The sequence below is a fragment of the Phaenicophaeus curvirostris genome, chromosome 2 (genome assembly GCF_032191515.1).
Source record: "Phaenicophaeus curvirostris isolate KB17595 chromosome 2, BPBGC_Pcur_1.0, whole genome shotgun sequence".
Lineage (NCBI taxonomy): Eukaryota > Metazoa > Chordata > Aves > Cuculiformes > Cuculidae > Phaenicophaeus > Phaenicophaeus curvirostris.
Window position 1 is genome coordinate 113,703,445 of NC_091393.1, and position 72,089 is coordinate 113,775,533.

Consider the following 72,089-nt stretch of genomic DNA (forward strand, 5'->3'; position numbering starts at 1 on the left):
TGGGAGTGAAGGAGTGAAGTTGAGCCTGGGAAAGGGGGAAGGAAGAGTGCTGCTTTAATGTTTCCTTATCAGTTACTGTCACAGGCAAAACAGACTCAGCTTGGATAAAATTACTATATAGCTAATTAAATATATTTGGGTCATGAGAAACAAATGCAATTTTCCCCTCTATTGCACCTCATGAGCTTCCTCATCCTGTTTTCTTCCCCTGTCCCATTGAGGAGGAGTGTGTGAGCAGCTGGGTGACCTTTTAGCTCCTTGCAAGGACTAAACCAACACCATTTCAAACACAATTGAGATTATCATAGAATATTATGTAATATGTATTCTTTACTTATGATTTTTAAGAAAACATATCTGAAATGTTATAAAAAATTTTGATGTACACCAATTAAATTGAGGACATTTGAGCTAAAGGATGGGGACAGCCACTATTGTCTTGACTCACTTGTCTGTATGTAAGCATCTTATGCCACATGAAGTACTCTGGAGGGCATCTAACACTTCAGAAGGACATCAATTTCCTGTACGTTTTATGTCTTATCTGAGAGTTGTATGCACGTATCTTTCATAACTTACGACATCTGACTTATGACAACAGGTGCTAACAGCCCGTAAGCTAAATATTTCTTTAGACTCTTCTAACTGAACTGATTACGTTCCTTAGGACTAACCTAGCAGAACTTTAACCATCCAAGTATGGACACTTGCATTCAGGTAACAACATTAAATTGAATGTTACCCTTCATATCCAATCATTTGTATTCTGGAGTTGATTTTCTGTCTGCTTTTTTCAATGAGGTTACTCATCACAGATGTGAAAAATATGAGATTCTTTAGCTTGACAGTTAAATTTTTCATCTCCAGATTCACAAGTCGTCTTTCCAAACTGAATTCCATTTATTGAAACATTTGAAGTAACATGGCTACAGTTTGGATGAATCTATATTGGTTGTATATCCCAGCAAACTTATTTTCTACATTAAAATACATCCTGGCAAATTCACTCATCCTTAGGCATTATATTATCTACACAGATACCCTTTGTAGCCTAAAAGTAAGGGAAATATGCTGTAAGTAAGTTAAAACTAATAATTTCAATTTAGGCTGTAGGTCTTTTCAGCATGACTCATGCCCTCATCATTATCTTACCCTTACAGCATTACTAAAATGCTGGTGTAATTAAGATGAGTATCTTAACAAGATTTCTCCTGAGGAAATTTATTACAGAAAAAAAAGAACCTTCCTGTTTTTGACAGTGTGAGACATAACTTCCTTTTATTTTCAGAAAATTGACAATATATGACTCACTACATGGTAAAGAAGTCTTCTATATGATTAATGTCTTTAAATACAATGCTAATAATTGCAGAATACCAAATGGGTGAAACTACTGTACTACTGTATTATGAATTATGTGTCTTCACAGTTAGAATTAAAATGCTTAATAGGGTGGCTCCAATGTCAAGATCTATCTTCAGTCATTTTAAGCATACATTATTATCAAGGAATGTAAATTGAGCCAATATTTTAACAGGCATAAAAGGCAGATAGCGAGACAGAGAAGTAAGAATGCAATGCACACACTCAACTTGCACGGCCTTGGCCCACAACTTTACAGAAGTAATTAATATTGGTAGTGAATGATAAGCAAATCAGGTAGATGTACACATGATATCACCTACCTCTGGGATATTTCTTTAAGTGAAACTACATTAAAATAATAATAATGAAAATGCTTTATGTCCACATTAAACTGCAGGGGGAAAAGTAAACATTTTCATCCAGATGAATGAAAAAAGGTTAGCTTTGTCTTGTTAAACAAAGTTTTAAATTGACAACGATGGATAGCTGCATAATCAACAGTGAAATCATTTTGTTTTAGCAGCTCAGGAAGAGCAGAATTTATACATTAGGGTCTTGACTATGTTTGAAGTAATGGACGAGTAGTGAATTTGGTGTACTTGAAAGCAAGTCATCATTAGATTTTTTTGTGGCCATTTTGTTGTTTTTGCCACATAGTAAAGGTAATTTTATGTATCACCGTAAAGACTTAGATACCTGTATTTTTTCCCACACTCACTATCTCAACATATACACGCAATCATTTCCATTACACAAAACCACAAAATATCAGTTTATGTTATGATACCCATTATTTTATCAGTTTGGTTGGCAAAGAAATGTTGATGTAAATGAATATGATTAGGTGATAAAAATGAAGAGTAACCAATCATATTCCAGTGTCATAGTCAATCCTTACTTTTCTTTTGATAGTTGTGTTTTCATATCTATTCTGCAATTCAGTGCACAAGCTAGCAGATCAGGAACAGAAAGAAAAATAAGAGAGGAAGAAACTAGTAAAAAAAAAAACCCTCTAACAGTTAATTAGTAATTTTTGGTTTTGAAAAACTTTGCGATTTTAAGAATTAATATTAAGGATACTCCTGACATTGGCTGTTGATAAATTTTTATTAGAAACATAACACCTTGAGATCAACCATCTGGAATAGAGTAGCTAGTTTTGCTTCCCCAGATTTTATTCTTATATTACAAAACTTGATAATTTTATATTATGTGTGAGATCTAGAACTAAAAACATAGCTATTCTTATAATATTTAGCACTTTTTGGACTGTCTTGACAGAAATGCCAAAGTAAGGGAGAAAATTAAAGAGACACATCTTCCCTGAAAAGACCCATGCAGTCTTTAGGTGGACTTCTAATTGCCTTTAAATCAGACAACTTTAGTTCTTGAAATAACCTAGCAACAGGAAAAGGGATCATTGTGGGTTTCTTCACTTCAGATTTGCTGTCCTGATTTTAAAGAGATCCCAAGAAATAAATATATGAAAAGATTATATGAGCAGACCAATTCAGGAATTCAAGGCTGGAATTTTTTTTTTCCCCATGGAGAAAAGTAGAAAATTAGCCTCTTAACAGTTTCTTTATACAACGTGGGAAGAGAAGGAATACTCCTAACTCTAAAGATGTGTCAGAAAAAAAGCCTTCCATTATACATTTTGAAATGTGGTTGAAATACTGTACCGACGTATCTGCATTGAAGACAAGTAACAATGTGGAATAGAATATAAGCACATTTACAGACTTCATCATTTGCGGAGAGGACTTTGCTCTTGTTCATCATTTATTTGTGCAGTCTTAACCTTATGAAAGTTTTAAATCATTCAGCTCAGCTGGTCAGTGTGATAGAAGATTACAGAGGCGGCATTTCAAAGCTGCAAGAACATGATCCATTTTCACTTTCTTTTGAAGAGATGTGTTAGAGTTATTCCAGGCAGAGAAACAGGGAAATCAAAGCAGTAATAGAAAGTACAAACAAAGTCCAATGTCTGCTGGGCCTGATTCCCATACTTCAGCCCTTCCAAGGTTAACATGTCTTCTCCTTTACATTTAAAGGCCAGTTTTTCCTCCACTGTAGGTAAGAGACAAAGGAGTCTGTAGCATACAAGGGTCTGCACTTTCTTCTTCCCTGGGTTGCACCTACCTTTGTCTTCTAATAGGTACCACTTACTTTTGTGTTCTCTAGCATACTTTTTTTAAAAAAAAAAACCCTCTATATATTATCTGAGGCCCTTTTGCAAAATAGACATTGACCCCTCTGGCTGCTGTTTCTTTTTTAACTGGGCTGCAGCATTCTGTGTCAGCTACTGCTAATTGGTCCCTTAGTTGCAGCTAAAGAAATAATTGGTTTATATTAACCTCTTCGGGCTGTGATAGGCTCTTTACATCTTATCTTATTCACAATACTCCCGAATACCCATCACACTAAAAGATTCAGGAGATCAGATCGTTAAAAGTTCTAATACATTTAGTATTAAAAATTAGTCCTCAGAGTATGTCTTTGGATTTGAGTAAGGTTGCCAGGCTTAATTTGTATATTCTGCAATGATTATAAATGAGATTATGTGCAGAATTGTTCAAGTGGGTGTAGCCATCAAAGAATCCTCTGCCATCTGACCTAGCAGAATGCAGTTAACTCTTTCCCCCATAATACAGACGTTCTTCACCAAAGGCCTGCCAAATGAGGTAACTCATTTTTACATTGAGCTGTGACCAAACCAAGCAAATGCTTAAAGATCACAATGACAGATCTGAAAAAAGGTGCTGATGGGTTACAATTCAGAGAGGTGACAGTATGTATTGTTTATGGAAAAAAAATCACCTTATGGCAACTTGTCTGCTTCCCTAGGTCCTGGAATACAGCCAGCTATTTTTGTATTATGACATAAATGAGTTTGTAAGGTACATTTAATGGTGTATCAACTTGTTTCATTTACCTGATAGCAGCTTTTTATCCTTCTTAAGAGTTTGCAATTTATTCTGTTTGTTTTCATTTTTCTTTGTAGTGCATAAGCCATCTAAAATTTTTTGGCATGAATTTCAATGATGCTTATATTATTAGACCAGCAAATGTATGAGGATATTGCACTTCAAGGGATCATTTTGATTTGCTATTTGTTCAGCTTCTCTTTTTATCTGTGTCCAGCAATACTGTTCTCTAATTGTCCCATTTAGTTTATTGAAATAGTAATCAACTATGCATCTGAAGTAATCAGCTTTAGAAAAAGAACTAACATTTTTTGATGAGTTTTGTCTATATACTTTCACTGCAACATGCAAGGTGTGACTGTAATGATGTTTAGCACATTTTTTTGAGTATTTCCATTACAATTTGTGAAGCCATTTTAAATCAAAAAATGTTTTAGCAAAATGATACAAAACAAGTGGTCTTTTTTTTCTGATCTCTTTTCCATCTCACTAGGTGCATATAATTACATGGAGAACAATGCAAAGGTAGCTCTGATATTGAAGTAGTCTGTCTGAAGCATGTTCAGCTGTCTACATTGCACCTGAACTATTATGGTCCACAGTGAATTTACATTCCAGATTCATGTTGCCTTTTCTGGATTCAACCTGAGTACAGGCCATGGCTTCCAAGTACTTTGTATTCTGTGTTTAGTTGGGGAAGAGTCACTCTGGACTCATGTCAATACTTCTCATGCAACCTTAAATTCTCTGTGTTCCCGACTTTTTAAATGTGGAGCAGAGTGAATAATGGTGGCTGGGGCTTCAGCTTCAGCGCAGGGCTCGTCTGGCTCCTCTTGATTAGTTGTGGCAGTCTCTTGTTTTAGCTTATGACATGAGTACATCCCCTCTTTCTCTCAAGAAACAGTTTTGCTCAGTCCATAGTTAGCAAGGTAGGCTATGGCCAATATTACCTATCTCCTCTGATAAATGTACTCCTGCAACAGGCTTTGGCTCCATCTCTTAATCAAGCAGCAACTGTATGGTTGTATCATATTTGCTGTACCATCCTGACAAACCTGGGATACTGCAGAAGGACAAAGTAGAATAGCGTAATGTTGCCTCATTTAAGTAATTTAATAGCTAACTGACTGCTTTCAAAGGCTATTTGAAAAAGTAAACTAAATGTTTCATACTTTGTCTATTCTTAGCTTAAATATATACATACACACACACACACGTATATATAATTGCTGTTTCAATAGAACCTGACAGACCACAGAAGAATTCAGCATTATTTCTAAACTTTGTAGTAAAGCACAAGCAGCCAAACAGTAGGGTAGCTGGATTATTGAAGAGAGAACTTTATAATGAGATTTCTCGGAGGAACACTTCATGAAAAGCCATATTATCTATTGAGGGCTACAACAAACTGTAATGAGATTTAAAGACTTGTCTACCCATTCTTTCACAGCTACAGAAAGATCATGTCCTTGGAGAATTTACTACAAACCCAGAAATGCTGCAAACCGTTTAACAATACAAGTGTATAAAAAGGCATATTTGTACCCTCTGTTAAGATTCCCTTCTATTTTTGAAGAATAAAGATTTTAGGATTCACTAGCATGCTATATATTAATATTTTATCCTTGCCTTGAGGGCATTGATCTGAAATGTAAATTGCAGCACCTGGACTATTCAGACCCTAAGTTATCAGCAAGTCAGATTGATCTGCACTTATTACAGAAGTTATTCTGAAGCTTATTTCAATTGATTCGTTTTATTCAGCAAATGAGTTGGAAAAGAACAGAAATTTACATTTTGTGACTTAAAAATATGAGTATTGAGTACTAACCTCTCTAAAGTTTATTGAAATATATTTTAAAGTGGATTTTATGTGTTTGAGGTTCATCTACCTGTTCTGCACAACTCCATCCTGCCTAATTACAAAACAATAATTACTGAGACCCTAAAGGAGAAGTTGGAAGCATTAGTACAAGAACACTCTTTCAAGATGTCTTTAATTCAGCGTAGCAGAACAACATAGTCAATAGGCAAAGAAACCACTCTAAGTTGAACTGAAAGCAGAGAACTCCCATCAACAAATTAAATTAACCATTTAACACATAATGCAACAAACCTGAACAAAGATGGATCCAAAAGACAAAAAAGGTTGCAAACACATGGGTTTTATCTGCATGATTGTTCTGTTATGGCTGAAATTAAAAAATGTCAAAGAGCTCCTACTGAAGAGACTGGAGTATTTTAGATGTTTATCCCATGCAACCTGAAGTGAAGGTCAGGTAAGTTCAACAAGCAAAAAACATACCCATTGAGAAAATGTTTCATCATTCATATGCACATCCTCTCATGCTCTTTGGACTGAATTTCAGAAGGGAAATAAGCTATTCTGTACCTTCAAATCAACCTGGACAATTGAATGCACTGTCTTCAATGCTCAGAAATATTTAGATTAGTTTCTCTTTTAACCTAGGGGAGAGGTGCAGGGTCCTTCCTTTGTCTCCAACAGTACCATGATTTAGGTTATCCTAGAATGTGTCAGCACAGCTGGGTGAAAGACAAAATTTTAGCACTGTAATTTATCTTGTGCTTGTGGGGTGATCCTGATAGGTGGAGACAAAGTAATTTGGCTAAGAATTTCTTAACAGTGGGAATAACTTAAATATGCACAATTTGTATTGAAATAACATGTAATTCGTTTTTTAGCACATATGAAATAATACAGTGACATTCTTTGTTTTAGGTTGTTATTAATGGTTTAATTGCTCTCCTATATGATTTAGCAACAGTATGGAATGATGTTTATCCAATATTTTTACCTTCAGATTTTTTTTTCTGTAGCAAGATTGTTATGTCTCCTAAAATAATCAGTAGTGCATTATAAGCTTTGACACTGTATTATTTAAACATGCTTATTTATAGAAGTCAAGAAGGAATCACAGGTTTCTGTAGTTCAAAACCCAAGATGATTAATTTAAAACTTATAATTTCCAAAACCAATGTCTTTTTCTCAAAACAATATTTTCTGCACATAGTGATATGAAATCCATGCCTTATATTAGAGAAGTAACTTCAAATAATTTTGCTCCCATAGATAAGTTCAGAAGATCATTTACTGATAATTCGTTTTCATGAAACAATATATATAAGTTTAATTCCTATGTACATTTTCACTTAATGCACTACTGGAAAAGTTCAAAAGAATTTTTAGAACATTTTCCTCAAAATATCTTTTTGTTTTTCTTCTTTTTTTTTTTTAATTCCCTAGTCCAAATCATTGCAGACAAGTTTATTTAATTCAAAACATATGAAAGAACGGAAGTCTCACTATATTAATAAATCTTTCTTTTTTTTTTTCTTTTTTTTTTTTTCTCCCTGTGGTTGGAAATAAGAGCTCTTCCTTCCATATTTCCATCATTTTAGATTGAAACCAAAGGAGAGGAGCTCTTAATACAAGATTTCAAGTGCAAATTCAGAGCATAATGGATGTCTATTTTTGATTAATATTTGGCTGATAATTATAATCTTTGGGTGAAGTTGCTCTTTAATCTTATTCTACTGTTTTATCATACTTCTTGGAGGTTCAACAGTTAAACCACACTGATTTGCACAAGTTGAAGATCCAGTATTGAGGATGTTTACCCACAGATGCTATGCGCAGAATGCACTTAAAGAAAACTTGAAGAGGAAAATTAATTCTCTCAAAGTGATGATATGAATGTAAACAAGCAACTTGAATAGATCCTGAGCTAATGAAAGCATTCCAGATCCTCGAAACTAGTCTGTCTCCCCATGTGCACATAAGAACAGGAAACTTAAGGAGGAAGTAATGCAATGCAGAAACAGGACTTCAAACTTTCTCTCTTTCTTTTGTCACGTGTTTCTATTCCAGCTTGGGTATTTCTGCATAGTGCAGCGATCTGTCATTTAAATATACCCTTAAGTCACTTTGTGCCTGATATTTGGTTCTCTTCTGTATGATTACAGCGGCCATAGAAACCTACTGGATTTTTTGTGTATATCCTTGATAGAATCTTTTATCTGCAGTTGGAAATGCAAAACCCAACTGATATTCTGCTTTTGCTGGTTATAGAAGAATAAGAAACAGATCAAATCTTACGAAATATTTTAAGTTAATTTTAATTTTTCTGATAGGTGAATATATTTTGGCTGGGTTTATTACTAAAGATTTTCTTCCAAGCAGCAAATTTACAGTATCTTTGTATTGGTTGCCTGCTGATGTAGTAGCTTCAAAGCATTTGTTGCAATTTTTAATGCACTTGATGATGAGTGAACTCAAAAACTTAGTTTCTTCATCACAAATCTTCAAGGGTTTTGAGCATTGCTGATTTTCAATAGAACTTTTACAATGTAGAGTCTGGAAATGCAGGTTCATGTCATCCAGTGAGATCCAAATCACCAAAGTCAGTCTGTTGTTGATTTGCCTGCAGCAGCTGAAGTGGAATCTCCAAAGCAGTGAGAGTAGTTAAAATCTGCAGACTACAACAGAAAGGGTAAAAGCAGGATTTACAAGGTCACAGACATATTTAGATCAAAATTAACCCTCAGATTAACAAACCGTCTGAAATAAAATTCACTATGAACTTGGATACAGGGACAGGCAATATGAAGATCCGGGGAGTAAGGGGGAAACTCAGGTGGTACAGTGTTGATGGGACAGAGCTGAGCTCCTGCAATTTAGGGAATGCCATCTACTTCACCTGAAGTGATACTGACCCTGAGGGGAAAAAACATCTCCTTCTTTCCTTTCCAGTACTTTTAATACAGCTGTTAAATAAGAAGTTCACTGTCTGCCTTCTTGGTGGTGTTTCCAGCAACTATGCTATGAGAATCCAGAAAGCATCTGAACTGAAGGCCTGAAACTCTTGTTTTGTTCAAAGTTTACTACTGGGGATACTCAAGACTTTTATTTTTTAGATGTAAAAAAAGAGAGAAATATATGCTTGTATATCACATTGGGGTGATCTAAATCTGAATTTGAAAGCTGAGAAGCCAGGAATTAATTACATAATATATATCAAAGGTGAAATACAGAACCTTTTAGCTTACCTTATTAAATCTGTGGCTGGATGGGGAGAGATAACCATAAAATATGTAGTGCACTTAAAGTAATAGAAAGCTTGAGCATCTTCCAAATAATAATAATTATAATAATGATAATAATAACAGTAATAATAATCACCATCACCATCAAGCAAAATAAACAATAGGAAATGCTGAAGGGAACTCTCAGAGTTTAAATAACTCATGTATTCTTCACAAAATAATGAAAATATTTTTAACATTAAAAAAAAGTTACATCTTTCTAATCAACAGAATGATGTCGAAATCTGATATGCCTCCATTTGTAAAAAGAAAACAGTAAATGGTGTCCTCTAATAATTCTAGGAAAAATCTGTGAAAGATACTTGTCACTTATTTTTGTGACTGATTATTCTACAGGACAAGTATTTTTTTACTGGTCTGTAGGTGTCTAGAGTGTAAGTCTGTGTCTTTATGGCAGACTTTTAAAATTATTTTTCAATTTGGTTACAAGAATATTTTTTTTAAATTATATAATCCACCTGGCCTTTTTTACATACTGTTAAGGCAGAGAGGAGTATCAGATAAGTTGTTTTGGTAGGTACTTGTGTTTACTAACACATTTTGAAGAAGGTGATGAACTTTGGCTGTTTTACACATCTAGAGGCTGTAGATCCTGGAGAAGACTAGAATGATTCTCTAATCTGGTTTGCTGTGCAACACAGTCTATTGGAATATACTTGTAAATCATTGTTCTGCAGTGGAACAGATATCCAACAACAGGAAAAGCCGGTGAATTTTCCACAGCTCTTGTTCCAATGACTAACAGCATTAGGTGTTAAATATTGTTTCTTTTCTTCCTAGACAGATTACATTTAGTTTCAGCTACTACATCTTTGTCTACTGGTTTGATGAGTCCATTACCAAGGTTTTCTTCCCTGTGTAAGGATTTATACTGACAGACCAACTCATGCTTTGCAGGCTAGAATGCAAAGGCTAAACACTATTATAAAGGTCAAGGTTGGTATTTATAGGGATGTATTTGCAGTTTAAGCTTAAAAAACAGGAGTTCTGTCTGAGGTCTCACCCACAGTGGTATAACTAATGAACAGATCCAAACTAGACACATTATATGAAAGGTGAAACAAGAATGACTAAGTTGAATTTAAAAAAAGACTATAAAGGATTTTCTCATAGATCAAACCAGTGCTGTGTCTAGCTCAGCATTAAGTCTTCAACAGTGGCAATATAAGCTTTAATTCAGGCATACTGCAAAATCTACCCACTTGCGAGGATCCCCTTGAGATTTCTTTTTTTCGACAGGCGTTACATTTTGTGGTAATTTATAATATTCAATGAAAATTAGGCAATCTTGGGATTAGGACACCAAGATATCAGACTTAATTTTTGTCCATACCTTTGTACTTCAATATAGTTTAGGCATTTTCATAATTATAATCACAGTGCATAAAAATACTATCATTAGTATATAAGTGAGTTGTATCTTCTTATTTCATCATTTAATTATGTGGTTTAGATATTGGAAGTCTTAACAAATAAGTATTCTATAAATAGATAAACTCTAAACATATAAGATGAACAAAGTGAGACATTACCTAAAACTGTCACTATGCAAAAAAGTAGTGTGCCACATTTTTTTATTATTGTTTTGTGAGGAACAATGTTAACTCATATTTATATTTCACTAATAGAGCTAAAATTATTGGCAACATTTCAAAATTGGGGAAAAAATATAAGCATTATCATTTTATTCCCTAATGGATGAATCTTGTAAATATTTAGACCAATATTTATCCATTGATACAAGATCAGTTCTGTGGACTGAAATCAAACCAAATCTGGCAGACTTAAACAAAGCAGAGAGTATTAAGCAATCTCTATTTCGAAGTTTGGCTTTTCTTTCAAATGTCTCTATCTCAACTTCTTCTGATTGCAAGTGGGATACATATGACACATACCCATTACAGAACTCTCATTGTGCTGTAAAAGTTGTTTAGAAAGAATCTGATTTTCATTATGACTTTCTGTTTTTCTTGAATAATAGCTCTAGAATTGTACATTTCTATAGGTCTAATTTGTTTCACTCGTACTAAATCAAGAAGCATACAGAAAATTTGTCCATTAAAGGGGAAATGACACAGATTGTTTACTTCCTGCAAAAGAGATACAGATATAAGTTACATGAGCAATATGCAGTCAGTTCTGCAGCTCACTGAGAACTTTGCTTCCCTCTGTTTACTGGATGGGTAATTTGAAAAGGAGAAATTACATACTGAGAACTATTTTCTTTTGAGATGGTTACCTATATATATAAACTCCATTACAAGGAGATGACTGCAGAGGTGAATGAGCAAGACAGTTTTCGAAATAACAGGTCTTGGATGGTCCTATTTAAATTTACATAAGTAAGCTGTAAAATTTGCCCAGTGCAGTGAGAAATGGGAGGGGGGCATAGCTTCTTTGTTCTTGCCAACTATAATATTCCATATTACTTGTTCCGTTTTTCAACATCAGCATAGAAAATTCTCCATCTAATTCTATCAAGAAGATAGAATAGAGGAATCAAAATTTCATTGCAAGTTCCTTCTGCCACCAGCAGAATTTCTGACACGACACATATCACTTACTAGTATTCAACTCCTGGATTTCCTTAATCTTCACGTGTTTCTTTTAATGATTACTTGCAAGTCCAGATTTCAAAGTATCAAACTCAATAAAAGAAATGGAATTATAACTTCATTCACAGGAGCAACAAGTTTATGACTGGGGATTGTCTTTGAAATAATTAAATTGCAATTATATCTAGTTTCATTTATCAGAGGTCTTAGAGAGCAAATTTGTCAAATATGTCTGAAGAACGATATAGGTATAGATGGTCTTGCCTTGAAGAAGATGGACTAGATAATCTCTTGAAATTTCTTTCCAAGTCACAAACTGTAAACATTTCTTCCATAATTAGACAACCTCTAAATTTTTACCAGATCAACTTTGACTTCCTTGCGTCTAGGGAATAGCATAGGATAAACCTGCAGTGGTTTCAAACTTGCTGTAAAAAGTAATTAATCACCTGAAAAAAGTTGAAAAGCTTTCTCTGCCATTCAAGCCATTATGACTAGTCTCAATCTTTTGGCTTGATATCCTATAAAGAAAAAAAAATAAAAAAGAGGAAAAAAGAAAGAAAAGGGGGAAAAAAAGAAAAAAAGAAAAAGGAAAAAAGAAAAAAAAAAGAAAGAAAATGCTTTGGTTTTTTTTATTGCAACTCTGGCAGATTTTGGGGAAATAATTGCTTCAGTTTTTATTTAAAATGACTATCTGTTGCTTAGAAGTCAGAAAGATTATACTTTGTTATTCTGATGTAGTTAAGGCCATATATGCTGTGTAAGAAAAAGGATTTGCTTTAACATTCTTTTATCCAACTAGGCATTCAGTGATCTCATTTGTCCATACTTCAAATATGAAGGCACTTCCTCACAACTGGAAGTGACTTTTAAGTACTTACCGCCATTCGCATAGATGACACTCCCTCTCAAATGCAAATGATCATCATTTCAACTGAAATGTTGTAATTAATCATAGTTTCTTAAAATATGCTAATGTGAGTAATTTTCAACCATGCAAATTGAATAGGATGCAATATTTTCCATATTGTAAATATTATTTTTGTAACAACGATTGCCATTAGAAATTAGAGGCTACATCAGTTTTGATATTTTCCCAACAAAAGAACTCCTGCTGTTAATGTGATATTAAAAGACAAAGACAGCATTTATCTGAACCCAAGAGGTTCAAATGAAGAAGGCGAATCAGTTCTGTTTCCTGATTATAATAACACATTTGGGTAGTCTTTTTTAATGTTATTCAATGATTCACCTCTTTTCTATTTCCTATGAATGCTAAAAATGTAGATTTTTTCTATTCACTGGGGACTCAAGTTTGCATTTAATTATAAGGGGCAAGTCGATCAAAGAGAAGAAAAAAACACTAGATTATTTTTGTATAATTTATTCTGAACTATGTACTGTTACTTATTTTATTTTTTTTTATAATTATCGGGTATCTATTAAATTTTCATAAATGCTGAAAGATTGAGGAGTTTAGGATAAATGTTTTTTTTGTCCCAAACATATATTAAAATTGTTTGATTGTAAATATTCTTTTCTTTAGGAAAACTGAATAATGAAAACTCCCAGAAGTAACACACCTGTAGCGTATAGAAGAACAGGAAAGCAATAAATGTGATAGAAATTGTTATGCAAAATTATTTTATAAATTTTCCAAACTAAACTCAGTTTCAAGAAAAATTATTATAGAAAATTCCTTAGCACTGGATGGAAAAGTCATACAGGTAATTTATTGATATGAAAATCTACTAAACATCTGGGGTTTAGCTCAGTTTTGATTCAAAGGTGGAGTTTCATTTGATGTATTGTAGGGTGTGCCTCCTGGTATCCTGCTCTTGTAAAAGTCAGATGTCTTCCACTGCCTTTGTGCCCTATCTGTCAGCCCCATATGGATTTTTAAGGATCTTATGATATTGCAAAGGACCCACAGAACTGAGTGATAGAACACTGAATGCAAGTGTTTACAGAAATTTTGGATAACTAATGGCCCTCAGTTGACAACAGATCTAGAAGCTTCAACTCAGCTCAAAGTTGGCATCTAATATACAGTTAATTGTCCCTATATAGACATCTAGCACCATTTATGATAAAATCTTTTGTACAGCTGGATCCATGTATTTTATGATAATCATATCATATGTGCTAGGTCTGCGCAAACCTCTTGCACATCCAAAGGCAATATATCTCTGTGACTTAAATGACAACAGGTATTTATTTTCTGGCAAGTGAAAATGCCCTAAATTTCAATATTTTATTTCTAAATTGAATCCCAAATCTGCCACAGAAATACAGACCAATTTCCACTGGGAGTTAAGGATCGGTTTCAATTCCTCTGTTTCCTAAATCAATCTGTTTTCTTTGATTGTTTTGCTGTTGTAGGCCTGCTAGATTTTTTACACCTTTAATCTCTATCTCTATTTTCCCAAATTCAAAATTCCCTTTTATTCAGAACATATTTTTTCAGTATAACATGTAGAAATATATTCACTAAGTTCTCAAAAGTAGTAGTTTAGGTCTGTACTTCCTAAGCTATTTTCACTACTCCTCACCATTCTTAATAAAATATTTTCTGGTGTCCAATTTCTGTTTAACTTAAACTAACTGGATTAACTTAAACTAATTGGCTTTCATTACTGACTACAGTTTCCAATAACTTAGAACATTACGTACCATACAGGTTAACTCAGAACGCTAAATGAGGTAATTTCTTTAAAATTGAAAATACAAAAAGGAAAGATTGTATTTGAAATGTACAGTCTGCTCCATTTTCTTCATTATATAGGAAAGATAATTCAGAAGTCTACAATGTCCCAGCTGACACTTTTCTAGTGAACTAGATTTTGCCTCATACATGAGTTGAAGTCTCTGGTGTGAGTAGCCTCAAAGATTTATGAAGATGGCCACCACTGGAATGGGAGGTTGACATAACTGAGATACCTCAAATGTTTTCATATAGAAGGAGGCAGATTGATGGAAACTTAACATGTTAAGAATAGGGTGAATGCAGGAAAACTAAACTAAGATAATTTTCTTTTGAATAAGAAATCATTATTGTTCCTGCATTTTTAGCCAATTACGTCAACAAGCTGTAGTGGTTTTACACAATTAGTGCTCTCTGACATCACACATTGGTATGGTGGTGGCCAACACACTAAGTTTAATTTAGAGCAGAGATGAAATTGATGTGTTCAATCAGTGACAGAAAAGGGGCTAAATTTCAAAGACCAGGAAAATTAACTTTCTTCTTCTGAAGGGAAATTGTGTATTTTTTGGCAGAGTAAGCTTTGTCAGATGTGATTGAGAACAGAAATTTAACAAACCTACAAAGAGTAACTACAGTTATTCTATGAAGTAATTATTATAAATAGATCACTGAAGTGCATGAAAAGTATTTTGAGCATCCTCTCTGTTCCAAGCCCTAATAATGTTTTTTTAATATAAATATCTGTGAAATTGTCGCTAAGCACCACATCTACATCTTTTAAATATCTCCAGGAATGGTGACTCCACCACTTCCCTGGACAGCCTGTTCCAGTGCTTGACAACTCCTTTCAGTAAAATAATATTTCCTTATATCTAGTTTAAATCTCTCCTGCATAACCTGAGGTCATTTCCTCTCATCATAACACTTGTTACTCAGGAGAAGAGACCAACACCCACCTCACTACAACCTCCTTTCAGATAGTTGTAAAGAACAATAGGGTCTCCCCTCAATCTCCCTTTCTCCAGACTGAAAAGCCCCAGTTCCCTTAGCCACTCCTCGTAAGCTCTGTGCTCCAGAGCCTTCAATAGTGCTGAGTACAGGGGCACAATCACTTCCCTGGTCCTGCTGGCCAAACCGTTTCTGATACAAGCCAGGATGCTGTTTGCCTTCCTGGCCACCTGGGCACACCACTGGCTCATATTCAGCCAGCGACCGAACAGCACTCCCAGGTTCTTTTCTGCTGGGCAGATTACTAGCCACTCTTCTCCCAAGCCTGTAGAATTGCATGGGATTGTTGTGACCCAAGTGCAAGACCCAATGGCCTTGTTGAGCCTTGGCCCATGGATCCAGCCTGTCTGGATCCATCTGCAGTGTTTTCCTACCCTCATATAGATCAACACTCTTGCCCAGCTTGGTGTCGTTTACACATTTCCTGAAGGTGCATTCAATCCCCTCATATAGATCATTGATAAAGATATTAAACAGAAGCAGCCCCAGCACTGAGCCCTGTGGTATATTACTTGTGATTGGCCACCAACTGGATTTAACTCGATTTACCACAGCTCTTTGGGTCTGGACATCCAGCCAGAGTTTAACCTATGGAAGAGTACATCCAAGTGATAAACAGACAGTTTCTTCAGGAGGATCTTGTGGGAGACAAAGCCAAAGGATTTACTAAACGCCAAGTAGATAACATCCACAGCCTTTCCCTCATCCACTAATTCAGTCACCTTGTCATAGATGGAGATCAAGTTAGAAAAGCAGAACCTGCCTTTCATCAAATCATGTTGACTGGTTGTCCTATATGTAATGTCTGATGGCTCTAAAGATGATCTGCTCCATAAGCTTCCTGGGTACCGAGGTCACGCTGACAGGCCTTAGTTTCCCGGGATCCTCCTTCTTGTCCTTCTTGTAGATGGATGTTATATTTGCTAATCTCCAGTCAAGTGGGACCTCTCCAGTTCCGTTAGCAGTCTCAAGTGTGTCTCATCTGGCTGCATAGATTTGTGTGTCTAGGTGGAGCAGCAAGCCACTAACCATTTCTTTTTGCATTATGGGAGCTCCATTCTGCTCCCTGTCCATGTCTTCTAGCTCAGGGGACTGGGTACCCATAAGACAACTGGTTTTACTGTTAAAGAGTGAGGCAAAGAAGGCATTAAATACATCAGCCTTTTCCTTGTCCTTCATCGCAATGTTTTCCCCTGCATCAAGCAAAGACTGGTGATTCTCCTTACCTTTCCTTTTGCTGCTGATATACTTATAGAAACATTTTTTATTTTATCTTAACTCAGAAGACAGATTAAATTATAGTTGGGCTTCGTCCCTTCTAATTTTCTCCCTATATAAACTCATGACGTCCTTGTAGTCTTCCTGAGTTGTCTGCTCCTTCTTCCAAAGTTCATAAAATCCTTTTTTTTTTTCCCTGAGTTCCAGACAGAGCTCTCTGTTTAGTCAGGTCAATATTCTTCCTCACTGGCTTCTATTCTGGCACATGGGAACAGCCTGTTCTCTGCCCTCCACAGTCCTCCAAGAATCAAAAACGCTACCATTTCATAATCACTGTGCTCAAGGCGACCTCCAACCATCACATTACCCACAAGTCCTTCTCTGTTTATAAAAAACAAGGGCACATTCCCTAGTCGGGTCACTCACCAGCTGTGTCAGGAAATTATCTTCCACACACTCCAGAAATCTCTGAGACTTGTTTTTTCTCTGCTGCATGGCATCTTCAGCATCCATATGGTAGATTGAAGTCCTTCATGAGGACAAGGGCTAGTGATAGTGTGGTTTCTCCCTGCTGATTATAGAATATTGTCATGGCAAAGAAGAGGAAATATGACTGAATTTAATATAGGGTCTTTTTTTGGCTCATACATACTACAGATCCATTATTATTTTGATTAAAATTTAATTTCCATAATCTGGTTTGGCATGTTCTGCTTATGTAGATATTTATTAAATATAAAAAGCCATGTTAAAAGCTTTAGAGAGTTTATCTGTGCAATATAATGTCATGTAATATTATTGTGAAGGTTGCTTGCACTTTTGGACCATTGTGTGTACATCAGAGAATAACCTTCCTCCAGGGCACAGTCTCATTTATTGCACGACTAATGAACAGATATTGATGTGATCCCATGTTTACCATATTGAAGGCAGAAGTGATAGTATTCCCCACAGGTTTTCTGTAGCAATTCTTACTGTATTATACAAGTGCTTCACAAACACTGGTTTTATTCTGTGCCCCCTCCCGCCAGCAGCTTCATAATGTGAAGAATTGTTGTTGTTATTTGACATGTGGGGAATCTGGACACAGAGGCATGACAGATAGAAACATTCATTGTTTTTGGATGCCAGTTTTGAATATCTAGGTCTGATTTATGTCAGTATGTGTTGTGTCATATAGTACTCTATATTTAGATACAGCACATCTCCTATAATTTCAATTACAGTTGAAAACATTAAAAAAAAATCACAGCCTTTAATTAAAAACACAGGATACGAGGAGTATATGATTAGTTATCATCTGTGAAATGCTTGAGCAGAGTGATTTTTCCATTACATAACCAGAACTTAAGTCCCCAGTGCAAGAGTTATCTTCCTTTTTTTGGTAAAAACATTGCTTTCCTTTTCTCACGTACTATACATTTCCAGCTTCTGCAGTAAATGGCATAGGACTGTATGGATGAGCTTCCCTTCCTGCATATTTTTATTTCATCCACAGTTTAGTTCTGTTCTTGTGCAGTAGTGGGAAGAGTTGTTATATAATCATATAAAATATTATTTTTCATACGCAAGTTGGTGAATTTAACAAAAATGTCAGCATTTGGCAAAATTAGTATGGAAAATTTCCAGCTGAACAGTTCACATTGATAAAATTATTGTCGGGTTATGATGGTCTCTCAGTTCTCCCCTATACTCTCTTCAATTACATGACACCTTTCTTGAAATTTGATGCTCAGAAATTGTAAGGAATATTACAACTGATGTGTTACCAGTGCCGAGTAGAATAGAGAGATTACTTCATGTATTCACTGGGCTTTAATCTTCATGCATGCAGGCATGTAATCCTGCTTGCAACTGTATGACCTTGTTGACTCATTCCCACCTTGGAACCCCAGTGTATCCCACACCTTGTAAACTGCTCCCTAATCACGAGTACTGCATTTGTGTTCATAAGCCCTACCTTGTACTTTTCTACCTGAATAGCACCCTTCAATGCCAGTATGTCTTCAATTTCTCACGATCAAACTGATCCTTAGCTTTGTTTGCAAACACGCCTCTACGTTTAGCATGAAGATTTACTTTTTTTCTATTTTATCATCTATTTTATTAATTAAAATATTGAATAGTTCCATCTCCCTGACCTAAGACAGATCCTAAACAACTGTATTGAGTGTATCTTTCCATTTTCACAGCCAGTCACTAATAACTACACTCTAAGATTGGGTTTTCAATCAGCCTTATTTAAAAATACATGAGTGTTTCATCTCAGCTATATTTATTTGGTCAAGTTGCTTATGAGAAGGACAGCTGAGGCACTGCCAAGAAATCATACAGCAGTCAGAATAAATGATATACACTCTTTCTTTCCCATGCTGACAAGAACAGCTACCATGCCGTGGAAGTAACTTAGATTGATCATCATTCAAAGTAGGTCTTGAAAGTCTGTGCAGGCTATTACTCATCTACCTGCTATCTTCTTCATAATTAGGAATAGTTTAGCTACACTTGCAGTATTTTTCTGTAAGTAGAAGACAATTGGTCTATAGTGATCCTTTTATCTTTTAACAGGTACCATGTTTGCTTTTTCCAGTCTTCCAGTGTATTGCATTTCGTTTAGGAGTGCATTAGGTCTGTCAACAGATCCCAAATTTTCTTACCTGGTTTTGTAACCGTTTGTATAATAAGCTAAAAAGTGTTTTCTGAAATAAAAAGATTTCTAACTGTGCCTTCTTTTTACTAGGTTGAATTCATTGCCTTTTATGGGACTACCTTACTACTCAAATTAATGTTTTCATGGCTCTGTGATTATAAGCATTATTTGAGGTGAAGACATGAAGAGATCAAGAAAAAGAAAAGGTGTTCAACGCATCAGATTTATAGAGAACAGATCCTTTTCTTTCTTTTTATTTAGAAATGTATTTGCAGAGAGATTTCACCAATCCTTCCTACTTCCATGTCATTCTTATCTTGGTATTTATGATTTTATGTATTTAAAAAATTCTTCTGCATTTGGGTTTAATAAATAGGCCTTAATTTAAACTTCCTATGTAATCTTTTCTCCTTTTTGAATTTTAACCTTTTAATGTTCTTTCTGTCTTTCCTCTGACATAAAGCAGTTAGTATTTGTATCCTTTAAGTTAAACTCGCTTTTTCTTTTTTTTGTCTAATTTCCAATATTATTTTTAAACTGCCTTTCAGAATTTATTTTTGTTATATTGCCTTCATTTCCCCCCCCATTCTTTATGACATGAATTCTCTTAATTTTATAATCTTTTTAATGCAAAATGTGTTCTCATTGACATTGTTGACCTGTTCCTCCTGCTGGAAATGGCAATTGTCTCACATTTAGTTATTTCTCTCCCTTCTGTATCAAAAAATTACCTGGAAGAAATTACTAGTTTGCAAGAAAACATTTGAAAGGAGGGAATTGCTCATAACTCCTTTCTATATCTGTTCTTACTCCCTTGCTCACTTTGAGTTTTCTCTGTTTAAAACATTAGACGTTCTAACTTTTTTATTGGAATAAAACTTTGGCAGAGAGTGCATTTTAAAGGACTTGGGATTTCTTTTGATAGTTAACTTAAGGAGAAGGCTGAGGCAAATATGACTCAAAGCTCTGGCTAGCTTGGGTCTCATCACAAGTTTTATATTTCTCCATAATATAGCCTGAGAGAAATTATAAAACCACTTTGATATATATATGGCAGCATTTCTTTTTCTTCTTCCCTACAGGCAAAGAAAATATTCACTGTCTTTGCTGCAGAGATGGAAGAATATCTAGGTTAATAGAAAAGCATATGGAGAGAAGGTTAATAGAAAAGCACATGGAGAGAAGACACATTTTATAAGTACAAAGTTAGCATCACACCAAGTAGACAGATGACTAGAAGAGAAATAGTTTATATTTAATCACTGCCTCTTTCCTAAGGCACATCTGATTTCAAAAATCAGAAGGGATTTGACTTCATTAAAAAGCAAGAACTCTCTCCTGCCACATTTTCTTAGGTGTGGTTCCTAAAAGGCAGTAAGAAATTCCTGAGGACCTCCATTCCCATTGATTTCTCAAGAGGCATTTGCAACTTCACAGGAAAAGGCCAATAATCAGCAAACCACAGACTTAGTTTCACCTAGTCATTGGTTTGTCTTGTTCTGTAGATGGTTGGTTTTTGTCAGACTATAAATTCTTCAGAAGGGAGAATGTGCCTTACCACTCATGCCACTTTGGAGAATATACATATTACATATGTTTGTGGCTATTTTTTATTACCATAAAACATATTTTAAATTGTAATTTCTTGGCACTCATTTAACTCTGCATATCTGTAAGAGAAATGTATCATTTTATCTGAAAAAAAAAGGTACTTGAGGTTCAATTTGAGATGCTGTAGATTGTGCTGAATACTTGTCTCCAAGTAAATATTTGAAGCTGGATCTTCCACAGCCTATGAGGGGCTTCAATGACAGAGCTATCATTGTAGAAGTCTGAGAGAAGGGCTTTCCCACAGTCTTTTCTAGGGGAAAGGGTTTAGACAGTTCAAGTACCATGTGTTATGTCACTGTTCAGTGTACTTTAACGAAAACATTCTAATCTGCTGATAATAACAGTAGTATTTCCAACCCAGAATTACTGGCTGACCTTCCTAGTTCTTCAGTGCCTAGGCTTTCCTACTGACTGTTGGAAGCATAGTCTAGTCATGTTGGGAATATCTGGAAGTAGTGGTAAAGATAGTATTGGAAGGAAACTTTTCCCAGAGGTTAGCCAGGAGATGAAAGAAGAAAAAGAATATATAATAACGGTAGCACAAATCTGAATGCAAAGTATTATTGAATAAAATGTAAAATAAGTCAATAATGGAAAAAGGTAATTGATTTAGGCACCTAAATAAAAAACGGATATGCCTAAACCTCTGAGTTTCAGCTGTTAGCCTCTTAAACTTCTGTTACTATTAAATTAGCTAGAAAATAGAAAGATAATGTCCTAAATATCAGGATAGGAAATATATACATTTCCCCCTTAGGCTGATTGTGATTAATTACCTGTACAGTCAAACAGATTCAACAAAGAGTTAGTGCTTCTACACCACACTGTTTACACGATGGTTAGGGTTGTGTGGAGACAGCAAGGGTAAGATTTTTCAACTGGATATTCCAAAGAGTGTATGAGAGTTTTAACCACTGAATTACTGAAGTGCAAAGAAGGAAGCTGATTTTGAAAATGCTCCCCATATCTTCTTTGAAGCTGAAAAAACTGCAGTGTGATTTGATTTAGACAAATAATTTTCTCCTTGGATTTGGAAATTATAGGAAAAAAGGTAGTTGGACTGAATGGGCATATAGAATCCACATAAATTACTTTCAGGAACAGGAAAGCAGTGGGGTGGAAAGCAGCCACAGTGGGGATGAGCCAGAAGTGGTGTTTCTGCCCTCCCCAGCGTATGACATACAAGCCATACACTGCACACAGCAGAGTTAAAAAGTCAGGGACGTAAAGGCCTCTTGATTCCTGTCTATGAATTTACTTCTGAAAAAACTAATGGAGGTGACTTTAAAAGGGAGGCATTTTCTGAAGGAGCAATGACTTTTGCAAGCCTATGTAGCTTGCAGTGCAGAGTTTGGAAAGCCATAAAAGAAATAGAGCTACTCTAATGGAAAATGATAAAGAAATGGATTTCAGTTAGGCTTGCACTTCAGAAAGTGAAAATTCTGGCTACTTCCCAGAAGTCATGCTAGAGAGATTTCAAGCCAAAGAAATGTAAGAGGAAAAGGTAAGTTTAAAAAAAAATAATGTGTCTTCTGACCTCTAAAAAGAATTTGCATTTTACAGCCCAACCATTCCCCAGTTCATCTCTGTGTATTCATATTTTCCCCTTATGTTCCTTCCTACTTTCCATGTCTGTAAAGTGTTTAGTTAGTCATATCTTGCACTCTTTAAGTATATTAAAATCAGGAATTTGTTTGTGGAGTGTACTATAATTATCTTACTAATGGAGCTGCAGCCTTAAGTAAGGAATATTTACTCAGACACATCAAGTATTCACTATGAAAGCAATTAAAGAGTTTGATGTTCACAGTTAAGTATTAATATTAATGTGTGAGAAACTGCATCCGAATCATTTAGAGGTGGTTAGAAAGGCCTTTGGGAGTGACACAGCTATAGAAAGCAGTGGCATGATTATAGCTGTACGGGAAAATAATGGAAGCAGCTAGTCTAAGCATCCTCAATAGGGAAGGAGGATTCTCAAAACCTGAATGAATGTGACTGTAAGTGGCAGCTTTTAAGTTTGATTTGCCTTCTGTAAAACATTTTGCATTACTAAATGTCTAGAGTCTTTGGACTCAGATGTATTTTTATCACTTGTCTCCAAATCCCTTTATGGATAATACAATTAACGGCACACATGAAACAAAGCTGCATGACAATAATTTGCAGACCATTATGATTTCAGAACTGGAACTGCAATTCTCATCTTCTGTTCTTGACACTGACCTACTGCCAGACCTAGAGTGAACCATTTAATGATTGGCTTGATTTTTCCAGGTCTAAAATTTATGCGAAAGTTCTAATATGTCTCAAGGTGTATATGGAGGGATAATCAATAATGCTTGTAAAGTTCTTTTAATGTTGTATCAATAAGATACAAACTTTACTAGCTGAAAATGTCATTGGACCAATTAGCAATCTACAGGCAGTCTATTTACTATGCAGCAAAAGAGTAAATAAAAAGTAAAACAAACAAACAAAATATTAGAATAAAACATGATTTCTGAACGATGACAAGAAATCAGCTTTGTTACAAGGCTCTGTGTCAGTTCTTTTTTCTGCTGCTTCAGGAGATTTTCTTTCAGATCACTGTTTCTTCATTTCTAGGTGACTCCACAGGAGTGCTTTTGGCTTGAGAACAGAGTGAATGATTTCAGTGAATCTTTTCTGGTTCTGATTGCATTACAGGAGCAGATTTGGCATTTTGACATTCAGCATATATTTTATGCTTCTCCTTACTGTGTGCGTATTGTCATGACTGTGTATGCAAAAAAGGACAAATGCATTGCTGAGGGATATATGTAAGTCAGCAGTTGTGGGGAATGGTGTAATGAAGAGAAACATGACATTCCCATAGCAACAGTGGCAAAGCTCTTTATGCTGATGTTGAGTAGAAAATTACCAATGATGTAAAGCACAGCAGAAAGAATCTGTAAGTGATTCAAAAAGAATTTCTTACCTTGCCAGAAACAAGTCAATTTAAGGTCAGTGTCAAACCTCAGTGTCTGAATAACATTAATATAGAGCTGAAGGAAGAGATTTGTTACTTACATCACTTCCATAGAGTATATTGTGCTACAAATTAAAACCCACAATTTATGCATGTATTTTGGAATAATATTACCTGTTTCTTGTCACTCCACTAATATGTTTGGGGTTTTTTTTAATAATAAAATGTATGTCTTTCTGAACAATCTTAATAACAAACCTAAGATGTTCTCATTTTGGCTGTTTAAAGACACATTAATATGTTTTGGTTGTGCTTACTAAAATCCAGATTTATTCCTCAATGGGTTTTGAAGCCTGCATAGCATCCATGTATTAAATGTTACAGCTAGGTGAGTTCTTACTTTATGAAACCAAAGTTGTGTATATGTAGATGCCAAATGCAAACTAATGTTCCAGCTGAAAGGCATGTGAAGATTTCTGTAAAAACTGGTGTAATTGGCATTTGTATTTCTATTTCTGACTAAAATTGCAGAGAGATAGTAATATTGCTGGGGAATCTGCAAGTGAGTCTGTCAAAAGAGCCTGCAAAATCCATTTTTAATGTTTTATCAAAACCTTAGCTGGTTATAATTTTTAAACCAGTCCTTTCATGCAGTGTAACAGTGTTAATTATCTCGTGCTGTATCACAATGAGAGCAAAACAGCTTTTTAGAAGTTTGTGCGCAAACCTTCCCATCCAACATGCAATATAATTTTATCTGCAGTTAACAGCAGCCTTACAAATAATTTTATAGAAATGATAGTAGAAAGAAGTGCCAACAGCCAGCAACTCTTAAATATGTCAGTCTTTGGACAATTATGTGCAGCCATTTATTTTTGCAACCCTTTGCCAGCTACCCCTTGTCCCTTTGGCTAGGTTTTATTCTAAAAGGGAGATTCAAGGTAAAGTATTTTGCAACTAAAAAGTTAAACATACTGCTTAGAGCGCTTCAGGGAATATCACTTCATCATGAAACTACTAAATTACAGGAACAGAGCTGTCATTCTGAGCAGTTAAGCATCAGCTGTAGGCTGGTGGTTTATCTACAAGGTTTTTGATTTTGATTCCAACTCTCCCATCGCCTGTGCTAAAGCAAAACTTGAAAAGATTTTCCTTCTTTAGAGTCAGTAGTTATAAAATAAAGCCAAAACAGGCATAAATTAGAAAGCTGACATGAAACCCATTAGGGCTATTGATAGTATATCTGTATCAGTTCCTTGATTATATTGAGTACCAGTTCTTTAATAATTCCCATCATAATCCATGCATCCACAGGAGTAAATAATTCTTAGTATGAGTGCAATGTTTATAGAGGTATGTGTGAGATGCTTTTGTAAATCTGACATATCACATGCAGTTTACTTCATATCATTGGGTTTAGATATATATTGTTTTATGACCCTCCCTTTGTTCTGGAGACCTTGAATTTCCCCCTTATTCTTTGCCATTTATTTGTAAATAAATTCCCCTCTTTCTCTGCAATAATATCCCAGCTCCCTGAACAGTTCCTTATGTTTCCTTAGTCTTTCTTTTATCTGTCTTAAGAAATTGTTGGAATCAGACTAAAGCACATTTCCTCTCATTGAATACCATGTCACTTGTAACAGAATTGATTATTCAGATGCCTAGTATACTACCAAACACTTTTACTGTTCTGTACACTACAACCAGAAAGACTACAAATTTTCACTCTCTCCATCAAGCCAGAAAATCCAAACCTACGTTTAGCTACGACTTCAGCATACATCGTGACAGTGTTGGTGCAGTTTGAGTTAGTATCAGGTTTATCGGTTTCTGTAAAATTTTCTAAATGATTGGATTGAAAAATGCTATGATATATGAGTGTTGACTTATTACTGTGATAACTTACTGAAAGGTGAGATTAATTGATGGATTAGTTTCAAAGTGCTCTAGAGCCTGGGTTTCCAGGTTGCATGTGGAGTGTGGACAAAAAAGTTCCTTTATTTATAGTGCAATCCTCTCTTAGTCAAGTGAACAGCTTTACAGGTACAAGATAGAAACTTGTCGGTTTTATCACAACATGACATGAAACACTGAACCTCCAGTAAAAACTGTATAGGTGAATTACCTATAGATTGATTCCAGAGTACTCATAATTCCATAAATGTGAAAAAGACATTTGGCCTGTTAATTTGCTCTATTAACAGTCATGAAAGTGCTAAAAATCTAGGTAGTGAGTCACTGGAATGAAATGTTTAGAACAGTGGGTAGGAATCACAACAAGTATGCTCAGATTCCACATTTAGTTCTTCTGGGTTTTGGTTAAACAAGAGGTTGGTCACATGATTTGAAAATAAATCAAAAATACTCTAAAATGGAAATATCTCATATGTGAAGAAAAACAGGGCAAGAAATCTGGAGCGAGGCTAGTCACAGTATTTTACTTCTATTCAAAAGGCTCTGTCATTTGTTGCAAAAAAATGTGAAATCTATTCATGTTGCAAATACATGGCTTCTCAATATAGATGTCAGTAAAATTATTAATAATTTTTTCAGTGTAACAAGGATTATTCTTGTCTGAAATTATTGACTAGTGGAATACTTTCCCCCCAGTCCTCATAGTGATGCTTAGTTTTATTCACCACGTGCTATTTTACTGTCCGTTCACTATTTGGGACCTGTTGCTTTTTGTTGAAGAATTAATAACTGCATTTTGGAGTTCTACTGTTTTTCTTTGAGTAGTCAGGCAAAGAAAGGGAAACCAGTGAACTTCGCTCTTTACTTTCCTCAGTGGAATAATGTGCAATTTGCAGCTTACCATTGGCACTGTTTTTATTTACATTATACGTTTTAATTTACAGCAGGGCAAGCACAAATGGAATACATTATTAATTTCCAATTATCCTCCTGCATATACTATTGGAATAGTACAATGCTGCCTTTACATGAAGACTAAATCCTAAGCTTATCTCTTTTCAGCACTAATAACAGAAGCTGCTGACCAGTATATTAAAATCATGTACAAGAAAAAACTGCTTCCTTGGCTGTTCATATTGAATCAAACTCTTTCATTATGATTCTATATCTGAAAGTCCAGACTGCAAAATGTGAGGGTTTAAAATTAAATAATGTACTAATATTAACAGAAAATTTATGTCTTTTGATATTTGGGAATTATGATTTCTGCAATGAAGTTCCGCCTTCGCTGAAATCAAGAAATATTTTGCCCCTGACTTAAAGGAACAAAATATCATGGTCATGTTAGCCTCTGACCCATTGGCTTATTTGTCCTGATACCTTGAGGAGTAACCTTCCTATGATAATTTACAGTTCTGTAAAATGAGATGGTGAAAGGTTGCTTAGCTGTTTTTGCTGAGACGTGGAGCTAACTGAATTGACTATAATTCACTTTTATCTTCTTCAATGATGGAAACAGTTTTAGAACGTATTTGTCAAGACCCATGCCCTATACATGTAATTTTGGCTACATCAAATGGCCAGACAGATTATTCAAGCTTAAAATTTAATAAGGTTTTGTGGTTTGCATCACTTGCTAGGTTACTAAACTTTGTACTTTTAGAAAGAACATTTAAATAAGACTAGTTCTCAAAAAAACCTCAGGTATTATGATACTTAACACCATAGTACTGCAACTTAGGTCCTGGGAGTGGAAGACTTTGGCACCTAGTTCCTGTTTGTTTCGTAGAAGGAAGTTTCATTCATGTGTTCGGATTTTAAGTAGACAAGGAACTAAATGCTTCCATGTTTCAGTCAATAAGACCCAAGAAAACAAGAGTCTTTCAAATCCTCTGCAATCTGGTATATTAAATTCAAGGACTTTCAGCTGGATTTGCATTTGTTTGCAGTCACAGGACCACCTACCAACCAACTGGACTGGTCTCTACCCAGTCCTCTCAGAGAAAAAATTTTTCTCAGTAAAATATCTGTATCCCATGGTGTATACCAGAATTCAGCTGCGACAGAGCGCAATACGTTGCTTTGTGATATAAGAGGAGACACCTTTAGTACCTCCAGACTCAGAGCTGATACACAACCTCTGAGGCTGGAAACCCTGGACTTTGCATTTTACCCTTATTCTTGTCTTCATTTTGTCTCAGACACCAGCATCAAGTAGAAAGATGATGACGGCAGTGCTTTCTAGAGTTCAGCCTCCGTAAGTATTATATTAGGACTGCATGCCTAACACTAAAGGAACAGTTCTATTGTAAATTCCTTTTTCACTGCCTGCATTTTCTGGTGCTTCTGGCTGTGTAATAACCTAGCTTTAGCATACAAGGCATAAGGTACCCTCTTCCTCATCTTTGATTACTTTATATCTATAAAGTGGGAGGTGGAAATCCTTTAACTCAAAGATTCACAGGAGTATTCTCAATGGAGAAGATTACTCAGATATTTTGCTTTTGGAGTCAGGAATCTGGGGTCTGGGAAAAGGGAATGCTGGGCTATTATATTAAGAACAGGCAGTGGTACAACCTTCGAAATTGTGTCTGTCACTTTTTATGCTAAACTTCCTACTGTTAAAGCCAGATATCTTAGATTCTTCAGATAAATTAGGTGAATTGTCTTCTGGAGAGGTACCTCCGCAATCATTATAAAAGGAGCTTAGGGCGTCTGGCTTCAAATCTCTTAACCAAACTCTACAGGCCTAAAGTTTGATGTCTTTTGCTTTTTACTTTCTATTTTAAGTCATGACACGTCCTGTGAGTGAACCTGGCCACAGAGAAGAATGCAAAGGAGACCTGTAACAATATGCTTAGGTACACCTAGCAGGAATACTGTATCAGATGGTGGTCTGTACTGACAGCTTTCAGATCTGCCAGCTCCCAGTTCTGAGTGCCCAAAATAATTCCTGCAAAGTTAGCAGTCCTCTGATCTGACTCTCTTGCTCATCCTAAGGACTCAGTTGTAGCTGGAGGCCTCTGATAGCTGAATACAAGGGAAATGCATGTTGTCGGATCTGAACAAAAGAAGGAAAAAAGGGAAAATTACATAAATAAAATGAAAACCTCTCAAAGATGGACTCAAAAGTTGAGGCTGTTGACTAGAAAGATCTCCTAGGTTTGTAAATGATAGTTAATAAGTGTCTGAAAGTATACAGTCCCCATAAGCTTAGTGCTTCTCGGTCTGTAACCAGAACAAGCCGCAGGCTTATTGACTAGGCCAGACATTTGTTGCAGGACTGTCATTACAATGTGTCTTTAATACCCTGCACCTGTTTCAACAGTTTCTTCAGTTATCGTTATGCATCATCCATCACTACCCCACTGCCTCAGAAACATCACCTCTAGCAACAGAGATGAATGGCTTGAAAGCAAAAGGCTTCTGTGTACATTTTAACAACTGAAAGTTTTTCAGCTTTTTATTTGTACTCTATCTGTTACAGTTACCTTCATTTTGAGCAAGTGTTACAGTAAATAAGTTCTTTTAAAAAAAACCAAAACAAACAGACTAAAACTTCAATACAAATGTTCAATAACCAGCTGTCCTGAGGGATGAGGGAGTTGAGAGCAGCCCTGAGTTGAAGGTACTGGTGGATGAAAAGCTGGAAGTGAGATGGCAGCATGTGCTTACAGCCCAGTAGGCCAACTGTGTCCCAGGCTGCATCAAAAGAAGTGAAAGAGATTCTACCCCTGTACTCCACTCTGGTGAGACCCAGCCTGGAGTACTACATCCAGCTCTGAAGCCCTCAGCACAGGAAAGAGATAGACCTGTTGGGGTGGGTCAAGAGGAGGGCCACAAAAAAGGTCAGAGGGAAGGAACACAACTCCTGTGAAAAAAAAAGCTGAGAGAGCTGGAGTTGTTCAGCCTGGAGAAGAGAAGTGGAAAAGGGAGATACCTTATTGCAGCCTTTCAGTCTTTAATGGGGCTTACAAGAAAGATGGAGACAAACTTTCTAGTGGGGTCTGTTGTGATAGGACAAGGGGTAATGGTTTTAAAAAAAATAATGTAGATATCTAGAAGACTAGATATAAGGAAGAATTTTTTTACTATGAGGATGGTGAAATGCTGGAATATGCTGCCCAGAGAACTGGTAGATGTCCCATTCCCAGAAATATTCAAGGCCAGGTTGGATGGACCTCTGAGCAACCTAGCCTAGTTGAAGATGTCCCTACTCATTGCAGCTGGAGTCAACTCTATGACCTTATAGGTCCGTTCCAACCCAAATTATTCTATTATTTACAATCCCACTTCCTGCCCCTATTTGTACTTCCTATTAATACTTCCATGATCAGGTGCCTTTTTGAGAGATTATCTTATTTTGCATTCTTGTATGTGCATGCTAAGACTGTATAAGGGATTCTTCTAGGCTTGACTTTTATGTTAGGCAAGTAAACGCATACTGTATAACATTAATAGTAATGATTTGTAGTTCAGGAAGACGTCAAAAAACGTAGCAGAAATTAGCATATTCTGCTAAGTGTTCTGCAAAAATTTCAGGAAAACAGTTTTAGTGCAGAAGTTTATAAATTAACTTACTGCATGAAAACCTTTTATTCAGAGGTTACAAAATGATTTGTAAGTTCAAACCAGGCAGAGGTTCTGCTTACAAATAGAACTTTGGTTCTGTTAAATAAATAAACAAACCACGGAGGCAACCTTTACCTTGTTCCAGCTTATTTTATATTTGTCCCCTGTGAACTCCACAGTCCTGGTAGGGCATTCTCCCTTTTACTTGCTAACTTGACCCTAAAACAGACTCTGGGAAAGGCTACACTGCAGATTATGAGCATATTCCCACAGCCATACAAGAAGAAGCAACCCAACATAATCATAAAACTTCATGAACTCCTAATTCAGTGACTTTCATTGACAGTATCTCCAGCCATGCATTTCTGTTAAAACACTCCTGGCCAAACCGGGACTGGATTTCACAGGTGATGTAAATGTAGCTAATAAATCATAATGTTAGAGCCTGGGATGATGCCAATTCTAGGACTAGCAGATGGCCTATGCAAGTGTGTGTGGGATGCTGTGGAGCTATTCAGCATTTACAATGCTCAACTGTGAGAGATGCCTTCTGAGCCCTGCCTTCATCCTGGCAGAGAACGGTCAAGTCAATGATATTGTTTTGAGACTGACAGTAATGCTACATATAGCCTACAGAATAATTAGTCATTTCTTGTCCATGGACTAAATATTCCCTCTTCACTGAGTCCACATCAGAACTCAGTTGACAGCGGTGTGTATCACAGCAGCAGGTTACAGGGAGAACTTTTGGGATATTGCGTTGGGCCTGGAAAGCATCCTGCAGTGAACCTCCCTGCAGTAAGCAGGAAGAAGTTCTGGCTTGGCACTGACTTTACGTTAAAAATACATTTCTCTGTTCTTACTAAAATCACTACTGAATGTAGCCAGCTGGCCTCCCAGCCCCCTTTGCTGGTGCCCCAGGCCAGGTGTGGAAGGACAGTCTTGATGGAACAGTGTCCTCTGCCTACTAGTTTAATTGTTCGAGCACAGATCTACAATCTTCCCTTTCCTAAAGTACTTTGTGCATCTTTCATAGCATACAAAAAGACTCTCCAAGCAGGATTCATGTAACTTGCTAGTGCATAGCAAGATTTTCCTGTTAATAATAGATGTCTAGGATTGTTGTCTCTGTGACCTAAGCATTAATATGTTCGCCACTGCCACTGAGCCACCCGTTGAGTCCCTGTTAGCTGGCAGGCATCAGCCAGTTAGAGTAGAGTCAAGCTCTGTTATTACCTGGGATAATCTCCTCCTTTAATTGTTTTCTTCTGATTAATTATTCTTTTTTGTCCTAGTGGTTTCTATCTTTTAATGAACGCATTTAGAGTCCTTAAGCTGATAAACATCAGCCTTTCAACATCCTTTCTATGTTTTTACTTTTCTCATCTTGCATAGCTTTACCATACATGCTGTATTATAGGTAAAGCAACCAATCTCTTCGTAAAACTGAGCCAATATCACACAGCTGTGACTCTCAAAACTGAATCTTTGGTCATGGACATCTGAACCTCAAAATTATGGGTTACAGACCTATTCAGAAAGCCTGTATGTAGAACCTTCTCTAGTGTAGCCTTGATATTTCTGAAGAGGGTGTTAGCAGAGAAATATTTTGAAAATACATAGGTTGCTTCTAGAATTGCATTTTGTGTGTGGTGAATAATTGTGTAGAAAAAGCAGCACTGCAAAATGCACTTGCATTCCTGATGCTTGGAGCACAGTGCTGAACTGGTAGGTGTCTGATAATAGGAGGCATGGAGCCAAAAAGACAGAGAAGCTTGTAAATCTGTGAGGGGCTAACAGCCTCTCAGGCTGCTAATCTGCTTTGAGCATTTCTTGATCTCCCCAAATGCCTTTCCCCTTTGCTTGTTTTCCCTTAAACAGGGAACTGGCTTTTATTCCCAGTTCTGCACTTTACATGTTACATCCGTTTTGTTTCCACTGGTTATTCAAAATATCCAGTAATAAAAGGGCTCATTCTCTCCAGGAGATTTGCATGAACACTTAACAGACTGCCCTTGTCCCAGTTTATAGGCTGATCTAGAAGACACGGAGGGCTTTTGCACTTTTCTTTAGTGGGGTTATCCTACAGACTGAAATATCGGGGAGATGTTTTAGGGGAGGGTGATAATCATGTGCAGACAGAGGCAAAAAGACTACCTTTGTTGTTGTCTTTCATGGATCCTCAGAGTCCAGCTAGCACATTGGGCTCAGCTCCTTGGCATGTACTGTGAACTGGTAGGTCTGAAGCACTTCTAAACATCTCTTTCTGTTTGAGTATTCAGGTCACTTCCAATTGTACAGTGGCACCATTCCACGAGACACAACGTAATGTAAACATATGTCTAGAAACTGATAATGTACTTAAAAATACACCAGTCTCTCTTCCTCAGCCTTCCACATACATTTTGGTTTCTGTAAGAAGGAATTCTGGATTTGTGCACTACAATATAGATGCAGAACAACCTGGCGCTGTCTAGCATTTTCAAGGAGTTTACTTTTTTCTTCTTTCTTTCTTTGCATGGTTGCTAGATGACTAAATGATGTCAGATTCATGGACACAGTATTCATTACAGAATAAGTAGCTGAGCAGTGTATTGTTTGCACGCATCTGGTGTGAAAGAGGACAATGAGTCCCTCAAGTAAGAGATGTAATAGCAGCATTTATTTTTGTCTACTCTGTGTGTATTTCATGAATTCTATCCCAACTCTTTCTCTAAAAAAAAGTATCTGATCTCATATTCCCTCTGTTCTCTATCACGCTAAAAATAATACCAAAAAGAACTACTCTAAAAGTTAAAATAATTTTTGTATGTCATAAGATTTCTAGCTTTCTGAAGTTTTCACCCTATTAGTTTTAGAAGATGGTAAATTTGGTCTGATTTTCAAATAATTTTAATCTTTTTTTACTAATTGCAAAAATGTGGTTTTGTGTTTAGTTTTTTGAACATCTGACCAAAACAAAGTCATTAACATTATGACTAGAAAACATTATGATTTTGAATATGTGGGAAAAAGTGAGTCTAAATAGGCTGCTCTCACTAAATAAGTTAATGAATGGGATTTTTCTGATTTATTAAGAACTCAGTCACTCATTACCTTGAAATAGAATTAAAGATGTAGAGGACTTCTGGAAACCAGGCTTTAATTTCTTGTTTAAAATGGGCTGCTCATTTACACTTTTGATTTTTTGTATAGGGTCTATATATTCCTTGACTCTGCTGAGCATTAACTCTCTAGGGATATAATAAAAAGAAGACTGGACAGATACATTTGCAAAACTGCCATCATTATCACTGTAATGATGTTCAGTTGAACACTAGTAGAGGTTCTGTAATTTCCTAAACTGGGAGTGAAAATGCTTCATAATCCATACCTTTCAGATTATGTGATACACACATAGACTGTACAGAATATTACACCTGTTCTCTGGGCCTTCCTTGGAGTTTGTTATACCTTTTTTCTGCCCTTTTTCTTGTGTAATAGCACAATTCCACATTACTGCTCTGTCGTCTTTGAGACGGTGGCAGCAATTTCGCAATCTGGCAGAAGTTACGTCTCCCAGTTTCAAAATACGTCTCCTTATGGGAGAACTTTACTTCTTGCTCTCTTACTTTAACGCTGGGAACATTGTAGTTTTATGGGTTCCTCTGTTTTCTAGCGTTCATTTTTTATGTAGGCTATTCCATGTGAAGTGCAAAGATAAGTCTGGAAACTGAATGAATTTCTCACAGTCCCACCAAATTTCAGCAGCTCTTAGCTATTTAGCTTATTTATAACTGTCTGGTAGACCGTTTTATGTAACATTTAGTACACACTTTCACAGTTCCCAAGACAAATATGGCTGTTTATTGAAATGACCAGCAGAAGCACAGAGCAGCTTTAAACATACTCATTTATTTATTACATATTTTTTTTATGAACTTGGAGTCCTTTCCAAATCGTTACTCATGTAAAAATCTTGATACAGTTCCTGAGCAGAACTTTTTGAAGGTCAGGTAAGAAAACCTGAAGAACTAATAGGAAAATTTCACTTTTTGATCACTTTTAATAAATGAGCTTTTAGAAGAGATGAGGTTGTCATCATATGTTCAACAGTAAAACTAAATTTTCTAGTGATTCTACTTTCCCTCATGCAGAGAAAGTCTTAAAAATCCTCCAACATCAGTTTTCCCTGACATTTCCTTGATAATTCTTCCTTATATTGCACTGCATGATATTGCATGAAAGATGAGGGACAGGAAACGTGGTGATTTATCTACTGTGACAGAGGAAGGCCACTGCCTTCTGAATTAGTTTAACGTTTAAAGTTTAAAGCATGGGTAGGGGACTAGTGGCTAAGTATATTAAAAAAGTTTTGTTAAAAAACAAAAGAAGAAAGAAAAAAAGAAAAAGAAGAACAATTTGGACCACAGATTGAAATCTCACTAAGAAAAAGAATAGAAATTGCTCCAAGATTATCAGAGAGATACAAGGGGACATTTCAACATATCTTATTGAAATCTTAGTTATCAGTGCTGTAGGAAACAAAAAAAAAAAAAAGAAAAATCTTATTGCAAGAATACACAAACTGTAAACAAAAACCAGCCCTCTGATATCATTTTGATTTAGTGAGATAAGGTCAAAACTGGAATATTAGTATAAAATCTGATTGGGAAAGATATCAAGAAGAAGACATTAAGACATTGCATACAGAGAACTCCAGGACAATAAGAGAGGAAGCACCATTCTTTCACAGTGCCTCTATCACTGCCTGCTATGACCTGAATCTTCCCTGTGAGACAGTGTGACTACTCATCTTACATCCTCATGATGATACTGATTTACTTACCTCAAAGAAAGTGAAGAATGATGTAGACCATAATCTAGCTGCCTATTCTACGTATATAATCTAGATATTGTAACATTTAAAAATGGCATATTGCCAGCACAGTAAGTTGTTGATTCAACTGACATTTTATTCACTTTGTCATAGGTCCCTGAATTCTATGATATCACACATACCACCTTTTTAGCCGCACCATGAATTTACCATGCAATCCACTAAGTCAGAAAGAAATCAATGTAATGGTGATCAAGTCTCTCTTTCTAATGGCAGGACTGGTTTTAACTCTTCCCATGAAAAGGAAAAAATAAATGAAAAGGAAACCCCTAGAATAATTTTAGTTATCATCATAATCTTCTTCTTAATGCTAATTTTTTAAAAAATAATTTTCCTTTTATTTTACTTACAGTCAAACATTTCTATGCTGTATTTGTCCTTTATTTCTTACTGCAGTCAATAAGAATAATTGAATCCTGCCTTCTTCATATTAGTACGATTGTTTGCAGAAAGCTATTGAGTCTTCTCTAGACATGTTTCCCTCATAATAACTTCTCTGGTTCTTTCTCTTTTTTTTCCCTCTCCCTGCCCCACTTTAGCTCTGTGTATTTTCCATGACATTTATCCTTGTGCAGCTATGCTCTTAATTCTGTCTTTATATCACTTTGTGTGAACTGTTGCAGAGGAGTTCAGGATTACTTAAATCCATCCTAACACCTTGACAGCACGAATATAGTTTTGGTTGTTCTGGCAGCTCTCTTCAGATTAGTTTTGTTGTAGAAATAGAGGGATTTCCAAAATTAATATTGCTTCCTTTCTCCCACTAGAGTGGCTTTGTTGGTTTACTGCTCCATGGTTCAGCATGGTCTTGTAGTTTCCCTTTTCAAGATGTACAGTTCAACAACTCAGTACAACTGGATGGCTGGTCAGAGCTTAATAGTCTAATTTCTGAGAGTACAAAATTGCAGGGCATCCAGAGATACAAAGTTATCCACTGAGGCCAGTGAATTGTTGTACCCAAAACATTCAATTTCATAGATGTTGCACCTGTTAGAAAATTACAGTGTCTTTTACTATGCTAAGGGAATCTTTAGGATTCAATGCCAAACCACAAGATGGTTGTCAAAACAAAGTGTTTAAAGACTTAATCATTTCTGTTGAATAGTTTCTTCTGACTGTGGGTCTCACATAATAATCTGATTTGATGAAATAGAATCATAGAATCATAGAATCATAGAATCATAGAATCATAGAATCATAGAATAGTTTGGGTTGGAAGGGACCTTAAAGATCATCTAGTTCCAACCCCCCTGCGATGGGCAGGGACATGTCCCACTGGATCAGGCAGCCCATCGCTGTCTAGATCTAGGGAAAGGCAAAGATAAATGTTCTGCCTCTTCAAGCACACAGCAATCACTAGCATGCATTTTGTTAAGAACCTAGGTGAAGAGGAAAAGACACTCTACCAATCCTGTAACACTTTTAATGAACCATTTTCATTGGCCTCAAACACCATCAACTTTCTATATGGACATATTAGAAAACAGATCATTAAGTAATAGAACATTAATATTCAGAAGGAAATAACATTCACAGAGTACTGAAGAAGAGTGTGAGGTGCTATCACTTGTGGACTCAATATACAATCCTTGACTTTCTTTATTGACCATGAGGGCTGCTAGGAAAGATATTGTCACTGAGTTTTACACATCAGCACTTTAAAACATCAATGTTAATTGTTTGACGTGTGGCATGATGTCTTGATGCACACCTCAGGCAGTTCAGATAATGTATTATTATTAAAGATTTATTTAACCTTTTATCTTTCCAGGCTTTAAGGAGGTGTGAAGAGAGGCAGTATTTTGAGATCTCAGCCCACATGGTGCCAGCTCTTATACCAGTGGGAACCCAGGAGGTTTTGTGGCTAGCACAGGAAGTGTTCTTCTCCAGGAAGCAAAACTAAGGTTAGGCTTCCTAACAGTGAGTGGGCAAAGAGCAAACGTTTATTGGAACATGTCAGCAAAATCATGTCAGTAGGAAAAAAGAACAAACAAGATGATGCACAAGTCATGAACACCAGTTAGCTCTGCAATCAGTTGGAGTGGGAACCCCTGAGTGAGCAACCATTTCTTTCTATTACCTGAATGTAAGCACAGCATGCAAGGCATTTGTTTTGTGCTTAGACTTTTAGACTGGAAAACCACTATCCAATAATCCTACTGCAGCATTTCTGTTAAATTGAGCAACCTGAATGCCAGTCAGTAATTGTGTGCAAATACTCTTTTGTGGTTTTAGTTTTTTTCATTTTAATACTCAGATGCAGATATACATGTATGTCCTTGCTAGTTATAAATACATTAAATCTGAACATGAATTCTTTTTTATTTTACTAGACATTTTTTCTGTCTGTTAAAAATTTACTCTGGATGCACTAAGACTTCTGCCAAAAATTTACATATGCTGCATTCTGGTAACCAAATATATATATAAAAACTATATTAAATTATTTTTCCCCCCATGAAATTGTAGGATATGCCTTAATATCAAATTAATTATTTTAAAAATATGATGATGGTGATTATGATGATGATGATGTAAAATCATGTCGTCGCCATCACGGAAACGTGGTGGGATGACTCATATAACTGGAGTACAGCTATGGTGGGGTACAAACTCTTCAGGCGGGATAGGAAGGGCAGGAGAGGAGGCAGGGTAGCCCTCTTTGTAAGGGAGGACTTGGACACCATTGAGATGGATTGTGGTGATGAGGAGATTGAGTGCCTGTGGGTTAAAATCAGAGGAGCCCACCAGAAGGTAGATTTTGTGATGGGAGTCTGTTACAGACCACCCAGCCAAGGAGAAGCACCTGATGAGCTCTTCTATAAACAGCTGGGGTTAATCTCTAGATCAATGCCTTTCATTCTTGTGGGAGACTTCAGTCTTCCCGATATCTGCTGGGAGTACAATAGAGCAGGAAGGAAGCAGTCTAGGAGGTTCCTGGAGTGAGTGGAAGACAACTTCCTTGCACAGCTGGTGAATGAACCAACAAGGGAGGGTGCCCTCCAGGACTTGCTGTTTGTGAACAGAGAAGGCCTTGTGGGGGATGTGGCAGTAGGTGGACGCCTAGGACAAAGTGATCATGAGATGATAGGGTTTTCTGTTCTAGGTGAAGTGAAGAGGGTGGTTAGCAGGACAGTAGCATTAAATTTCCAGAGGGCAGACTTTGAACTCTTCAGAAGGCTGGTTGGCAAAGTCTCATGGGAGACAGTACTTAAGGGCAAGGGAGCCCATGAGGGCTGGGAGCTCTTCAAAAAGGAAATCCTAGCAGCTCAGGAGAAAGCCATCTCCATGTTCTGGAAAAAAAAAGCGGGCAGGGGAGAAAACCAGCTTGATTGAACAGAGAGATCCTGAGTGATATCAAGAAGAAGAGAAATGTTTACGGGTTCTGGAAGAGGGGACAGGCCTCTTGGGTGGACTACAGGAGGGAAGTGAGGTTGTGTAGAGAAAAAATGAGAAGGGCTAAGGCTCAATTAGAAATCAGATTGGCAAAGTCTGTGAAAGATAACAAAAAATCTTTCTATCAATATATAAATAATAAAAGGGGGACTAGGGAGACCATACAGTCCCTGTTGGACGCAGAAGGAACAACAGTGACAGGGGATGAGGAAAAGGCTGAGGTACTTAATGCCTTCTTTGCCTCAGTCTTTAGTTGCAAAGACAGTTGTTCCGTCTGTGTACAAACCCAGGAGCTAGAGGAGCAAAATGAGGCTCCCGTGATCCAAGAGGAGGTGGTCAGAGCCTTGCTAGCCCGACTGGACAGTCACAAGTCTATGGGGCCGGACGGGATTCACCCTAGGGTACTGAAGGAGCTGGCGGATGTGCTGGCCAAACCCCTTTCCATCACCTTCCAACAGTCCTGGAAGACTGGGGAAGTCCCACTGGACTGGAGGCTGGCTGATGTTGTGCCCATCTACAAGAAGGGTCACAGGGAGGACCCAGGAAACTACAGGCCTGTCAGTCTGACCTCAGTGCCAGGGAAAGTCATGGAGCAGGTGATCTTGAGTGCTATCATGAAGCACATGCAAGAGAACCGGGTGATCAGGCCCAGTCAACATGGGTTCACAAAAGGCAGATCTTGCCAAACTAACCTGATCGCCTTCTATAACAAAGTGACTCAGCTGCTGGATGAGGGAAAGGCTGTGGATGTGGTCTTCCTGGACTTCAGTAAAGCATTTGACAGTTTCTCACAGCATTCTGCTTGGGAAACTGTCAGTCTTTGGCCTGGACAGGCACACACTCTCCTGGGTGGAAAACTGGTTGGATGGCTGGGCCCAGAGAGTGGTGGGAAATGGTGTGAAATCCAGCTGGAGGCCAGTGACAAGTGGGGTTCCCCAGGGCTCAGTGCTGGGTCCAGCCCTGTTCAATGTCTTTATCAATGACCTGGATGAAGGCATTGAGTGCACCCTTAGCAAGTTTGCGGACGACACTAGGCTGGGTGGAAGTGTCGATCTGCTGGAGGGCTGGGAGGCTCTGCAAAGGGATCTGAACAGGCTGCATCGCTGGGCAGAGTCCAATGGGATGAGGTTTAACAAGGCCAAATGCCGGGTCCTGCACTTGGGGCACAACAACCCTGTGCAAGTGCTACAGACTAGGAGAAGTCTGTCTAGAAAGCTGCCTGGAGGAGAGGGACCTGGGAGTGTTGGTTGACAGCCGACTGACCATGAGCCAGCAGTGGCCCAGGTGGCCAAGAAGGCCAATGGCATCTTGGCTTGTATCAGAAACGGCGTGACCAGCAGGTCCAGGGAGGTTATTCTCCCTCTGTACTCGGCACTGGTGAGACCGCTCCTCGAATCCTGTGTTCAGTTCTGGGCCCCTCACCACAAGAAGGATGTTGAGGCTCTGGAGCGAGTCCAGAGAAGAGCAACAAAGCTGGTGGGGGGCTGGAGGACGGGTGTTACGAGGAGCAGCTGAGAGAGCTGGGGTTGTTTAGCCTGGAGAAGAGGAGGCTGAGGGGAGACCTCATTGCTCTCTACAACTACCTGAAAGGAGGTTGTAGAGAGGAGGGTGCTGGCCTCTTCTCCCAAGTGACGGGGGACAGGACAAGAGGGAATGGCCTCAAGCTCCGCCAGGGGAGGTTTAGGCTGGACATTAGGAAAAAATTTTTCACAGACAGGGTCATTGGGCACTGGAACAGGCTGCCCAGGGAGGTGGTTGAGTCACCTTCCCTGGAGGTGTTTAAGGCACGGGTGGATGGGGTGCTAAGGGGCATGGTTTAGTGTTTGATAGAAATGGTTGGACTCTATGATCCGGTGGGTCTCTTCCAACCATTCTGTGATTCTATGATTCTATGATTCTATGAAAATTGACTGCCTTTTTGACATATGAATAGAATAGAAGATGAACAGTTAGGGCAACAAGGAAATTCAATGTGAATATAAAATATGGCTTTCAAGTTTTTTTCTCATTCCTTTCTTGGTGGTCAGGGTCAAGAGGGACATCCCAATCAAAAGCTTAACTTCAGGCTCTGTCAATACAGGTCTAAGATTACTGCCAGTTTAACAGATTATCAGTATTAGAAGTCCCTATCAGTGACAGGTTTTACTGCATGCTTTTCTAATGTTCACTTTGCCCTGAGATATAATTGCAATAGAGTTAATCTGCTCTACCCTTGATAAGCAAAAGCCGTGCAAACTGCAATCTGTGCTGCTTTTAGCAGTGGAGCTAGTTAGTTAATCATAGAAGGATCTTTTCTCCTTAGGGCTCATCATGCAAGTAGGATGCAAGGGAGACAACAACAGTCCTACCATATTATGCACAAAAAGTGAGCACTTCTATTTGCCAATGGCAGTGCTGTCTACCACCTACCAGTAGGCTGAATTTAAAGGAAAGCACACTATGCTATAATATAATTAATTAAATTAATAACTTAACCAAGATCAACTTTCCAGAAGATTGCTCGAGTGATTAAAAACCAGCCCTTTTTGCGGCCTTTCAGTTTTGTTTCTTCCATTAGTTTTATCAAAGAACTCCTGTAATGAATGAAGTCTTAATCCATCTCTGACTCTATACAAGGCCAGCTTTTGATCCAAATGCTCACCATAAAAAGTTCCCATGTATGTTAGAGGTAACTCTCGAAATGTGAGAAAGAGAAGGATGAGAAGAGGGCTTCTGCTATTTGACTGGTAGGTGGTGGCTTTTATTCCCTATGCCCTTGGGGCTTAATCTTTACTTCTGAATCTTGAAAAAAGAGTGGAGCTGAGAGCTCAAGATTGCAAAGCAATTATCCTTGATGCACCCATTTCCTGCAGTTCCTTTCAAGGGAATGGCATCGTACTTAACTATGAATCAAGTATCAGTTACCTTGAAGGCAGACATTCATCTATTTAGATGAGTTAAAAAACAATGTTTGAGAAAACTGGCCTAGCTGCAAATGGCAATAAAAACTAAACTCTGTTTTCAAAGCATTCAAAACTAACTGCAGTTAAGCAAGCTGATGAACTGATGACCTATCACTGAAATGTCAGGAATCAGCAACCTGGAAAAGGCATGCTATTTGATGGAGTTCACTCTTGAAGTGTGTGAAAAGCTGGAATGGTCTCATTCTAGCTGATACGTGTGCACAGGCAAGTGTTCCTGCACCTCAGGGATTTTAGGCAATTTTTTTATACCCTAATAAGCAACTGCAATTTGAGAGCTGAAATCTATTACAATACAATTGCCCTGGCTGTTCTGGCTCCTTTACTGTTCTTCTGGTAAGGAGCCGAGGTACATACATAAAGCATTATATTGGTCATTAGGATGGCTTTCCTTTTGAATAGATTCACTTACACGAAAACAACTCAAAACTTTAAATATTCATGACATTCTCATTTCATGATCATATAAATATTTATGTGAGAGAATGTAAATTACCTATATATAAATACTCTAAAAGACTCTCTAATTGAAAGAGGGATCTGTCATTAATTACTTACAGCTTACTGTTGGCATTGTAACTACCTATTTATTCACAGATTCTTTTCAAAGAAAAAATATTTACACAAGGAATTGTGGAAATTGAAAACAGACTTGTACTTGCCAAAGATTTACCCAGGGACCCATAAAGACAGAAGGGAGTAAACAGGTGTCAAACAATAAGTTTTGGTGGGTTTTGGGGGTGTTTGGTTGGGTTATTTTTTTGGTTTGTATAATTTTTTTTTTTTGAATGAATGTAGGCATAAAAGTAGATTCTAAAAAGAACACATCATAAACAAGAGGGAATAGAGGAAGATTTAAGTAATATTCCTCAATAATAAGCATTGAGTAGAATAACTGAGATGTATAAAGTGAAGTTTTCCAGATTACATAAGAAGTATTTATGTGAAAACAGCAATATAGCACAAGGAAATGGTGTAAGAAGGAAAACTGGTAATTGGTTCTATAATGGAACTGCTTTTCATGGATTGAAAAATGAATATTTTTTGGTGAAAATGAGCATTACCTTGACCGGTCAAGACTGCATTAACTATCTGCAACAGTGTGGGAAAAACTTGTTGCAAGGCTGCATCAAATATTTGTTCTGCTAAAAAAAAAAACAAACCAACTTTCAAAGATACAGCCACATTAAAAAAGTCTTCTTTCCTTTTTACAGGTGTTTATGTATGTTTATAAATCAAGAAACTCAGGTACGAGTCACATCTTGTTCTCAAAATTCATTATCACTACTGAAGAGCAAGTGTTTCTGTTACCTTTGACAATTGGGGATAATAAAGCTTATGAGAGCAGATAAAAAATTAATTGCCAGCAGCAGAAAAACACATATGCTCCATAACTTTTTCTAGTTAAGTGTCTTTAGGCTAAAAGCTCATTTGCACATGACTCCTGGAAAAAAAACATCTTTCAGTATAAATAGCATCCAATAATGATCCTGTTTCTTTGTACAGTAAGCATTTACTCTTTCATAATATAGTGCATGCATTATACTCCTCATAGGACCATTGAGAAGAAAAACACTTCTAGAAATTATTTCTGTTTCCTGATTCATGTATATTCTTGCCTTAGCTGTATGTTTGTATACACAGATATGTGATATAGTAAAGCTTATCTTAACATCTATAAAACATAACAGTAGCATGTACTAGCACGGAAGTCCAGTTTTATTGAAAGATTTTTTTAAAAAACAGTTCCAAACATATAAATAAATATTAGTAACTTAATAATCACAGCCTTTTCTGAAGGTAGTATAGCTGTAGGAGCTGAAGCAGCTAGAGAGAATTAATTTTGTTGGGTTTGTGTATTTGAAACACTTTACATCTGGCCAACGTCACACTTTCGCTTACATATTCTGTTTTGATGAAATGTGCCCTGATTAAACTCCCAAATTCTATCTATTCTATCTATTCCCAAGAATTCTTGTTTCAAGGAATTTATTGGCTCAATTTATGCAATCTCTGTGTGTTCAAGTTTCTGGATATTTAGTGTTCCTTAAATCCTAGCTCCTATAATCTTATCATATCTAAGTCTTCCAAAAATAAAGAATATATTTTAACCTTTCTGCCTCTTGCAGAAAACTTGAAAATAAGAACATGAAAAAAGTGACCAGCTAATTAAAAAAACCCCACATTGATCTTTGCTAAACAGATGTGTTCATTTTCAGAAGGCAAGTCACAATTTTAATCTAAAATGTTTTTTCTTGGTATTGCTGCTCAGGTAAGATAATAGCACTTGATTTTTGTGGAAGCAAACTCAATTCTTTTTCTTATGTGATGGATAATGCTTTTAGAGATGTTTTTCATGTTCCTATTTCAGATATGCCAGTAGAAGTATTTTAAGAAGTATTCAGATAGAACAAATTATTCATATATATATCTAAAGCAAAATCAGTATTGTAGGAAAAGTTCACCCTATTTAAATCTGATGAGCAAGTAGAAGTTGTCGTTAAAATGAAGTTTGTGTGACATTTTTACAACCCTGTTAGTATTTCTATGTGAAAGGACTTGATGCTTTCTGTCATCAGGAAAAGCACCAAAAATGTTTACAAAATGTAGGTTAGGTTTTTAAGTTACATAGATTAGCACAGTGATTTACATCATAGAAATGAAACAGTAAATATCTTGGTGCTCATGTGTATTGAGAGAACAGCCCCTCTACACATGTACTATGCCTTCTGAGCATTAAAACATGAATTATTAATTCAATACAAAAATTAATTAAGCAATTTGACATTTAAAACAATCCCCAGTTGTCATTGTCACTTTCAATGCATGTATATTAAAAATAAACAAATTACTAGCATGTTAGATAAATTAATGGAAATGTTTAAAATTTCTTCTAAAAGTACTTCTGGTTGCTTTTGTGAATAAGTCACAAGGGAACCCCTCAAGTATTCCAAAGATACTTCAAATTCCTATCCTGATACAGGCAATGTAGACAAAAAATCCTGCAAATAATAAAGCTTTTTAGCTTAAAAAGTTGAGTTATTAAAAATTTTTAAATTTTTTTTTTGTTTTACTTTTAACCATTTTTTAAAGTCAGATAAACAATGGATAATTCTTAAGGAACTTGGATCTGTTGGCTGCACAAGGAAGATAAGCTTTTATCTATATTATAAGTGCTGTTTCATCATAGAGTTAAAATTACGCGTGGTAGACTGAAAGAATTAATCTTTTTCCTAAAGAAAATAAGTGATAAGAAGAACGAGATAATCTTTTAATAGCTTCCAGATATTAAGATGCAGATTTCAAAGCAACTGACTTGAGCAATTGAGGTCAGATTTATAGAAGATCTTGGACCCCATTTTAGAAAAATTGACCTCAATTAAATTTTTGACTTAAGGAAAAATTATCCAGATTTTCAAACCCCAAAATATAGTAAAACCCGTGGGAGTTGCATTGAGCTGAATCCGAGAGCATCTTAGCCATTTCATGTAGATGCTTAAACAGTAGGTGTGATATGCAAAACTGTTTCTGAATTATAACATGAAAACCAATCTGCTTCATTTCAGAAGTATTCACATGCTGCCATGTCTGAATGGAGGATGTGTAGTCCCAGTTTATCTAATGGGGAATAGAATCTGCATGTGAATTTTTGGCAATGACAGAATGAGTGGTATCTATGGGAATGCCTATGCCATGTATATGTCACCACACTAGGTATTACCCCATACATCTATATAAGGACCAATGAGAAGAGGTGAGTTCCTGTGAAGAACTGCAGAAGCTAATCCTGTCTGTAGACTTCAGTGACTGAAATGAAACTGATGTCATCTCTTCCCTGAGACCTTTGTGGCATCTTATCTAATTCCATCAACAGCTTATGAAATGATTTTAACCAGCTCTGACTAGATTCCTAAAATTTAGGAATAGCTACTTCCTTGATCTGAGCTTCAACCCTTTGCTTTTGAGAAAGGAAAGTTATTGTACCTCTAACCTGCTCTTTAAGGCACTGTAGAGACAACTACAAAACTAGAAAATCATAGAACCATAAAGTCATATAATAGTTTGAGTTGTAAGCGACCTTAAGGATCATTTAATTCTAACCTCCTTGCCATGGGCAGGGATGCTTCCCACTAGATCAGGCTGCTCAAGGCCCCATCCAACCTGGTCTTGAACACCTCCAGGGACGGGACATCCACAACTCCCCTGGGCAACCTGTTCCAGTGCCTCACCACCAGCATTGTAATGAGTTTCCTCCTAATGCCTAGTCTAAATTTTCCCATCTCCAATTTACAGACATTCCCCTGAGTTGGGACTGAGTATGGACCCCTGAGGGTCACCACTGGTTGTGATCTCCACCTGGACATCAAGCTGTTGACCACTATTCTCTGAATATGACCATCCAATAAATTTCTTATCCACCAAATCCAGTCCACCCATCAAATCCATATCTCTCCAATTTAGGGAGAAGGATGTTGTGAGAAATGTGGGAAAATGTATGAAGTATCTTCTCAAAAAATGAATAGCAACTCATGTCCCTATTCATATGTGTATATACATAGCTACAAAAGACAAGTCATAATGATTTGCATCTCATTGTTGTGGACATTTAAGTACATATTCATGACTCTCACAATGTACGTCCTGTATTATTTTCATTAATTGGTTGTGAGTATGTTTTGGTAGGTTTATGTTCCTTGTACAGAGAGCAACTGAACAATGAAAAGACAGACAGGATTTTATCTTTTCCAGTTCAAACCTAATAGGTCTGCAATGACAAGTGACTCTGGAACCCAGAAGCATACAAGAATATGATAAAAAGATGTGCAACATAGAAAGTGACATTATCTGAACTAAAACTGAATTCTGCCTTTTAAGATTCCTTGCTCAGACATGAAGATAAGAAGCAAAATCCTTATCTTTTCATAACAGATTGAGTTTCATCTTCTGGTTGAGTTAGTGTCAAAGAAGCCAAATAAATTTTATGATGGTCTAATTAGCACTCTCACAAGCTGTTAACATTTTTACTTTCAGTCAAGTGCCATTCAGAGAAGTGTGAAATTCTTCTGCCTTTGAAAATATTAAGAAACGCAGTTCTACTAAAATAGAGAAGTCCACCTTAAAAAACTGTAAATACACCAATGAAAACTAGAATTGATTCTCAGAAAGGCCCATTGGATGTCTACTGTTTAATGAATTCGATTAATAATACTCCCTAAAACTGTAACTGGCTGTATACCTACTTTTTATGTAAATTGTTAGTTTATTTACATCAGTGTTTGCAGTCATTAAAATTATAATGCCAATCACACATTCTTTGGTTGCAATCACATTCAATTATAAAGTAATGTAACTTAGTTTTCTGTGAGTTCATATCTCTTAGTCGGCTGACCTTTAAATCAAATTATGTTAATCTTTTGTTCTATCTCTGCCTTTCTCACACACAGTTTTGGAAGTAAGACAAGATGTCAGATTTGATTTTCAATACTGTTTTTTACAAACAGGAATAAGAATTATTTGGACGAATCTTGCAAATTTTCAGTCCTGATTTTCCCTTTGCCTAGTTTACTCTTTTTAGGGGATGCTTTCTGGGAGCTCTAGTCTTGATTGAAATTAGGCAGCAGGATCAAAGGTTGCCAGAGGGGTATACAGACGTACACAAAATCTGTTTGATCATATACACTGTTTTGCTTAGAAACAAATTAAAAAAATACGCAAACAATATACAAATTGTTCCTTCCAGTATTGCTCAAGCTGATGTGAGAGTAACTAGGAAGGAGACAATCTATTCTCATAGAGAGATTGCTGAAAGAGGACACACACACAAAGATTCTTCAGATTTGTTTAGAGGAAGAAAACTTTAGGTGGTCAGACCCAGGAAATAATATAGATAACAACAGCACCTGAACTACTCCAACTGTTTTCTTCCTCCAACTTCAGGACGCTGCTAAAATTCACTTCCACCACTGCATCATAGGGTTCCTGGCTTATCTAAGCCCCTGGCAGTAAGGATCTTTTAAATCACTTTTGCTCAATGGTGTTTTCTAGAGGCGGGAGAGATAAGTAAGCAGACAGCATCTCCTTCTATCAGCTTCTGACACCCTGTCTTTTCTCTGTACTCTAGCCACTCAAAAGGCACCCTCATTTGGGCTGCTAGCCACTAAGATTAAAAGCACCTAACCTGGCCAATTAAGTTGAATATTTTAAGTTAAATCACTGCCTAGGCTTTGCTGATTAGATCTTTATTGACTGTAACAGAGATTAAAAACACATATGTTGGCATGTACACATGGAAAACCATATTTATATGGTATAATGGATGCCACTATTAGGATTTTATTTGGTTCCCTAAACTCAGGTTGTAGGGTAGAATAGAGGAAAAACTGTCTAATAACTTATGAATATACCTAGATTATCTGAAGTATCTCTGTTAAACTGGTAGACCAGGCGCAGGACCTATAGGGGACATTTCACCTCTGGAAAGGCATCTGAAGCCTAGCAATGATACTTCATGACATATGATATAGCACTTCTTTTTAAATAAAAAATGTCCCCTTCTCAGGTCATGTGAGTGTCTGCCATTGTGCAAGGGCAGAAATAAAACTAGATCCCTTACGGAGAGGAAAAGCCCAGCTCTTATCTCTGACTCAAGAGCTTTCACTGCACCATTTCTGAATGTTATCTTGCACAGAGAGCAGGCTGCAATTTTTGAAGCTTACAAAGTGTGATGTGCACATCCATTAGCCCTGACTGAACGTACTCAAGATCTCCTTGTGAAACATCCTGCCCTTCCCCTGCAGACTCATTTGAACTAAGAAGTTGAGCTTGCTTCTTTCTTCTGCACAAGTCTTCACAAGGGTCCTAATTAGTTACCAGGCAAGCAGTTAACTTTCTGCAATGAGATTTTTTTAGTCTTTTTTTTCTGAAGGTATTTAATTTTGCATAAGCAAGTGAAAAATAACTATAGCAGAGACTTGGACTGAACTCTTCTGCTACCCGGCTGATTAGTCTTTCTCCTGTTTTAGATATCAAAGCCCAGATGAGAGTTTGAATCAGATCCATCTTTCCAAACAGATATAACTACACTGGGGGCATTTACATATGAATATATTATTCAAAGATATCTTTATAGTCAATGATAAATAAATGACTGTGTGACAGTGTGAATAATTTTAATTTTTTTAAAACAATTTTGTCATATCAGCCTGATGAAGTGCCTTCCTCTCTCATTTACTCCACTATCTCAGTTGCAGTCATCTAAAGTAGGTGAGATAAGTCTCCCTTCTGGAAATCTTCGGAGAAAGGCAGATATTCCTTTCAAGTTTATGAAGGGCTTAGTCCTCTAGTCTGCCTTCTCAGCAGTTTCCTGAGTAAGAAGTATTGACTTAAGCAATTTAAAGTACATAAAATTAAGCATGCAACATGGAACCCATAATTTCTTTTGTAAAAAAACCCTTTAAATAAGATCACTTTTTTACCCCTTTAGGTGTATCTTTTAGTGGATCAGTTATCAAAGACTCTATATTTCAACCCTAAAGAAAATTTGTAGTGTTGCGGTCACAGTACAAACAGAACAAATTGTCATCTTGTGCAGTTCTGTGATTGTATGTTGTGGCGACACAGCTCCCCAACTCTTCAAGTCTGATTGAAAGTACCGTGACACAAAAAATACCAAAGTTCAGATTCAGAAAACTGGTCACTGTAAATTAAACCTCTGGTGGTAAGATAACAAGAGAAACTTTTGGAAGTCCAATGGGCTTCAGGAAAGGTATGTGGCTATTTTCAAATTCAGGATGAGGTAATCAGGAGGCAATTGTTACCCTGAGCACTTTTATAAGGTGCATGTGGTTTCTAATATTTTGTACTTTAGTTGCAGTTTTCAGCAGTGAAGTTAAAACATCCTATTTCCTTAAAGTACAGTCCGTCTAACTCAGATGTAATCACATTTGCAGGCAGTAGGGGAAGCTAACACAGCTGCTGTTCCTGTTAAACTTATTCTGGACAAAACAAAGAGATTTGGGGTTTATTTCTTCTTTCCAAAGTTTTGGTGTTTATAAAAATTTATGCCTTAATACTGCTATTACAATGTAATAGTGTTTAGCTTCTTAGAATGCAGTATTTTGATATGATAAACCTAAGGTACTAATGAATTAATTAGGGATCTAACTAGGATTGTGAATTAAATCAGTTTGACATTGATTTTAGCCAGCCATAAAGGTTTATATGGAGGGGAGGCATTTTTTCCACAATTCTAAGAAAACGAGAGATGAGAAGACAGTAGGACTTTAAATAGATATTTTCATCTATTAAATAGTCAGAGAGATTTGGTAAATAATGGTTACAGTAGTAATGTGGAATTGTCTAACTGTAATTCAACAAAAATAGCAGAACAAACAACCATGCACTGTGAACAAGGGGGAAAAAACAGCAAAAGAAGGATAGCAGAAGAAAAACAAGCTGACATCTTTGAGTGCCTCCTCCATGTGGACCACAGACAGGGCAATGAATCAACACACCGTTCATCTTGGTGGCAGAAGACCTCCCAAAGATGAGTAATTGAACAATGAAAGCAATACTGACAGAGGTGACAAAAATGGAATACATAGCTCTCGGGCTGAAGCAACTTGGCTAAAGATTTTCTGAGACACAAGGGGCACACAGGCACAGAAATAAAATCTAAACCTCAGCTGCACCCCAGTTATCTTGTTAATGTGTTAATAAGTAAGGTATGCACTTGTATATACCTTCTACATGAGACTAAACTCCACATCATTTAGTCTCTTCCATATTTTCTACCATAGACTGGGTATCAGTGCACCCTCCAGTCCACATACCAGGACTCTGCTATCAGTGGCAGGAAGGAAAAGCCTATTTAATTTATTTACTGTAATAGCAGCAGCAGAAGGTAGCACTTATTGATATAGAATGAAGACAAGAAAACAGGATTAGTTTTGAGATCTGATATCTTTCAGCTCCCCAGGCCTGGCTTGAATTCTAAGAGCCATGACAGGTAATGAGATACCAGAACTTAAAACTGCATTATCCTGATTTATCAAATACTTTCCTCTCAGCACTTCACTCTGCTTAAGGATCCCTGAAGCAAGAGATTATTCCTGTATACACCAACAAAAAGCTTAGGATCAGAGCTTTGCAGTGCTCCGCATCAGTTCCTAACTCAGGCAGTATCAGACTTAAAACTTCCATTAGTGCCTCACACTTACAGCGTATTGGTGGCTTCTTTTCTTGCTACTACATTATAAGTAAAAAACATGCTTCTGAATCCTCCCATAAGCAATAGATTTTGAGTGCCAGGTTTCACCACGAACCATGAAAAAAGGGCAGATAAGAAGCAAAGTACCAAACTACTCAACCGCTAGATAACCTTACACTTCTCATTAAGTCCTTTGTTTCTCTGTTTCATATCATCTCTGAATTTCTGAAAGAACCCATTTCTCCCAACTGGCAATGAAAAAAATTTACTGAGATTTTTCCTGCTATGTTCGACAGATGCCTGGATCTATACAGTGAAAACACTTTCCCAAATGCCAACAGATCATTCCTGAGACTCAATAAGCATATATCTTTTATAAATTCATGTTAGTAGTGATTTCATCGTGGTAAAGTCTAAAAGGGTTTTTTAACTATAAGAGAAATGACAGCTGCATACATCAAGATACTTAGAAACCTGGAGGAAAAGAAATGCAAATTTACTTATTTCTTCACTTGATGCAAGTTTGTTAAAGTAAAAGGAAGACTGATTTCTTGATGTAAGAAATAATTTTTTTCAATTATTTAATAATTTGATCACTGCAATGACTTAATTTCATTCTACCAAAAATAAATCGAAGTGTGTTGAAGAAGGCTTTAGGTATGTACACTCCTCCAAGTCAAAGAGGAATTCTAATGGAAATTTGGAGATCACAGAATCATAGAATAATAGAATAGTTTGGATTGGAAGAGACCTTAAAAATCATCTAGTTCCAACCCTCCTGCCACGGTCAGGGACACGTCCCACTAGATCAGGCTGCAAAGAACTGCTGCCTCCTTAAAAAAACTCTGATAGACATACAATGTTCTCATGACACTTCAAAGCATAATAAAAGTTGATGAGAAATGCACAGCATATTGAATCATCTGTAAAGAAATACTAATAAGATTATTGTTTTCATTTCACTTTTCAGTGTAGGTGTTAACATCTATGAGTGAAAGGGTCCGATCCCCATCTATATGAATTAGCTCTACGAGTTAAATGAAGCATCAAATTAACTTCTCTTTAAATTATTTAATATCTTACAACATAAATAAAACAACTTGGTAAGAACAGAAATGAAACTGTTTGGATGACTGGAAAAGTCACATGCCTTATTATTTGTAATTTCTGAGGAAAGAGCCTAAAAGCAGTCTGTTATGATGTTTTATATGTTTATTGACATTTTTTCTGCTTTAGGCTTTGTGGCCATCATTGGATTGTATTTGTGTGTGCAATTACGTTTGTTCATACAGCTGGCAGATGGTATGCAATAAGAAACTCTTCTCATAATAGCAAAAGAATGAGAAGAAGTCTGATTTTGTGAACTATTATGTATTGCATCTTCCTACTTTTCCTTTCCAACTGGATTATGAGGTTGCTCCCATGCATAAGATTAGTAACAAAGCTGAAGGATCAGTGTTTGGTCTTTGAGGGCTACCTGAACTCATATACAAAGATGCTTTTTCTTTGTGGTGAACCTACCGTTTGCTAGGGCAAACTGAAGCTAGCATATACCACATGGCTTCATTACTGTCACACAGTTTTACAGACTGAGGTTCCTTTAACTTGCAGCAGAGCAGAGATAATCTGGGGTCTTTCATTCTTTACATGACTTTAAATAATAGGTCTTTTTGAACTACTGCACTTCATATTTTAATTATAAAGAAAACCGCAATAGGAATAGGCTAAGTAGAATCAGACCAGGGGAGACATTATTTCTTCTGAAAGTACTCCTATTACTCCTCTAGAAATTGTGGTGCATTTAAAAACATTCTTTATTAATTTTCCTTTACCATGAGAGGTAATTTGTCCTTCCCACAAGGCAGCAAGAAGCAACAGTCAGGAGAAGATATACATTTATCAGCAAATGGGAGACTGCCACAGACAACAAAATGAAGGGATAAGAACCATAATCCAAAGGGGGAACTAGAAGTATTCAGATGATTTAGAATTAGAAAGGTTAAGAAAGAAGGGGGTTTGATAACAGATGGATCTTTCTGGGAATGGAGCCCTGTGAGATACGAGCCAGGCTGAGTGTGTGGAAAGAAAGGGGAAACTTCAGATTTCAATTCTGTTGCAGGGCATAAGCAGGGCTTTACAGCAGTTCATAAGCTTGTGGGCTGTGATATTTGCTTATTGGAGTTCTAATTTTCTCCTTACTCTCAGCTTATTTTCAGATACCTATCTGCTGTGTTTACTGCTTCTGTGCCTCCTTGACCACCCTATTTTTTAGGAAGGCAGATAGAAAGATTCCGTAGTCACCACGTAGTCACCTTAGGGAATGGGGTGAGATGGAGTTTTAAAGGAAGTATAAAGAAAGAGATACTTTTAGAGTCTACTGATGTATGAGTTGGTTTGCATCACAAAGTGTCTATTTTTTTTTGCATTCACTGCCACATGGTTCATGGTTGTTCACATGCCACATGGTCATTTAGCCAGGTGTAATTCAAATCTTACTGTCATATAATAGCATGAAATTCCTACTTAAGACCATAAGGTACAAGGAAAATGAGAGTCCTTGGTTGAATAGGATACTTATTTTGGTGACAGCAGAGATGGATAAGGCCTTCTTAGCCTTAGTCTTCACTGCCTTGGTCTCCCAGGTCTCTATGCTTGAAGATTGGTTCAAGGAGAAGAGGAGGATAGGGGAGCCAGGGATTATGTGAGAGAACTTGACGCATTTGGGTCTATGGAACCTGTTGGGCTGTGCCTGATGGTGCTGAGAGAACTGGCAATGCTTTTGCAAGGACACCATCTACCATCTTTTAAATATTGTGAAGGCTGGGGAAGGACCCCAGTGGCTAGAGAAATTCAAATCTTGTAGCTATCTTCACAAAAGACCAGAAAAACACTTCAGAATACTGCAGGCTTGGAAGTCTCAGTTCAGCCCCTCAGAAAATCACAGAGGAAATCCTCCTGGAAGTAATTATTGGGTGTATGATGGACAAGAAGGTGCATAGAACAGGCAGCATGGATTTACCAAAGGTAAGTCATGCTTGACGAATCTGATTGCTCTGGACAAGGGGAAAGCAAAATGGATAGAAATAAACCAGATCACTACATAGGAGAATTATTTATAGTTTAAAGTTCTGATTGTATAAAACTCCATTCACATGGTTCTAGAAGTTTCATTAAATCCCACTGATTTGTGTAGCTTTATAACTAAGCTACCATTAAATCTGCCTAAAAGTCTTCTCCTGTGCAGTTCCAGCAAAGGAGATTAAACTCTGTTGCACCGTATTGGTTCTGCAATGGGTACCATGGCAATGCAAATTCACTTAAGCTTCTCTCCATAAACCATATATTCCATAGGAACCATGAAATATCAATGTGACATTTATTAGAAAAAAAAGAAAAGTGTTTTAAAAGCTTCTGAGCTGGCACAGGTGTGTAACTTCTCATCTTGTTGTATTGTAAAATATTCACTTTTAATACTTCATTATTCCCAGGGCTCATAGATTATAAGTGAAATTTTATGCAGCCATGCTGATATTAGTCACAAACATGTCTCTCATTAATATTTTTTCTCTAGTTAATTATGCACTGAAATACTGTGAAATTATAAAATCTTGAGACAAGGTTAATCTGATTTCATAGTGATGTAGACAATATTCATTTTTCATACAGAGTTCTAGGTTTGCAGTCTCAGGGTTTGATCATTTAGCTAATTATGCCATTAATTTACATGCAACAGTTCCTCATCAAGGCCTCTCTGATGCTGGATTTTTTTTCCACTGATACTTCTTTATTTAAAATCAATATCAAACTTCGGTAACACTTGGCAGGGCAAAAGTTACATCTTGTAGCACTTGTTGAACCAAGTTCCGTTCTGTGAGCTCACCTTAAGTACTTAGTTTTCCTTGCATGTCCACAGATTCTACAACAGGTTATTTCAAGTGTTAAGTGCTACTGAAAGTACTCAGTTGTGATCTTTTTCATACCTACTCAGGGGATTTGAGGAACTCCTCTATTCTTCTTGTGTTCATAAAAGAAGTTTTTGAGATAAGTAATAAATATGAGATTTAGTTTGGCATATCATATTCAAGAACTAATGGAAACTTCTACTATAACTGCTACCTCTGCACATTTTTTAGATCTTTCATTAAATATGGGGGATGACCGGGAGAAGGAAAGAAAATAACTAAAGTATTTGTAATTAAAAGAAGTGAGTAAAGTGTGTTGTTTGAAGGGATGTTGTTGACTCTATCAATTATTCACTTTCACTTTAGCAGAAAAAAGTGCCTCTTTTATCTGGTATTTTAGTTTTACATTGATCCATTTTTTCTTGAGATGAAGACAAAGTCAGGTTAGACAATCTTGATCTATTGTTGAACTTCCCTCTAAAAGAAGCAGGATAATATTTAGTAAAGTGCTAGGAAGAACAATGTCGGAGACAGAAAATGGAAATTGTTTTCTTTCATTTGAATCTTACTGATGGATATTACTGAAGCAGCATAAGGTCTTAGCAGCCAGTCTGAGAACTGAAAAACTTCTTCCAGTGTCAATCTATTTAAGTCATTGCTTTTTGTTTGCTCTTCAAGTCATATTTCCCAGCAGTTATAGAAGAAATAAAATGGATTTGGCAGTCTGAGCCAGGCTATTAAGCAGGAATCAGAAAAAAAAAGAAAGAAAGAGAAAGAATAAGCTGGGAGGAAAATGATGCATCAGGGAAGGGAAAACAGCAGAACACTGAGTGTCATATCTTAAATGAAACTTAGGATTTAGCCAAAGCTATTTTCCACCCTTTAAAAAGCGCATTCTATAATAAGACCTAGAGGAGTGAGTGGAGAGCTAATTCCTTTTTGAGAAGTTTTTTAATGATTAAACATTTAGTTTAGTTGCTATTTGGAGAACAAACCCCCAATCCCAAAACTCATTAGTGAAAGGGGAGTTTAACTCTGATTACAGGGCAGTTCACACACCCTTTACCTCAATCCCATGGACCATGGTGTTGAAGCAACCCAAATACCAGGACTAAGGGGTAGAGAGGTCTGCAAGATTACACTTTTTGAGGAGCTGTGAGGGAATCTAAGGCTCCAGGTTCCTTCCTAGCCAGGCAGGCAGTCAAACAGAGATAAACATAACAGCACTGCTCTTCCATCAGTCTCTTGGACAAGCTGCTTGAAGAGAAGAGTGAATGAGACAAAGAAATCTGTGTAAGGTGTGATGCATAAGATTTATGTGAACGCTGTTGGAACATGATCAAAACTAAACTATCTTTGATTCTGAAGGTAATAAAAAGAGGAGTAGATATTTCATTGTTGATTTCAATAGGGTTAATGAAGCTGACTAATATTAGAATAGAGCACTAAACCAGGAACCTGAGATACTGCAGCACAAATGCAGCAGTATCCCAGATCTCAGTTTCCTAACACATTCCCTTTTCATTAAGAGATTCACAAAAAATGGACGTAAACAACTCCCAAATATATTTGCTGTTTATTAATTATATTTAAATGTCCAGCAGGTATAGAAACAGAAAGTTTTCCAAAATTCTGTTTGTTCTAACATAGAGGAATGATTACTGAAATAAAAAAACACCAAAATTACACTCAGAATTCAGACATTCCTAAAAATGTTCTCCATGTGACTAGTTGTTTGGCAGTTATCACAAGCACTATCATGTGATGCTGCATATGGGCAGTGAATAACTGTGACAAGATATTTCTGAAGGAATGAAACACTTTTTCTGTAAGAATGATTCAGCATGACCTGCGCATGAAAACCAATTGACAGAATTGCTCCTAAAAGGGCTAGAGGAAGGATGATACTGATTGCTCAGAGCTCTGGAATTTTAATCCTATATACCTGTAGTGGGATCTGCTTCAGGTGATTAAATTCACTCCCCTGTCTTTAAACAGTTTATCCTTAGCGTTTATCGTTACACTTAGCGTGTATAAATTAGTAGTCTCTGTATCCTTGACTCCTGCTAGAGTCAGGAGAGAAATATATGATAACCAAAAAGGTAATTCATACCTTTGGTAAGATAACATCCTTTGCAGATACTTTTTTACTGCAGTTTCAGCAGAAAAAACTTGGAGCAATGGTGCTCCTGACACAGCTGGCTTGATTAAAATATTAATCTTAGCTAGGGTGAATGTGTATCAGAGAATGCAGGTCTGTTACCTGTGTATGAGTCTGAATTGGCTGAAACAAAAATAAACATTCCCCTCCATTGTAATTTCCCACCGCATCCCTGTGTAAGAATTACTCCATACGTAATAAACCTGCTTTTGAGGCAGGGAGCTCACATGCCCTAGTATGTTTCCCTTGTAATGAGTGGGGTTAGGCAAAGCAGCCTTCATTAACTGTTTATCAGGTCTTTTTGACATCAAAGAGTGATGAAGCCATATCTGAGGAAGATTCAATATCTGGAGCAGCAGTAAGTTTGATGCCTATGGTAGAGGACCAGTTCAGCCAGCTCAGCTGTATATGAAATGGTTGCCAAATTAGTTCACTTCTTAAGATCTCTAGAGATCCTTCCTTTCCTACTTGGAGGTCAGAGTGATTTTTTTCACACTAATCACCTATGTTTCAGAAAATATGTAGTGTTAAATTTTGATGTCATTCCCTAGATTTGATGAATTTCAGTAATGAGGAGCTGAACAAGAAATGAATCTCTGTCTTGACGATTTCTATGGAACTAAGTTTGTGGAGCAATCAATGGAAAACAGTAAAGATATACACTAGTTCCATGCTCGATCAGACAGAAATCACCATTTTTTAAGTAGGCTTCTGTTCTGCACCAGGGAAGGAGGTGAGGTGAGAGGGATATGATGAAGGATTCTTTTTGAATCTCAGTAAGAAAGGGCTGGCAAAAAAAAGCTTCATAAAATAGCTGTTTTAATAAGATAGAAAAAAAGAGGAATACGGATAGCAAGTAAATCTTTTGTCCATTCAGATGCTGAGCACCCTGCATTAGTGCAGTGTCAAATGGACTCCAGATGGATTTCCCCTCTTTTTTGGTCCTTGGAGCTATTATATCACAGAATCACAGAATCATAGAATAACCAGGTTGGAAGAGACCCACCAGATCATCGAGTCCAACCGTTCCTATCAAACACTAAACCATATCCCTCAGCACCTCGTCCACCCGTGCCTTAAACACCTCCAGGGAAGGTGACTCAACCACCTCCCTGGGCAGCCTCTGCCAGTGCCCAATGACCCTTTCTGTAAAGAATTTTTTCCTAATGTCCAGCTTAAATCTCCCCTGGCGGAGCTTGAGGCCATTCCCTCTTGTCCTGTCCCCCTGTCACTTGGGAGAAGAGGCCAGCACCCTCCTCTCTACAACCTCCTTTCAGGTAGATGTAGAGAGCAATGAGGTCTCCCCTCAGCCTCCTCTTCTCCAGGCTAAACAACCCCAGCTCTCTCAGCCGCTCCTCGTAACACCCGTCCTCCAGCCCCCCACCAGCTTTGTTGCTCTTCTCTGCATTCGCTCCAGAGCCTCAACATCCTTCTTGTGGTGAGGGGCCCAGAACTGAACACAGGATTCGAGGAGCGGTCTCACCAGTGCCGAGTACAGAGGGAGAATAACCTCCCTGGACCTGCTGGTCACGCCGTTTCTGATACAAGCCAAGATGCCATTGGCCTTCTTGGCCACCTGGGCCACTGCTGGCTCATATTCAGTCGGTTGTCAACCAACACCCCCAGGTCCCTCTCCTCCAGGCAGCTTTCTAGACAGACTTCTCCTAGTCTGTAGCACTGCACAGGGTTGTTGTGCCCCAAGTGCAGGACCCGGCATTTGGCCTTGTTAAACCTCATGCCATTTGACTCAGCCCAGCAGTCCAGCCTGTCCAGATCCCTTTGCAGAGCTTCTCTACCCTCCAGCAGATCCACACTTCCACCCAGCTTAGTGTTGTCCGCAAACTTGCTAAGGGTGCAGGAAGAATACTCTATTCATAAAGGACACTTGCATGAGAACTTCTTGCTGCATTTTCAGATAAAGGCAGCTCCCACAAAAGCAGTGTAATTGCATATCCTGAGTGGGTGTTGCCTGCAGCCTCCTCTGTTTCAGTGAACTGACTGAGTTTGTTCTGTGTCCAAAGTATTCGTACAGCGTAGCAGAGCCTAAAGGTTGTGCTGTATATGTAGCACAGTGCAGCACAACACAGACCTGGTCCTGCTCAGGTTAATTGTTATATGGATCATTCACATCTTGGTGTACAGTGGTCTCCTGGTCAGGATTACAGCATTTCACCCCTTCAGCTGCATACAGTTTACCTTTCTCTAAGATATTTAAAATTACAGATTATATTAGTAAGCTGCTCAGCTAAAAGAAGTTTTACTGACTGGTTCAACTGTTATCTCTGCCACAACACCTGCCAACGTGTGGCACAGTCTGCCATGGAGCACTCTAGCAGGTTTCCACACAGTGGCAACTCATGCTAACATATGGGCTTCTCAAACCCTAAGAAGGCCCAATAGAGCAGACCTGACCTGCTCATATTCATGAACTCCTCAAATACAATGTCTTCTGCAAGCCTCCCAGTATAGCTTCTAAAACGAGTCATCAAGTCTTAAAAAAATTTATGAAAAAAAAATTCATGGTGTTGGATTTATCATCAGACAAATCCTATCTCACATAACCTCTGCAGTCATGGAATTCCTGGAACACAGTGCAACCAATGTGATCTACAGCACGGCAGGGCACAAAACTCGGTGTCAATGATCCGTAACCACTATCATCAAAATGTAACATTTATTCTACTGCATTAATAATAGGGGAAAGTTATAGAACATGGATTTTCAAATTTATGGATCAGCTGTCGGATCTCTTCAGTTCTTCAGAAGGAATGAACAAAATCTTTGGTAGCTATGGCAACCTTGAAACTACCTAGGTCATGATTTGAGGAGATGTAGACTGAATATCTTCTTCCAGCAGAAGGAAGTGTCAGCAGCATAGATGTTTAAGTGAAATGTGAAACCCACATTATCATTAATAGATTTAGTAGAAGATGTAAAAATTTCTTTGGAAACTAAAATATGAAATATACAAAATGACAAATAACTCAGAGCCTAAAAGCATTATGAGGAAGGATGCTATGAAAAGCCACTACTTGTTTTCAGTCATAGAATCATAGAATGGTTAGGGTTGGAAGGGACCATAGAGATCATCTAGTTCCACCCCCCGACCATCGGTAGGGACAACACCCACTGGATCAAGCTGCTCAAAGCCTCATGCAACCTGGCCTTGAACACCGACAGGGATGGAGCATCCATGACATCTCACTACCCTCACAGTAAAAAACGTCTTCCTAATATCTAATCTAAATCTACCCTCCTTCAGCTGAAGACCGCTACTGCTTATCCTATCACTCTACTGCCTGATAAAGATCCCCTCCCCATCTTTCCTGTAGGACCCTTTGAAGTACTGGAAGGCTGCTCTAAGGTATCCCTGAAACCTTCTGTTCTATAGGCTAAACAAGATATATATAACTCTAAGTAGCCTTCATATTACATTTGCTATCTGTCTCCAACTTTGACTGCAGTCAGTCTTTTTCATTCCTGAGTCCATCCTTATGTGATTCTCCTGGACAGTCCATCCTCACTTTCACTTTACATACACTTCTGTCTGCGATCAAAACAGACCATCTAGTACTTTCAGGGGACTGCCCCTGAAAAACAATCAGCTTTCCTGATCTCCCTCAGGGCAGCCTTGCGTAGGATACTATCCATCAAATCCTTGACAAAAAGAATAGCTGTTTTCCTGAAATTGAGTTTCTACAGCTTGCCTTCTTTCTGGATCTGGAACCCATGTCACTGCAAGAAAAGATTCCATTGATTATCACATTACAGTCAGTTCTTTATCTGTGAATTACAGCTCCAGCAGAGTGTATCTGGGGTCTGAAGCAGATGCCCACCACAATATCTCCCTTACTGTCCTCCTCCTAAAAACCTTAAGCAATACTTTTCCCATCCCTGGACTCCCCTACCGGTCTTTTCCTAAGATTGTGCAACCATGGGAACGCTCCAGCCATACAAACTATGCCACCACATCTCTATAATTCAGATCTGTGTGTCAGGTCTGTGACTCCACATGGACTTGGAAATTGTGAAAACCTTGCCATGTGTCCCCACAACTGCTGCATCGTCTGGCAGCCTCACTCAGCCTCCAGCAGTGCCTCTTCCTTCTGCACCAGCTGTCATATTAACTGCCTGTTTTCTCTCTGCACAACCTTCTCACTGATGCCCCTTTAAATATCATTCAACCAAGGAGCCAAACATGAATTTGTGCTGATCCCAGTTCCTGCTCACCAGCAACAGCTCATGCTGTCTTGGTTCTTGGCTGTTGTCCCTCACTCATGAATGCTGAGTTCACCACATGCACTTTCCCTCCATTCTGTGTTCCCCACAGGAATCAGATGCCTGGCTTTAAATTGCTTCTTCTTAATGCTGGGCACCAGAGCCTAGACAGTTGTTGCGGTGATACAAGATAGCAATTTGCTAACTCATAGTTTCCAATACTGTTGTGTTCACACTCACTTGAGTGCTTATTCTATAAATACTTCATGTTGCTATCACTTGTTTCACTCTAAAAATCTAACTTAAATCAGTCTATGGAGAACAGATTACATACTTGTTGAATAAATCTATTTCAACAGAAATGAACTGATGTCTCCTTAGCATTCAATTGTTTCTTAAAATTTAAAGCCCTGTTTAAGGAAATACAACCACTTATCCATATGAAAACAATTTCAGGTGTGATCTAACTTCCACAGATGCTGACAAGACACTTGCTTTTTCTTGCTAAGTAGAAAACATGAAATTTTGCAAGTACTTACAGCTTCTTCCCTACAAAGAAAAAAGGTTCCAAAAATTTTCCCAGCATTTAAACCATATGCAGATACAATATCTCCATTCTGAGTCTACCATGCACCATATTTTTCAATATTCACTTCCAGTTTCATTAGACAGTTGAAATATTTCAGAAAATCTCACAATTAACATAAACATTTTAGTTTTGAAACAAGAAAACATTCTTTTTCCCAAAGAGGTTTTATGCACAATAAGTAACCCCAAAAAGGCTACTGACACTGGCAATACAAATAAAATCTGTGATCCAATATCCAGTTAAAAGTAGTTATGAAATTAATATAAATGGGAAAAGTTATTTTTACTTCTGATCATTTCTTTACAAACACAAAGACAGAGAGATGTTTATAGAGGCATATAGTTGATATAACTAAAAATATTTTTCTTTTCATAAATTAACCTTTCTGACTATTCTTAAATATCATATATCATGGATATAGGCTGAAACCATGCCAAGTACAATTCTGACTGCTTGTAAATGTAGTTGATAGTGTGCTGGAGGTTAGGAACATTCCCAGGCATGGTTTAGTTTACTTAATATACATATAGCCACATTTGATAAGTCAGGTGTCATGACTTCTCTTCAATGACTTTAAATGTCAGGCAGCATTAAATAGCAGGCAATCTAAATTGCCCATAACTCATTGGCTTTAAGCACTATCACAGTTGAAATGCCTAGGTAGCCACTTATAATTAATAGCATGAGTATATCCTTACATAACTTCCTATTTTCTGAGTGCCTGGGAAGCACAAATTTCCATACCATACTCCAAACACTCAGCAAGTCACTGAAGGAGATGGGGCGGGCCAGTTGCTCATTTGTCTGAGGAAACTCACAAGGGCAAGATTTACTTTCCTTGTCAAGCAAGGAACAGGTAGAGTCGATCTCCACCTATGAATCTCAGGATATCTGTCCACTGATCTCAAGGTCCCCTGAGAAGCTGTTTTCTTATATAATCCCTCAGAGGAGCAGTAATCTCATACTTTCCAACATTATGAAAGCAGGAGAAGAGCTGAGCAGCTCAGGGTGACTCAGATTTTCACATCTGAGCCAGAAAATCCACTATGAAGTATGGCTTGTCCACAGTTTAAAAGAGTTTACTACAGCTTAGAATGAGAACAGCAAAGCTTTATTCCAAATACTGAAGCTGTTGTTCTATGCAGAGGGAGAAATGTTGCAGTCTTGGTTTGCTCTCCTCTTTGAGCCCCAACTTTCTATCTTTTTAAATTCCTCACACTCAGTAGTAGAGGATACCTTAAACAATCTCTTAATGCTCAGCTGACCGATTGCATGAATGATCATTTAGCAAACAGGCATTACATTATTCCTATTCTCCCAGAGAAAAGAAAATTAAAACCCCCAAACACTACCATGTTGGCTTTTCCAAACAAGACTGCAGTGAAAAACATTGTCAATGATTTAAATACCTTTTAGGCTGACAGCTTTAGCTGTATTTAAAAATTACCAACCAAGGGCTTTACATTAAGGTTGCCAAAAAAAAAAAAAGAACAGCAACTAACAGATGTTTTACTCTTCTTGGGATCATCCCCAGTGAGGTGCAGCTGCTGTTTTGACTTTGCCTTTTGTGGCTTGCTTTGAAATGTTGTCCTTTTTTATCACTCTACTCTGGTTCTACTACCTTGCTTTTTTTCTAAAATCTAGTGGTTTTTTTGACAACATCATACTGAGAGCTGCAAGACGGATGCTCTGTGGATCTTGTAGTATGTTAAAATTGTGCTAGTGGTGCAGAGAAGAGGTTTAGGCAATATATGTATGTCTACAGGATGCAGCAGAGTGATGCTCATTTTTAATTAATGGGACACTTCTCAATGAAAAGATGGCAGCTGTTTTATAACCAAGGCAGAATATCAGCTGGAACACACTGAGTGTTTTTGGTTACCTTGGAAGAGAAATTTGGGTATAATGTTTGCTTTTTTCAAACTATGTTTAGGAGTATAAAGAGATGACAGCACAGGAAAAGTGATTTGGCTGGCAGAATTATTAAAATGAACATTCATCACCTTGAAATTATTCATATTTTAATAGAATGGATTAGACATAGAGAATTTTCACTGTTCTAGCTCTTAGTGTATCTGGCAATTTCCACAGCATAAAATACAGAAATTAAGACAGAATAAAATCTCATATTAAAACTTTTTTTTTTTTCAGGAATGCAGGGAGTGTTGAAGCATCCTGGAGTTCAACTGCTTAGGGAATAAATAAACTATTGGAGAATTTTGCAAAGGACTCAATAGCTCCTTCTGTTTTTTTTTTCTGTGGAATTAATTTTTCTTTAATACTGTCAACAATCCATACACTTAACAGCTCCAGACTAAGTTAGGTATTTTTATCTTGAAAGAAGAACATTTTGTGGGTAATGAAAGGAGTAATTACAATTATCTGAGATGCTGATATCCAATAGGGTAGAATAGTTATTTTTACATCCTTAGTAAAAATGTACTTATTTGATTTTTAGGCAGAAAATGTGAGACTCATGCTGGGAAATAAGTGTCATATTGAACATTGGCCACAGCTTTGAATTAAGGAGCCAGTGGTGAGAATGAACAAGGAGAGTCAGAGAGACCTGGGAGCAGGGAGGAAGGGGAAAAAAGTTGTGACAAATACTGAGAGCTCTGAGCACATTCCTTTTCTACTCTTCCACACACACTGACTGACCCTATTTATGGTACCAGAACAGTTCCACGCCACTTGTTTTCCAGCCTTTCTTCCTATGTTTCTTCAGGGCAGAAGAATAGGAGCTGATCCTGGGTAGCAAGCTAGGGCAGGGGAAGAGGTGGAGGAAAAGCAGAATGAGATGAATGGGCTGACAGCAGACGATCCATCATCATTCCTCTTTTCCAATCCACAGAATAACAATTTAGATATAGCTCAGTACTGTGTGGTTTTGGTGCAATAGCATCTTACAGCTCATCCTTAGTAACCTTTTGCTTGTATTCAAGTTACCATGCCATTGTGCACACGCAGGTAACTTACAACAGCAGAGACTGTGAGATCTCAGAATTATCAGCCTCTGGTAAACTAGAGGGAAGCAGGAAAGGAACTCTTCCACACTCTGTGCCAGCATAGGACAGAAATGTAAAGCCTGGCTTGAGAAGCTATATTATTTAATTAGTTTGTTGGTAGGGCTAGGTTCTGAATCTTGTGATGGAGTTTGCTATTTAGCATTGACCTAAAACCTAACCCATGAAAAATGAAAGACATACTAGATCATACAGTCTGTCCTCAGTGTTACTTCACTTGTAGTGATTGCTTCTGTCCTCACTCCAGTTCACATGGCAAAAATCTAAATAATGCATCTCTCTAGTTCTGTCCCTCCAAGATTAGTCTGAAATCTTCATAGATTTCCAGTTAGCCATGAAATATAAATGTCATTTTGTTTTAACAAATAAGTGGTTTTGATTACATGTCATAACCTTTCATATAGTCTTTAAAAAATAATTATCATGGAAATGTGTGGTAACTGCAAATTTGAAAGCCAGGTGCCAAAAATCCATATTCATAAAAATAGGTTTTTTTTATGAACGGTGTTTCAATAGCAATATTCACCTCATTAAGAGATACAGAATAAGTATGAGATATGAACACTGCTGTGTTCATAATTTATATAGGCAGGAATCTAGGAGAACATTTACCCTTAAATACAATGAAGATGATTCCTTGATATAACACAGAAGAATCAGGTAGTTGTAGACAGTGATAAGGTCTCCCCTCATACTCCTCTTCTCCAGGCTAAACAACCAGAGTTCCTTCAGCCACTCATCATAAGACTTGTTCTCCAGACCCTTCAGGAGCTTTGTTGCTCTTCTCTGAACACACTTCAGGACCTCAATGTCTTTCATGTAGTGAGGGGCCCAACACTGAACACAGTGTTTGAGGTGTGGCCTCAACAGTGCTAAGTACAGGGACAGAATAACTTCTCTGGTCCTGCTGGCCACATTATTTCTGATACATGCCAAGATGCCATTGGCCTTCTTGGCCACCTGGGCACTGCTGGCTCATGTTCAGTCAACCAACACCCCCTGGTCCTTCTCCACCAGGCAGCTTTCCAGCCACTCCTCCCCAAGCCTCTAGCACTGCATGGTGTTTATTTGTTTTTGTCCCAAGTGCAGGACTCGGCCTTGTTAAACCTCGTCCCTTTGGTCTCAGTCTATCAACCCAGCCTGTTCAGATCCCTTTGGAGAGCCTCCCTACCCTCCAGCAGATCGACATGTCCTCCTAGCTAAGTGTCTTCCACAAACATACTAAGGGTATAGTCAATCCCTTCATCCAGATAACTGATAGATGTATTGAACAGAAGTGGCCCCAGCACTGAGCCTTGGGGGACAACACTTGTGATTGTCTCCAGCTGGATTTAACTCCATTTACCACAACTGTCTGGGCTTGGCCACTCAGACAGTTTTTTACCCAGCAGAGGGTGTGCCTGTCCAGGCCAAGAGTAGACAGTTTCTCAAGCAGAATATTGTGAGAAATGATATCATTGGCTTTACTGAAATCGAAGTACACTACATCCACAGCCTTTTCCTCATCCATCAGGGTTGTCACCTTGTCATAGGAGGCAATCAGGTTAATTTAGCAGGACTTGCCTTTCATAAACCCATGCTGACTGGACCTGATCACCTGGTTGTCTTGCACGTGCTGTGTGACAGCACTCAAGATGACCTGTTCCATGACCTTCCCTGGGGTCGAGGTCAGACTGAAAAGTCTGTAGTTTTCTGGATCCTCCTTCTGGCCTTTCTTGTAAATAGGTGTAAGATCTGTCAGCCTCCAGTCAAGTGGAACTTCACCAGTCAGCCAGGAGTGCTAGTAGATGATGGAAAGAGGTTTGGCAAGAAATTCCACCAGTGTCCTTATTACCCTTGGGTGGATCCCATCCAGCCCCATAGACTTGGGATTGCCTAATTGGCTGTAGCTACCGCAAATCTGTGTTTCAAGTGTCTAAGTCTTCATTCATCAGGCAGAAAATGCAAACACCTGGCAACAGCTAATTTCAGGACCACAGGAATACAGATTAATTTCCAGCATTGTATTATTGAGTGTCAGTACACTGACATTCTCCTTTAGATCAGCAAGATTTGAGTTTGTTTTATATAACTTTATTACATTAAACTTTTATTATACTGTGGTTATAATTAATAGTGAGAACTCGTCTTTTGCAGTCCTGTAAATCACAGTGTGAGTTGTGTGACAGCAATGCTGCTTCAAACAGGAAGTGTACAAGAACATTATAGCTATCCATTTCTTACCTCATATTAAACTACATTGTTAATTAATTAGATTAAGTGAAAAATACTCACCTAGTAATTTAGCTGACCTATTTGGTCACAATTTCCATGATATATAATGGGTGTTTGCACCTTTGAAATGTACGGATTCATATTTATTATGGATACTCAGTATAGGGGGTTAGGAGGGGTTGAGGGAAGAAAGCATGAGATGCAACTAACAGGAATGTTCTATAACCTATAAACCATGAAGTCAAATTTTTTTAATGGACTCATTCTAACTCATTTTAGGCAGTGCAACTGCAGTATGGCTTATACTACAGATGGATAACATCACAACAGCAGTACACTTTATAACTGTAAAACAGGTGTCTGGGTTTATTTAACAATCTAGCTACCATAAACCAGATTTGTATTTATTGTTGGAATAGTTGGTGCATATGATGCTGTTCTGAGGAAACAAGGAAGTCACAAATCTGTGAAGCATTTAGAGATTTAAGGTATTCCTGCAGATATTGTTTCATCTTCCAGAAATTTTCAAAAGTGTTATTTTAATCTCTTTCTAGTGTGCATCAACAATTCACTCCCTATAGTAGTACTTTAAGCCTATGATGGCTGCATCTGTAAAATGTGAATAGGATTTGCCCACTTGCATGTGTAATATGTGCATTGCACATATGTGAGAGAAAGAGAAAACATACTGTTTTTGTAAATAAAATATGGAGTTAATTTTTATTTGTCTACGAACCATATTCAGTACTCAGATAATTCCGCTCTCCAGGTAAGCCTTTTAGGATTACATGCTACACTGTCATTAGACATGTAAACAGATATTTGTTTTGTGAGGACAACTTCCTGCTGAGGTTTCACACATTGTCTCCAATGACATTATCAGTCTTACAGTCCATGAGAATGATGGAGATGATAAAGCTCAGAACAGCCACTGCTGTTAATCTAAGTACTTAGAAATGTTATTCATAGAAATGAGGGCTGCATCTATAGTAACAAGCTGAAGAGGAGCAGGAATGGTTTTGCCTGCTGGCCAGGAGAAGTCTGTAACAATTAATTGTAAGCATGTTCCCTGTGATGGCTTTGGCTCAGGCCAAAGAGCACTTTCCCAAACAATGTCTAATTTAGGTTAGCATTGGCCAGGCATGGCTCCAGTACGCAATACAGATGAAGCTACTCTATTTTGAGCAGGAAGAAAATAGAGTTCAATAGTTTGTGTGCAACTCAGGGCCAGAAAATAAACCAAGGTATATATGGAACCAAAGGCGTTAGACATCTCAGCTCATTTGAGTGTTTTATTGGCTACCTGAATGGACAAAGGAGTGCCTCAGGTCTCTAATCACAAGTGTCAAAGTAGGGAGAAAAAACACTGATTACTGCTAACCTTGCTGACATGCAGTCCTATGGAAAAAAGGTAGAATATACCACGATAAATAATTGTTGAAAACAGACACTTATGTAAGATATGAAGAGGTTTATAGCTACTGGAGCAAATCATTAAGAGAAACAGTAGGTTTTTCATTTCCTAATTATATAATGAAGGCATTTATGGAAAATTTGTGTTAATGAAAAAAAAGTATGCGGATGAGAACAAAAAATAACTGGTTGAAAATGCAGAAACTGTGATGTACAGAGGCTGAGACTACAGTCCTGAATAGTGCTGTGACTAAACTTTAAAAATACCACAGTGAAGAAAAGCCCAAACATTATTATTCTTAATTTACCCATCAGAAAAAACGAGCTGTGTTGAAGTAGTGTATCTAGCAATACACAGGGCAGTGGAAGACTTAAAGCATGTGAAGGGGTCCCTGAAATTTAGTAGGAGGTGCTGTCTTCCAAAATTCAGTGTCTATACTGCTGGAAAAGAGCTGCAGAGTATAAGCAGTTTAAGGGTTAAAGCCATCTTTATTTCTTCCAATAAAAAAGGGGATTTTTCCCCACGTACTTCCTGAAGATTATAGAATGTGTTATTTCTTTTAGCAGCGCACAGGTTCATGAATGATTAATGAAGTTTTAGATCCAAAATCACTGACTAGTGGTATGTTGCAAGTTATACAGTGTGATCTGTTACCAGCAAATGTATCTTTTAGTATTTTATTTGTTGAATGTACTGTGCTGTGATCTGGATAATCCTTCTGATTTTCCCCTCTTCTAGACACTACCAGTTCCATGGGAGTAAGAACAAAATTTCATTGCATAAAATGGATATTGCTGTTAAGCACCTTGTTCCTTGTTTGCTTGCTTGGTAGGTGAAGTGTAGGGGGAAAGGATTTAGCACTCGTTTTCTAGCACTTTTCTTCTAGTGGTAAAATGCAATTTGCATAGCTTATCACTGCAGCTTTTTCAGCTGCTTTATTAATGGCCTTTTAAGGAAACTAGCAATACTCATCTAAGTAGCTTTGTTTGGAAACACTTGTCATGATTGAGTTTCAGCTGAGTCACAGCAAGCTTTAGGATGTGAGTGATCCTGCAGCAAAGAAGAATGAAAGAGTACAGGGGTTAATAAAAATTTATACTTTTTTGAGACTATAACCTGTGCCTGTGTAAGAAGTTAAAGAAATTAAATGGCAGTCTTGTATTTAAGTTATTAGTGATGTGACGTTGCGTTCTTGAATGGTTTTATTAAATTGCCATAAACACCATTGCAGAAGTCCATTAAAATGATACTGCTTAACACATTAATTTTAAAATTATAAAATGTTGATATGGTTTTCTTTTCAAGAAGGTCAAAAGCCTGGAGTGAATATTGGAAAATCTCAAAAGAAGGTAAGAAATGTCCCCTGCAAAGGAACTGTTGGGCAATCTGAGTATAAAGGTGAATGTGATAAGCAAGTCATGAGAATATGTTAAGGAAGGGGGATATATCAATAAACAAACTATAATGTTATAAATTTATCCGATTGAGATTGTCCCAAGTTGCATGTTCAGCAGCAATGAGCTGACCTGACTGCTCAAACTCAAGTACCTAATTGTGTTTCTTGGACACATACTTTGCCCTACAATGACTGTAATAGTCTGCAAAGGAGTTTGTTCTTTAAACTAGCAGTCAGACCTAAAGTCTGTAACGTTTTCACATAATCCTTGTATGAATGTTTTGTCCCTAATCAAGAAGACATATACTGTATTTCAGCCTTCAGCAAGACTGTCTTCTCTGTGTTTTTTCAATGTATTAGCTGTAGGCTACCACAACTGTCAGTAATTTTAAGTAACAATGACTGGAATTATGATACGAGAGCAAGGCAGATGGGATGAAATGGAAGTGTCTTCAAAGTAATGATTGATTAGATTACTTAAGGAAAATACATCATATTTAGTTTGGAACTATGCTGATAGTGAGTGAAGACTGCATACCTGTCCTGCAACTCATGTAGCTGCTTGTGCCACTGTGCTTTACTTTTTGCAGACAGAAGAGACAAGAGGGCAGAAGGAGAGTTCATGAATAGCAACACATCAAAGCTGGATATGAGAATGATTTGAAAATGTACTCACTGCAAATTAAAGTGATAAAATTGGCCAAGTAGAGAGAATCATTAATGGCTAAGGTACAACAGAAGTTAATTACAGTCTTTAACTGAATTTATACAAAATAAGTGATAACTGAACTACAGAAATAGATTAGGTAATGTTTTTATAAACAATATGTGGCATATCATGACAAGAAACGAATTTTTGTTTCAAACTTATCACTTACTATAGTGTTCTTCATCTTCTTAACTCCAGTACAACCCAACTGAAAACTATCTGGGAAACTTTTAGAAAGAAAAACCCTCCAGCCAAAACCCACTTAATGAATATGAGACATTTTTCTGGTGTTTAGTAACCAAAAACGATACTACATGAAATAGAAAATGGGAAAACGGGAATTTTAAGTACTATGCTGACTGGTATTTTAGATAGTTCCAATAGAAAAAATTAGGGTGGAGGGAAGAGAAAAGAGCTGTTAAAATTGTAATTCAAGGTATTACATGTAACATATGAAACCAGGAACAGAAATGAATTTTTATTTGCAACCTGAGACCTACATTATGTCGCAAACTGTAAGTCCCTGTCATAGCATGTACTCCCATGAGAAAACCCATTGGCATCAAATTCCAGAATTTTTTTTTTTTTTTTTTTCTTTCAGGAACACATACTTTCTGGGGGAAGAAGCTTTCCTAAAGCCCATATAATAATAAGTTGAAAGCTTTTCGATAAAAAGTTTGTGGCTTTCTAGATAATTGTTTCTTAGGAAGCAAAAAAAAAAAGTTTTTGTCTAGTTAAGAATTAAGATATTGTAGATTTGCAAGAATAAGCTAAATTAATTCTTGTTTTGAATGTGATGGTGAGCTAAAACAATTCAAGATGTTCTTCCTGCTTCACGTTTGGAACTTGGAGATTCCAAAATAGAATCAGTCTTCAGCCCAGTATAGATGAATCCTTTTCCTGAAATCTTTTGGTGTTGGTTCGAAGCAGAATTTGTGGCAAGCTGACTGACTGAAACAAGATGGAACTATTCTACAAGTACTCAGTTAGACCTCAAGTGGTTTGTATCAGGGCCTCATGTAGTTTAATAAAAAAATGTAGCAAACGTCACAATGAGATTTGAAATGGCTGTTACTCATTAGAAAAAAAACGTAACAAACAAACCATTGTCTGTCAGGAAAAGGTCATTCACAGATAATTGTCGAGAGTTATCCTATACAGAATACCATCTTTCAAACTGTGTGATTCTCAACTGTACAGCTGTTCAGAAAAGGTCACTGTTATTTTCTTCTCTAGCCTCAGTAATGGATTAATTGCATTTTCTTACTTTTATGTCCTCCTGAAACAATCACATCATTTTACTGCAAGATCTACACAACAACTTTATCCTTTGACAAATGACAAGTATGGAACACAAAGATTTTTTTTTTAAAAAAAGACTCCCAAAACAAACACAAACACATGACTCAAAACATG